The sequence below is a fragment of the Malania oleifera genome, chromosome 3 (assembly GCF_029873635.1).
Source record: "Malania oleifera isolate guangnan ecotype guangnan chromosome 3, ASM2987363v1, whole genome shotgun sequence".
Lineage (NCBI taxonomy): Eukaryota > Viridiplantae > Streptophyta > Magnoliopsida > Santalales > Ximeniaceae > Malania > Malania oleifera.
In genome coordinates, this window is record NC_080419.1 from 124511565 (window position 1) to 124583653 (window position 72089).

At 34.5% G+C, this 72089-nt stretch overlaps 1 protein-coding gene across 11 annotated transcripts; it reads left to right on the forward strand.

Annotated features, from left to right (window-relative positions):
* The first annotated feature begins 11706 nt into the window (after nucleotides 1–11706).
* Nucleotides 11707–48553, forward strand: LOC131150962 (flowering time control protein FPA). 11 transcript variants are annotated; one of them, XM_058102081.1, is made up of 6 exons: nucleotides 11707–12467; nucleotides 17656–17901; nucleotides 18482–18622; nucleotides 18899–19890; nucleotides 23792–25176; nucleotides 48044–48553. In XM_058102081.1, exons 1-5 carry the CDS (start codon nucleotides 12177–12179, stop codon nucleotides 25155–25157), a joined length of 3036 nt encoding a protein of 1011 aa, XP_057958064.1. In that variant the 5' UTR covers nucleotides 11707–12176; the 3' UTR covers nucleotides 25158–25176; nucleotides 48044–48553. The 11 variants fall into 11 exon arrangements, with proteins under 11 accessions (XP_057958064.1, XP_057958063.1, XP_057958065.1 ...); XM_058102080.1 differs by lacking the exon at nucleotides 48044–48553 and adding an exon at nucleotides 32840–33249; XM_058102082.1 differs by lacking the exon at nucleotides 48044–48553 and adding an exon at nucleotides 25490–31952.
* Nucleotides 48554–72089: the final 23536 nt, after the last annotated feature.

A 72089-nucleotide genomic window follows, 5' to 3' on the forward strand; every position in this document is an offset into this window, starting at 1 on the left:
TGTCTGTAATTGCTTGCCTTGTTTACATGAGATGGGTGACCATTAAATAGTTGTATAAATTTTATTAATTAAGTGTGTTTATTCTTCAATGTAAGTTAGGAGTATAACTCCTTGGTCAGTTTGATGTTTCATAATGTCAGAACTATAATAACATATAAAACTCCTTAGGAAATGGTAAGTGTTCATTAGTCATTGTAAAATTCACTAGCACTTTTAAATGTGTTTATCATATCTCCTCCCTCAATAAGCATGCATTGCCTACAACGGTGTTAATGAATTACTTTACTTCAATGTGTACCACATTATCTAATTTTACTTATATAAGTTGCTTACTACTTCCGTTTACTTTATATTTGATGATTGTGAATGTGTTATTATAGTAAATTGAAGTATACTTTCAACTGACTAATTGTCTAAGGACTCAAATCCGAATGGGTTCCTACATATAAATTTTTCAGCGGACGCAAATAAATCTAAATTATTTTTATTACCAAAACACTAATTAGCTTTATTACAAATATATGTCTCAACTATTAAAATGTAAATTTCAAAAATTCTAAAATACACAAACATATTGTAAATTGTATTATGCTAAATTTTTATTCTACTCTACTCTTTCTATTCTCGTTCATGTGATTGTTACGTCAAATTTCTAATACACTCTTTAAAATGATCTGAAATGTAAAATAATGATTGGAGTGAGACGACCCTCGGTAAGTAAATAAGATTAATATTAGTGTGGGGCCAAAATGAGCCTTCATAATTTCCTAAAATAATATTTAATACTATAACTTCAAAATTGTTTTAAAAATAAATGTAAATTTAAAAATTTCTATATAAAACTTTTACTATCATTTATAGTAGTAAAATTTTATAATCATATATTATAACGGTTAAACTGAACTTTTTAACTTTTAAAACTATAATTATAATACTCCATCATGTATATATATACTATTCCTTATTAAATCATTATTTAGGCCCAAAAATGTCTTTGTTTACATAAACATATATTTTTCCTTCAATTCATCAATAGCTCTGTATACGTAATTAAATATATATATATATACACACACACACACACACACATACCGTAAAAATCACCCTTAGGCCTATTAATCATAAGTCATGTTTACCCCTATGACTGGGTTGTGTGATTCGAAAACTGAACTTAACTGACTGGCCGGCCAAACTAAATTAACGTACACTATCATTAAGTGAGATTTTCCTTATTAAACCCTGATCCGACCTAATAAAACCACTCTGTAAACAGTGTGGGTGTACTCTAATTCGTTTAAACTTTAAGTTGCGGTACCGAATATTCGTAATTTTCTATATCATCTGAGCCATAAGGGGTTTTAAAAACATCTTATTATATAATTTGTACAATTAAAATAATATCATGAAAATCTAATTTTTACTCATATTTTCTTAAAATACACAACGTAAAAAAATCAACTCATGTCATATTTACTCATATTTTCACGAAATATGCAACATATAAATAAACTCATGTCATACAATTTTCATGTTAAAAATATTTTCTTAAATAGAAACTAGTGCTGTAAAATACTCGAGGGGTTTAAACATTTTTTTTAACTCAAAAATAAATGCAAGTATATTAAAAATAAAACAATAATTAAATATGCATAAAAATAAACTCGGGAGAATTTTGTGAAAATAACTAACATAATCAAAATTTACTTACAAATAAATTCGGGTATAAATTTTAAATAAAAATCTAATATAATTAAATTTACTTACCTCTTACTTAATCTTATACTACGATCACAACGAATATCTTTAAAAAAAATGGGATCGGAAAGAGTGGGTGAGTGAGAATTTTAATTATAACAAAAATTCTCCCTCTACCACTAATTATTTCACTCACTAATCATTTTCTTCTTTTGAAAATTTTCTTGTGAAAAATGAATGTTGAAAACTTTCTATTTATAGGAAATTTTTGTAGAAGAAAATTAAATTTGTAAAAGTATTGGGAGAGGGTGAAATTATAATTTTTTAAAATTAAGGAATGGGCATGGATATGTTAGGTATGAGTTAGGTATGTGATGGAGATAAGGATCATGTAGGAGAAATGGGAGTGCTAGCCGACACTCCTATTTGATTAATTTTTAATTAATTTACTTAATTAATTAATTAATTTTTTTATTTGTTTTATTTTTTTAAAATCTTTATTATTATCATTGTTATTATTTTTAAACTATGTTTTTTATTTTATTTTTTTAAATTAAGTTCGAATTTCAAAAACTCATGTGGGCCCCACATGGTATTGTAGACTCCACACAATTTCGAGACCAAAGTAGGTCCTACGTAACTCCAATAGTTCTCACATAATTTTATAGGCCCTACACAATTTCGGGACTTATGTGGACCCCACACGACTTCGGGACTCAAGTAGATCCCATACAATCTTGTAGGATACCTGTATTATTATTATTATTATTATTATTATTATTATTTTACCATGTATTTCTATAAATTATGTCTGTCAAAACATTATTTTATGTATATATACTTATTTACATATGCGCATAGCATTTATTCTATTTATCCTATGAAATTCCATTTTGACCAGACCGACCTCTAAGAAGTGATTGAGCCGCAATGATTTCTAAGCACTCGCTAAGATAAGGTCTTTCTTAGATATCAAACATGAAATCAAGGATTTTATAGAAAAATACTTCTATATTGATAATAACTTACTGACCATTTTTATTATTTTATTGTAATTATTATTATGCTTTAATTGTATATATATTTTTGGGTCATCACAAATTGAGTAAGTGTGTTTTACCTAGTGCCGCACAACTCTTCACAAGGTGTGAAAAAATTATTTTTCTTGGTAAGAATTCTTTATAGATGCGCAACCTTTTATGCAAATAATATCATCTACACTACCTCAAATATTTTATTTTAAAAAGCGTAAAACATCCAAAACTTCATTTATAATCTTTAAATAAAAATTATTTAATAAAAATGTGAAACATGAAGGAAATAATTTAAAAAACGTTCTCAATATTCAACCACAATTCCTCACCCCTTAAATTTTAAGTGGACTAGTTTTTTAAAATACATACTAATAAAAAATCAACATAGTAAATGATGGCATTACATATACATAAATAAAATGTATCCATTTAAAGCTACTTACCTATTACTTATATTTATTGTTGTTGTCATTATTATTACTATCATAAATATTCATTCATCAATTAGCATATACATAAATGTGAGGTTGCCTAATTTTGTTTATTTAATTTTTTTTTTCCTTTTTTTCCCATTTATTCTATAAATGGAAAACTAATTAAGAAAAGTTCAAAGAAATAGAATTTTGTTTTTTCTCTCTTAAATTTATTTCCTTAAAAATGGAAGGAAAAATAAAGAAAAAAGAGATTTGCTTGTTCAAATTGAGTAATAATCACTTCTTTGTTGTAAAACATGTATATTTATGTGGATGATTATCTAGAAAATAGGTTACAACCTTTGGTATGCCCACATAATGGTTCATTATGTGGTTAACCTTTGGGATGTCAATGTATTTGCTTATATAAGGACATGCTCTATAATAAAATGAGATAATAAGATGATTAGTAACATCTAATTCTTGAAGAACTAGATTGTTGAATTTCTATGGCTCCAAATTTGGGTTCCTGATATTTTTTTTGTATTTCTCTTTTTATTTCATTTACAACACGTTATCAACACGATCAAGTCTCTAATGGTATAGCAAGTTTCATTGGTATTATTTTAAGGTAAGAATCTTGTTTCTTTTAAAATTTGTTATCTATATAACTTTAGTTTTTTGCCAAACTATATTTATATGTTAACTATATCTCTTATCTTGAGTACGTATCCTTAAATATTTTTATGTTAAGATATATGTGAAAATAACATTTCAATTTAATATTTACCTAATTTTGAATTTTTATTTGTTTGCAAAGTGACTTTATGATGTCAAACCTCACAAAGCTTGAATTCATTGCCCTTGATATTTATGGAAAAAATTATCTATAATGGGTACTTGATGTTGAGATTCACTTTAATGCTATAAATTTTGGTAGCACAATTGAAGAAGGAAATCAAGCATCCCTATAGGATCACGCAAAGGGAATGATTTTCCTTCGACATCATTTACACGAATAATTGAAAATTGAGTACCTTACTATTAAGGATCCATTAGTCTTTTGGAACAATTTAAAGGAGAGATGTGAACACCAAAAAACTGTAATTCCTCCAAAAGCTTGATATGATTGGATACACTTGTGACTGCAAGATTTTAAAACTGTAAATGAATATAATTCAGCATTGTTTAAAATTAACTCTCAATTGAAGTTATGTGGAGAAAAAATTACCGATGATGATATGTTAGAAAAAACATATTCCACTTTTCATGCCTCGAATGTGCTATTCCAGCAGCAATATCGAGAACATAAATTTACAAAATATTATGAGCTAATTTCTTGTTTACTTGTGGCTGAACAAAATAATAAGCTTTTGTTGAAAAATCATCAATCTTATCCAACTAACTCAACACCCTTCCCTAAAGTGAATGTGGCTTTTTCTCAAGGTCGTGGACGAGGTCGTAGTGGTAAAAGGGGTCGTGGTAGGAAAATTGTTGAACATGTGATGATCATCCTTCAAAGTTTGAAAGCGAAGGTGCTAAAAAGACTCAAAGGAAAAGAGCAAAAAATAAAGACAGCTCTAAACAAAATAACAAAGTGCAAAATTGATCATTTGATTGGAGATGGAAATGTCTACTATAAATTATCTTCATGTTTATGTTATTTTGAAAAAATCAATTTATGTAATTTTTAAAAGTTTTACATATAATAAGCTTGGTAATATTTTGTTATCTTTCTTAATTCTTAAATTATATTTTTCATTTACTAGATCATACAAAATAAACTTTATAAAATTGAGGATGACATGTGTTTGGTGGACAGTGACACGACTCATACAATTCTTTGTGTTAAAAAATATTTCTTACAATTAACATTAGCTGAAATTAATGTTAATGCAATATCTGGCTTTACAAATGTAATAAAAGGGCTCTGGAAGAGTTCACATTATGTTTCCAAATGGGATAAAATTTTATATTGATGATGCGTTGTATTCTAGTAGCTCCCGAAGAAATCTACTAAGTTTTAAAGATATACGTCGTAATGGATATCATGTTGAAACCAAAAATGAAGGAGATATGGAATATCTTTTTATTACATCTACAGTTTCAAACCAGAAGATCATATTAGAAATTTTTTCAAAATTTTCATCTGACCTATATTTCACAAAAATAAGGATGGTTGAATCAAATTTTATATATTTTTACTGCTGCTTAGGTTTTCGCTATGTATGTTAGGCTATCCCCGCTACCCACGGCTTTGGGTTGATGTTGATATCATTTATGTTTGTTATGTGATAAGTTAAGGGGGTCGTTACAATTGGCTATATCAAGATGAGTTACCTTCTAACCTTCTGAAGGTCTTTGATAGATCGCAAAATTGTGAAAGATGGCAACTTAAATTACATAGATAATAATACATCACCATAATTGGGTCAAAGCCATAATATATACTAGCTCCACACTTGAAGAGCAAAATATTAGAAAACAAACTGAGAAACCTAGCTTTGTAGTGGTATTAATGCATAAAGGCATAAACAATGATAAAAAATGAACATTTAAAAATTTAAAGACATGAACCTAACAAGTGGAAGCAAACCTGGGCTGTGATAATTTATATGAAAGTTACCTTCAAGGTATTGTCATGCAGGTGAATTTCATACAAAAGTGTGGGTCATTTTGACAATGGTGTCAAATATTGTGTGAAGGAACCTATCACAATTCCATAATATGTTGGGGTGGTCTTGACTCTATCGAGATGAGTTACCTTTTAATCTTTTGAGGGTCTTTGATGGAGCAACATTGTGAGAGATGATAAGTTAAAGTACATAGATAATACATCACCATAATTGGGTCAAGACCATTATATACGCTAGCGCCACGCTTGAAGAGGATAATATTAGAAAACACACTAAGAAGCCTAGCTTTGTACTGGGATTAATTCATAATGGCATAAACAATGAACACTTGAAAATTGAAAAGCACGAACGTAACAAATGGAAGCAAACCTTGGTTTGTGATAACTTATATAAAATCTAACTTTAGGATATTGTCACATAGGTGAGTCGCTCAAAAGTGTGAGTCATTTAGACAATGACATCAAATATCGTGTGAAAGAACCTATCACAATTCCACAATTTGTGTGTGTTAGGATGATCTTGTCTATACAAGGATGAGTTACACTTTAACCTTTTAAGCGTCTTTGATAAAGCAAAATTGTGAGAAACGATAAGTTAAAGTGGATAATACGTCACCATAACTAGGTCAAGGCCATTATACTAGCTCCACATTTGAAGAGAATAATATTAGAAAACACATCGAGGAGCCTAGCGTTGTATTGGGATATTCATAATGGCATAAACAATGATAAACAATGAATATTTGAAATTTTGAAGACACAAACCTAACAAATGGAAGCAAACCTAGTTTTGTGATAATTTATACGAAAGCTACCTTTAGGATATTGTCACATAGGTGAATTTCACACAGAAGTGTGGGTCATTTGGAGTCTTGGCTATATCAAGATGAGTTATAGTTTAACCTTGTGAAGGTGAGCAAAATTATGAGAGATGATGATTTAAAGTAGATGATATATTACTAGAATTGGGTCAAGACCATTATACTAGCTCCACACTTGAAGAGGACAATATTAGTAAACACAATGAGAGGCTTAGCTTTGTAATGAAATTAAATCATAATGGCATAAACAATGAACATTTGAAAAAAAACTATGAACATTCTAATATTTGAGCTATAATTGAGCTAACTCAGTTGAAGTTTTAACATATTTTAACTTAACTCATATATAGTTGACTTCAAGTTTAGTTCATTTATCAAATAAGTTCAATGAGTCATTTATGTCCAAATCAAACAAGTCAAGCAATAGAATTTCTTAAAAAAAAAAAAAAAAACTAATTTAAGGAGTTTTAACTTGTTGATTGTAGCCTTATTCAAGCATATGTTAGGTCATTGTCTTTTGCTCTATTTATTATAAGCTTATTCTAACAAAAAAATCACTTGTTAATGTAATATACAGTCTCAAAGGGCTCCTTTTGATATCCCGTGGAAGAAAGGTTTAAAAGAATTAGATGTTATTACTCATATCCACAAGGTGCACATTTCTTTTCGGGAGCCTTCCCATAAGGACTCAACGGTTAAGCATGCTTGACTTGGAGTAATCTTATGATAGATGATCTTCTAAGAAATTTTCTTAAGAAGTATGTGAATGATGACAAAACACACTGAAAATGGCACGCATTGGTTTGTGGGGCAAGTCATTAGTTCGATAAGGCCCGCCCCCCTATAGTCTGGTCCAGGTGAAGGAGGAGAGATGCAGTGCTCCCTGGTAGACCCAGGTTGGAGCGTTACAAAATGGTATAAGAGCAATTATCTAACCAAAAGTGTGATGAGATTCACATCACCTGAGTTTGAAAATGAAGGTTCGCAACGAGGATGTTGCATTCTGTAAGTGGGGGAGAATGTGATACCTCGTGGAAGAAAAACTTAAAAAGGATTTGATGTTACTACCTATATCAATAAGGTATATATTTCTTTTCGAAAGCCTTTCCATAAGAACTCCTTGGTTAAGCGTGTTTGGCTTTGAGTAATTTTTGAATGAGTGACTTTCTGGGAAGTTTTCTTAAGAAGTGTGTGAGTGAGGACAAAACACATTGAAAATGACACGTATTGGTCTATGAGGCCAGTCATTAGTCCGATAAGATCTGCCCCTTATTGTTTTAGGCCAGGTAAAGGAGAAGAGACGCAGTGCTCGCTGATAGACCCAAGTTGGGGCGTTACACTCCTAGTTAGTTGAACTTTGCATTTGCACCCTTTAACAAATAACTTGAAAGAGAAGAACTAGGAAAAAGAAAAAGTGAAATGATAAAAGATTAGATGCCATGTATTGAAGTATAACCAAAATTGCAAAACAATTTATGCATGAGTAATCAAATGAGTTATTCATTATTCAAGTTTAACTCATTGAAGTAACTTCAAAATTAAATATGATATTTGTTGTTTTATGTAAACAGTTGTAGGGGAAACTTTACTAAACCAAGTCGACAAGCTTAATATGAAAGACTTGGCTTATTTACTTTCCTATTCAAAATTATTTTCCTAAAATAGGGGAAAAACATTTCATTATTGTTTTGTTGACGTCACACAAAAGCAATTTGCTTGCATTCACACGAAGACTAAACACACCCTTTAGTCTTTTATAGAATCATTTTGTAACTTTCACAACATTTATAATCGTGTTGTTCATACTTCATCATGATGTTTTTGTCACTAAAATTATTACAAGTGAGATGCGGAGAGAGAAAAGACGGCAAGGATGGGCATAATGGAAATGGGAGTGACATCACCGACAAAAATGTGCATTCCGTTTGTGAAGTTTCTATAATGAAAAATATTATTGCAACATGTTTATTTGAATCATTGGACTTTTGAAAAATGACCTTTTTGGGAAAGTAATTTAATCACTTACCATTTATTTCTAATAAAATTATAGCTTTTCCACATATTAAAAAAAAAATGAAGACAAAATGCATTTGACTATTTATTTCTCACCTTATTCCACATCAATATATTTCATATCATTGAATGCCTATATTTTCGAGAATACAGTAGAATAAGGTGAGAAATAAATGATCTGTCCTACATTAAATTTATTATTCTAATATAATTTTATTTATTTTTTCAAATTATTCTATTTTTTAACACTTGACTCATGAATTGTCTATTCCTAATAATCTAATAAAATAAGGCAAGAATGTGATAAAAAATGTATTAGGGTAATAATTTATTAAAAAATCAACTTACGCAAAACCATCAACTATAAAATATAATACAAATATATATATATTTGTATGTGTGTATGTTTTTTATGATAAAATTAATAAATAACCATTCATTTATATTGCGTGTTAAAAGAAAACTTTCGTATCGTCGATTGCTATATGATAACAAACATTTTATTTGATAGACTACCAAATCCTTGTAATATTATCAATCTATTCTTATGGATACATGTTTTATGAACCGAACATAATCTTATATTTGTAAACTAACATTAATATCTCTTAAAATTTTAAATAGGAACAATTATACCCTTCTATTAATTGATATCTCTTTAAAAAATCAACTAATGTGTTAAAATATCAATAATTTAGGGGTCATTTGGTAAATTTATAAAAAATAATGCAAAAAAAAAAAAAAACTAAAAACCAAAAGCTAGCCATATGCTTATAAATATTTTTAAAATTAATACAAATTTAAAACTCAGTTGAAAAAATTCTCATTTTTTCATTGAATCAAACAAAAAACTTAAACGTATTATTACACTAACAAAATTACAAAAGAATACAAATTTAAAAGAGTGAAATAACCAATTAGTCCCTTGCTATTAAATTAAATCTATATTAATCCATGTACTTTAATTTATACAGTTACAAACTTGTACTTATTAATATTTTTAATTAAATTTGTTATCAAAACCAAGTTAATGGTTGAATTAGAGGATAGAGATTAAGGGAAGGCCTCTTTATCATTTGTTACAAGTATATGTTTATTTCAAAATTATTTCTATAGTGATTATGTACTTGAAATCATAATCACTCATGAATAAAACATTTAAGCGCTACGCTCACAAGAAATAATAGTGACACAATGTGTGATGTCAATTCAGCATTATAAGTTGTTTGGAAAAGGTTTTGGATTTAGATTTGAATGAATTTAGACAAAATATAATATAAACTTATATTAAATTTTATTCAAATTTACTAAAACCTAGACCTAAGACCTGAATACACATACCTTGTATTTGGGAGAGACTTTAGATTCGAATTTGTATGAATTTCGAAAAGATGTAATATAAAATTATATTGAATTTTATCAAGCACAAACACAAACCTAATACTTGAAATTTGTGGCTAAGCGCAGTGATAGAAAATATTCAGAAATATTTTTAGGGACCGTTTGGTATCATTATTGAAAATTAGAGAAACAAAAATTAGAAATCCAAATAAAAAAAATTAGAAACAAAAACTAAAAACCAGAACCAACAACCTATTAACATTTATAAAACTAATACGAATTAAAAACTTAATTAAAAAATATTCATTTTCATTTTTAAATCAAATAATATTATAGAAATATGATCAAAATAATAAAATTAAAAATAATACACATTTAAAAAATTACTATAATAAAAATAAAATTTATTAGAACTATTTTTTACTTAATTGTTTTACTTTCAAATTTTACTTTAAAATAAAAATTTAATTAGACATGACAATTGAAAAATAGTCAAAGTATTTTGTAACTGACTTTATTATTATTTTTAAAAATTTATGTTTTTTTTTCTGTCAATTATATTTAAATTTATATGAGCATTTAATTTTATTTTAATTTAAAAGTGTATAAAATAAATAATTTAATTCAAAAAAATTATTTTTAGAATTTAAAATTTTTGGCAACTTCCTGAAAATCATAAAATCTGATTTTCAGTTTTTTTATTTGACAAATGAATGAAAATCGGAAATAGAAACAAAAAACCAACAACATAAGTAAACGTATTTTATAATCTGTTTATTCACTGTGTAAAAACAAAAACAGAAAATAGAAAATACAACGATACCAAACAACCTTTAGGTTTAATTAGGATGGAAAAAAATTGTATCCAATCAATATATATAAGTCCTTAATTGTACTAATTAAAGTTCTCACTCAATACTACAAGTATTAATTTAAGATTTTACTCAATTAATAAATATTATACCAAAAAAACATTTATTATAACTATTTTAACTAATTATCACATATCAAAAATAAATTTACAATAACAATAAGATAAAGAACAAAAACATTCTATTTTTATAAAAAATTAGAAATTTTGTGAATATTTTTAAATTAGAAATTTAGTTTAAAATTATATTTAAATGAATAAATTAATTTATAAAGCCATGGAAGTTAAAATATTTTAGGCTCAAATTATCAAACTAATTTAAATTAATAAAATATGGTATTTAATGGTAAAATTTTTTTGGTAACTATTAATTAGTACAACGAATGTAGAAAAGTATTAACATAAGTCTAACAAGTTTTTATAATCATTTTTTTCACCATAAATAAATTAAAATATAAATATAAGTTGTAAGAAATAGTTTCTTAAAAATATTTTTACCTCCATTAAAAATTAATATCTAAATCATGAAGAAATTATTAAATATATTATACCATGAAAATCAATTCAAGGGAGAACTCACATCACGGGTTGCATAGAAGTTTAGTTCCCCAGCATGATATTTTATAAACGCCCTCAGCTCGCTGACAATTTCTGTTGCAGAAGCGTCTCTTCCAATGCCCATTTTGCCCTTCAGAAAGCTACCAAATTGAAGCGCTGCACCGTGTCACGTGAACGACTTTGTATAATTTTTCAATTTCACCCCAAAACTTCGCGAAATTGTGAAAATGGCACGATGAAATGGCGCTCTGCCATTGGTCCGCGTGGAATGGCTTGTCGGATCTTATATTTGGTTTATAAATTCAAAAGCCTCTTTGTCTCTCATAAATTAAATTATACCATAAATAAATAAATAAATAAATGAATATGCCGTCTCCGAAATGCATTGCTGGCTTCTCTTCTGCGCTCATCTTCTCTCCTTCTCCGTTCATCGTCTAGGGTTTTCTCTTTCTCTCTCTCTCGAAAATTTCAGTGTTCGAGGGTTTGGTATCCTCGGAATTTCAATTATGCAGGGGTTTGGATTAGTTTTTTGCCATTTCATTCTAATCAGATAGGGTTTCGGTTATTCTCCTGCGTATATCTGTGCTGAGTTCTCTCTCTTTTTTCTCATAATCTCATTTGTTTTGGTTTTTGATTTTGTACTTATCTTTGTTGCTCTGAGTATCCACCTCTGAATCGCCATTTTTGTTCTGTGTCGCTTCTATCTGGTGTTCTTCCCCCCCTCCCCCCATTTTGCTCTTAGATTTGCGATATCCTCGCGTGCCCTAATTTTCTAGGTTCTTGTTGTTAGCGACCATGCCTCTGTTGCACAAACCGAGCAGACCGAGCCTCAGCGGCAAGGATGCGGAGAGTTCCGAGATGATTTCGAGCAGTCTGTGGGTTGGTAACTTGTCGATCGAGGTTACGGAGTTGGATCTAATGGGTTTGTTTGCGAAGTATGGTGCGCTTGACAGCATTATATCGTACTCGGCACGAAGCTACGCATTTGTGTACTTCAAGCATGTGGAGGGCGCTAAGGTGGCTAAGGATGCCCTTCAGGGTACTGTTGTGCGGGGGATCCCGATTAAGATTGAGTTTGCGAGACCGGTTTGTTCTGCTCTTTGTGTCTCATTAGGTTCTGCTGGTTGCTGTTTGTTTTGTTGTTATTTGATGGATTTTGCTTTCTGTATATTATAATCTTTTTGTGTGACGTCTGCACAATTTTGAATGAAGCGGTAATGCTGTGTTTTTTTTTAAATGAAAATAAAATGAGAATGCACGTTTTGATTCTAACCCACTTTGCGCCGGTAATTTGTTTTGTCTTTATTTGCAAAATTTAACTTTATGACTCTCTATAGATAATGATTTGGGTATTCCAATATTACAAGCAATCAACTCTAGTATTTACAAAGAAAATCCTAAATGCAGGTGGCGTTAGATTTTTGTTTAATCTCTTTAGAATTTAGTTATGAACTTATTTCCTAGAAATAAATGTCTCATGCATCAGGGAAAGGTGTAGTGACAAGCAGAGAGCATGTCAACAAGAGTGACGTTTTAGAAATCTCCTTGAGGTTCAGGCGTTCAGCAAACGGCTGGATGTGTGTTCATTGTCTTATTTATTTGTGCTTCATGTGGACATGTGCTTGCCGGCATCTAAAAAAAAAATTATATCCAAACATAATGAGGGATGGTTGTGTTTTAACTTATTGAATGTTGTGTTTGGACACAATGAGCGCTTAATGAATGTCCTTAAATTCGCATAAATTTAAAGAACCTTTTCCTTTAATGCAAAGGTAAGTAGTTGAACTGTGGTAGTGGAGCCCCTATGGTCTTGTGTTGCCATTTTGTTGGAGCAAGGGCTAGTCTGAGATTTCATTCGTCCATCAGTTGAAGGATACAGAATGGGAGGGATAGCTTGTTTCAGTGTTTAGGTTATTTTGAACATTATAGAAATGGTTATGGTACTGCTCTTATGGTGGTACCTTTTTTGTATAAAATAGTTTGGGGAGAAGTGAGAGACATCACATTTTGTTCCCGTGCATTATGGAATATTCTATGCTCTCTTGGAACTTTTTAACCTTCGAAGATGAACATGCATCTCGTGTGTAAAATTTTTATGCATTAGAAAATTAAGATGCATGTCCAATACAGGCAGACGCCAACACCAAAAAATAAAAGAGGAAAACATAGATAAATTCATTTTGGTGTAAATAGTTAAATAAGCAAAAGACTAAGTAAAGGATATTAAGAGGTTTTTTTTATATTTTATTTGGAAGTTCTTTCATTATCTCATGGATTGGACGTTGACCGGACAATGTTCAATTATTAATAACATGAAACTTAAGCCTTCTCTATGGAGTTATGATTTCTTTGAAGTGCTAGTGTGGGCATTAATGTGTGAGAATTTGTGGCCTGGCAATTTTTTTTAAGCTCTAGAACTTAGATTAATGAAATATTAAGGATAAGATAATTAAGGTTTTTTTAGGGTTAAATTACTTTTATCTCTCAGGTGTTGGATTGGATTAGATAAAGTTTGATGACATTAGGACCACTTTGTAAAACAAAATTGTGATATATTTTTACAAGAAAATATTTTACTTGGAAAGGAAGGTGAAGGAGCTGCATATTTTAATAATTGTTCTTTTAATATGTTGAATAATTATTCTTTTATTGAAATTGTCAAATTTATTGTCGAGTGGATATTAGGGTTATTATGGTGGTGGGTGGGCGACTCATATTAGATGTTATAATAAGAATTTTTTTTTGGGGATATTATTATTTTTTTTAGAATGTCATCTTGTTCTCTTCTCCTTGTAATTGCTCATTTTTTTTTTTTTTAAAGATAACATTTTTTCTTCTATCTGAAGAATATTTGATATACTTATCTAAAATGATAATTATATACATTTGGAACGATACAGAACATAATTTTATTAAATTCTTCATTTGAACCAACTAGTTGAAAACAGTGGCTTTATTTTAGCCTAATATTTATGAAAATTTAACTTTTTTCATTTACTGGAGAAAAATAAGGATTATGGGTAAGCTGTAACCTGTTTTTCGTTGTGTTTTGTTTTTCTGTTGGGGGAAAGGTTGTCATTGGGATGCTAGCTTAATTTATTTGGCTACAAGGTTCAAAGGATGATCCCATTTTAATGTGGAGTGGGTTTCTTCTTGTACATTAGGTTGTCCACTTTAAAATCCCAAATGCATTCATGGAACAATACAGATTGAAGTTTTAACACCGAGTGTTTGGCAACTTAAGTTTCATTAATGTTCTTTCCATTTTAACATTGAATATGATGATCGTGAAAACTAGAACTAGTGCATCTGGCAAAAGAGTTGGTTGGTGTCAATATTGAATGCTGAAGATTGAACAAATTTAGTAGTTTCTCCTTTTAAGGCATTTATAACATGTGGAACCATTGAAGGCATCGTACTGGATTTTAATAACTAGGCTAGAGGTTGAAAGTTTTGTTGGATGGCTTGAATATATTCTCCACCCAGTAACGTCAGAAGTTTTTGAAGCTGAAAATTTAGTTTTATCAAAGAGATCAGAAGTCTTAACCTTCTTTTTTCGAGGATATACTTGATTTTGGGTTAAAAATTGTGCAGGCTCATTGTCAGTTCAAAATTCCCTAAAAAATGGAGCGAACCTGTTTGTTATTAGTCAAATGACTCAAATCCAATCCTTTTATTGAATAAATAAATTTCGTTTCAAGAGTAGAAAAATGAAAAATGTTTTAAAAAATTTCTACATAAATATGACTAGGATAGTGGATGTCAAAGCTCGGCAAAGACTCAAATATAGTTAGCTTTTTCAAAAAAAAAAAAAAATTGAAAATAATAAATCATTGCCAAGCTTGAAAGAAATTTTAAAATTCGAATGGTAACTAATTTTTCCATTCAACTTGCAGCATATCCTAAAATTTACCCTTTTATAACTAAAAATTTATGGTAAAAAAAATTATAGAATAAAAATAATAACTAATATTTAGATGTGTCTAGAAATTTTAAAAATTAGTAGATCATTATTTTAAAACCACTCATCTGATTAGGAAGCTCTCGGGACCATTTAGTTGTGGAACTGGAAAAAGTTTTGAAGTTGTGAACATTATTTGAAACAGTGTTCAAGGTGAATGTTATTGCCTTGTTGGAATTGAGAGTGTTAATTTCACATAGATTGGGTTTTTCATGCATTGAACAATTTCAGTTATAAAATTTGAAAAAATGCCTTATAGCTGTTTTTTGTGTTGCACATAAGTAATTATTAGCAAAATTCAAATGGGAGATGTGTGATAGAATTTTACTGGTAGATTGTTACAAAAAATAGATTAAGTGTAATACTTAGTGAGATAAATATTGTTGGAGGAATGCCACATAATTTTAAAAAAATGTAAGCGAGAAACCTTGTATGATCAAAATTACATTCAGTAAAATTAATAAATGTAAATTAGGTTTGTAGTACTCATATTGGCAGGGGAATGGTCATAAGAACTGTAGAGAATGGTTAATAAATTTAAATAAGGTTTTGTATTCCTCATTGACATGAGTTGATCATGAGAACAGTTAAAAAAAAAAAAAAAACTCAAGTTGAATATTTTGTAAGGAAGTTAATAATTTCTAACCATGAGCAAGCAAATTATCATCCAAAATAATTAATTTTAAATTATCTATTCAAAATCATTAATGATCTAGTTATTAAAATGTTAACAAAATGTATTTTCTCTCTGGTTTTTAAAAAATAATTATCTATTGTGGGTTGAAGATGTAGTCCAAATAAAAATACATATGGAACTTAGGATATTGCTATTAGTACTATTAGAGTGAGTATTCTGTTTTTCTAAAGTCATCTGTGAGTTTGCTTAATTTGAGCATTCAAATTATTGCATTTTTTTTTTTACAAAAATATTGCAAATAATTATTGGGTATTTTGCATTGATAATCATGAATTTACTTTCTTGGTTGGGGTTCATGAATTTACATCGTATATGTGAAACACTAGACTAATTGCTGCAATTTCACTTGTTACTGCATTGAGCTCGAGTATTTAAAAATTTGTCTAACATATCATTTAGACTAATTATTGGTGTTGACCTAATCTATTTTATTATTATTCATTTAATATATTATAATTGATTATGCATTTATTAAAATATAAACAAAATGTATTTTCTCTCGAGTTTTTAAAAAATAATCATCGGTTTGTGGGTTGAAGATTAATTTCAAATGAAAATATTTTGGGAACTTAGGATATGCTTATTAAACTATTAGAGCGAGGATTCGTTTTCTTGAAATCGTCTGTGAGTTTGTTTAATTGGGGCATTCAAGATATCCTTACATTGGAGGTTTCCGTATATTTTTGCAATTTGTTTCTACAAAATGATGTGGATATTCATTTGGCATTTTGCATTGATAATTAGGAGTTTACTTTTTTGGTTAGGGTTCATGAACTTACAATGTATATGCAAACAACTGCTTGAGCTCAAGTACTTATGTTATGTTTGGTTTGCAGAATGCCTATTCCTAGGAATAGATTAGTTTTGGTAGACTAGTTACAATTAGTTATACAAGAAATTATGTTATTACTATGAAGCAAATAACAATGTAAAACAAGGAATAGACAAGAAATAACTATTCCCAAATTTCATCATGGAGATGTCTATTCCTTTCTTATTACATGTTGAATGAAATAATTAGGAATATGCATGGAATAACTATTCTCTTGATTCCCAAAATTTAAATTATATTCCATCTTATTCCAAGGAATAACTATTCTGCCGAACCAAACAAGCTGTTAAAAATTTATGTCTAATATCATTTAGACTCATTAGTGGCATTGATAAAAAATCTATGATTGTTGTTGTTGTTATTATTATTATTATTATTATTATTCATCTTGTGTAGTCGTGTGCTTCCTTAAAATATAATGGCTTGCAATTGCTGATGCGCTTTTATGTGTGCGATTGTGTGCCCGTGGTTTCCTAAACATGCGCTTATCTGATAACAAAAAGGCATATTGGTATATTATGTTGTTATTTTCTTGTCCGTGCAATTTTTGGTCTATCTACATGCATTTAATTTGATCTTGTGATACCCTTTTTAATTTCTCATAGAACTGTACTGATGTTCTTCCTTTATTATTATTATTATTTTTGGTACTAGCTATTTGTTGGATAACCTGTTACCACTTAGTCTGTTCTTTTTAAAAAATATGGTTATTTATCATGCCCTGTTTTGAGATTTGGCTACAAAAACATGCAATCTTGGGATGTTACACGATACTTGTTTGCAGGCTAAACCGAGTAAGATTTTGTGGGTGGGTGGAATTAGCCAATCTGTATCAAAAGAACAATTAGAAGGAGAATTCCTAAAATTTGGTAAAATTGAAGACTTCAAGTTCTTTAGGGACCGCAATACTGCATATGTTGATTATTTTAGAGTGGAAGATGCTTCTCAAGCAATGAAAAACATGAATATGAAGCATATAGGCAGTGACCAGATACGTGTGGATTTCCTCAGATCACAACCTTCAAGAAGAGTAAGTTAATAATTTCAAATTTTTGAAGGGTGTTAGGAAAATTAAAGTTGATGAATCATATGGTTTTTAAAAAATGACAGTTTGTTATAGTTTTGCTATCACGTAAAGTCAGGGAAAGTCGGTAATCGGAGCATAAATGTGTTTGATTGTCCACCACCTTTTGTTGGCCTTTTTTGCTTTTTAACCTTCCACGTTTCCTTGTGGGAACTTGAGATACTGTTGATCACATGGTTTAGGCATTGGGATGTTTTCTATTTTACCTCTATATATCGGTGAGTTGGAAAATAGGGGACTTAAGGCTTGGTTAGTTGTTGTTTGTTGTTGTATTTCGATGAAATGGGCTGGAGCTACTTAGCTAGTTATGAATTGGGATGGGCTGAATATGATGAGAGTGAATTTTTTGTCTTTTCCAAATTCACAGTTCCCATCATTTTCTTAATGTTCCGAAAAATGATCATCTATGGATTGCAGCATTATTGTCTATTTGTCTAACTAGCATGTGTTTTGAATATCATCCATATCATTTTTTTTTTTGCTTTATTTTGTACTGAGGTTATATTTTCTTTTCTTAAACAAGCAGGAGCAGTGGTCCGGCTTCCATGATACCAGGGATGGCCAGTTGTTCAATAGGAACATGGGGCCTCCTGGCTCGCCTTGGGTGAGTCAAGATTTTAGCAGGAATTACTCAGAGCCCACCCATTCTGGATCGAAAAGACCACAGGTAGAAAGTTTAAACTTCCCTATTCATCCTTTTGTCAGTTCAACCATGCATTTGCGAGAGCTATAATTTAGATGCTGCACGTGCTGTGCATCTTGCAAACTCTACGGATTTGGGTCATGTAGACGGGCCTAGTCAAATGTTATATTGAAAATTTGAAATATATGGTGTACTATATGATTTTCTCATGGTCAGAGGGCTTAATTTGAGGCAGTAGGTTATTGTCTTTCTGGATTAGGTTTGATGATATTCTGAACATATTTTTGTTATTTGTCACAGCCTTCTCAGTCTTCAGGGGTGCGAAAATTAGAAGGGCAACCAAGTAATGTATTGTGGATAGGTTATCCTCCCTCTCTGCAGATTGATGAGCAGATGCTGCATAATGCAATGATTTTGTTTGGTGAGATTGAGAGAATTAAAAGTTTTCCATCTAGGCATTATTCGTTTGTTGAATTTAGAAGTGTTGATGAAGCGAGGCGTGCCAAAGAAGGCTTGCAGGGGCGCCTGTTCAATGATCCTCGAATTTCAATTATGTTTTCAAGTAGTGATTTTGCACCCGGCAAAGACTATGGTTTTTATCCTGGAATCAAAGGGCCTAGGCCAGACATGTTCGTCAATGAACTTCCATTTCGGCCTACACAGATGGATATCTTTGGTAACAATCGTCCAGTCGTGCCAAACAGTTTTCCTGGGCCACTGCCACCCAGTGGGATGCCCGGGGCAAATATGCTGACGAGACCTTTTGGTCCTCAAGGTGGTTTTGACCCTTTACTTCCAGGACCAGAATTCAATGATTTGGCTAACCACAGCAGTCTGATGGGTCCAAATTGGAGGAGGCCATCTCCTCCTGCTCCAGGGATTCTCCCTCCTCCTGCATCAGGCATTAGGCCAATAGTTAGGCCTAAGCTGCCTGGTCCTTGGGATGTACTTGATGCAAACCAATTTCAAAGAGAATCTAAACGTTCGAGGATAGATGGTCCTTTGTTAATTGATGACGCTTCTTATCCTCCAAGAAAGGTGGAGAATCAGGGTTTTGGTTTGGACCAATCATATGGGCTTGGTACACAACTTGAGACTGGTGTGTTGGGACCACCTGCAAATGTGCAAGGGAAGAATAACTTTAGTCCAGCAGATGCAAGAGTCATAGCTGGAGGACTTGGGAGGGGGCGTCCTGATAATGATTATATATGGCGTGGGATAATTGCTAAGGGTGGGACGCCTGTTTGTAATGCTCGTTGTGTTCCTTTAGGGAAGGGGTTAGAATCTGAGCTGTAAGTATAACTTTACCAGTATTAACTAGTCTTACTTGTGCATAATTGATCTGCTCCTTTTCTATTATTATCTATTGATTTAACCTAAGTTATCTTTTTAGATATATTTAATGGCAGATGCACACTGTCAAGTATTTTATTATTATTATTACTTACTAAGCTGTGGCTTTTGTTAATAATGTAATAGGGGTTCTATTATAAAATTTCATCTGAATTTTTTGAAAGTTATTATTCTGAATTGCAACAGAAATTAAAACAAATAGAAGGGATCATGCTACCACTGTCATCCAATCCTGCTGAAGATCTGAGAAATTAAAACAGCAAAAATATCTGTAAGAGAAGACCACTAACAGTGCCAAACCTGTGCCGCATCAAATCTGTTGATATATAATGGTTTCTCTAAAGCCACCTATCACAAGAATATTTTTTTTTTCATGGCGTGATGGCTCTGAGAAAACAGGTTGCCTATCTTTTCTTTCAGCTTAAGGGAAATATATTGAGAACTGCACACTGCTATAATTTCCTCATTTCCTTTTTTCCCTCTCAAAACCCCTTAAAGCAGTTAGCAGAAAAGCATCCAAAGGGTTGGGACGTACACAAAACTCCCCAAATGAACCAAAAAAAGTTCGTTCCATAGACTCTAAGCACCAGCACAGTGCAGAATACAAAGATGAGTCTCACCACTAGCATAGCACATTGCACAAATAGCAGGAAACCCGTGAGGCCTTAGAATCTGCAACAAATTGTTGATGTTAACTCTATTAAGCATGATCATCCACACACAAGCCTTAGCCTTAAAGGGGACCTTAGCTTTCCACAAAAAATAGCAAGATAAAAGGTATTTGAGAAGCAAATCAAACAAGAGTAAATAGATTTACAAGAAAATACACAAGAAACATTTTCAAGTTCTACCATCCGAGAATCTGGCTAGAAAAGAAGCACATATAGTTCCTTAACCTCCTTGTCATTATGGTTTTACGAAAGTGAAAATCCCGGAAAGCGCAAATAACCAGAAAATTGGAGCATGTTGACAAAGTAATGTGAAAAAGAGGAAAGGAAGGCATCACAAAAGCAGTGCTATCTTAACTAAAGATCATCCTTGAAACGGGTCAGGGTACCATCTCCTGCTTAATTAAGACAAGGAAAAGAGAAAGCGAAAGCTCTGAGAAAAATTCCCATGGAGTTTCGTGTTAAAACTCTATTTTAGCATCCCATCTGTTCACATGCATACAGAATTAGTTTCTAAAGAAAAATGCCATAACTACTTATCCACAAGGGCAATGTTTTAAGATGCCAAATTCCCTAGATCCCCCCCCCCCTCCCCCAAAACACACACACAAAAAATAGAGGGGGAGGGGGGGAGACTAAACAACTATAGACTGCGAAGAACTGATCTGCCTCTCCCTCAACCTTGACCCAGAGGAAGTTCCTATAATACTTTCTGAACAAGGTTCCACACTTACAATGACCTTTTTTATGCTTGCCGTGATTCCACTTCAGGTGTGTACGAGGTGGTTTGTGTTACAATTATCTGAGGCACCTTTTGTAGGACAAAATCGTGAGGCCAGTGGGCCACAGCAGACGATACCTAGCTTGAGTTGGGCCAAGACCATTACATAAACACATACAAAAAATAAAAGAGGAATAGAGGGGGAGACAAGCGTGGATAAAATAACATGTCCCCCTGCCCAAAGAAAAAGGGGCAGCTTTCCAACCATTTAGATTCTTGGACATCTTAGCTGTAATTGGTTCCAAAAACCATGTAGAGTGAGGATCCCATCCAGAACTCCCAAGTTGCAGGCCACTGTAAAATACCACAACCCACAGGAGTAGCGTAACTAGAAATCAAATCTGGAAACAATTAAGTAGTTGCTAAAACTCACTTAACGAAATCAGGTTTTAACCCTGATGCTAACTCGAAAACCTGTATGGATCGTGAGAATATTACAAAAAAGATTACCTCTTATTGGATGCTTTAAAAAAAATGTTATCGTTAGCAAGCTGCAGATGCAAAACAAGCACATCACCTTTCCCCTCTGATAGGCCTTTACTGCATCCTATACTTAGCCCTATCAATCATCATACTCAAAACATCAACAAGAATAAAGAGAAAAGGAAACAATGGTTCCCCTTGCTTCATCTCTTGAGAAACTGAAAACTTAGTCCTGTGTGCCCCATTAACAATTATTTGAAAGGAAGTAAAGAAAGGCAGTCCGTAATCCTCCTCTCCATCTCGATCCAAAGCCTTTGTTTAAAACTGTTTCCAAAAAGATGCTATCTTTAGCAAGCTGCAAATGCAAAATAAACACATCACCATTCCCCTCTGATAGGCCTTTACAATATCCCTATCAATCGTCATACACAAAACATCAACAAGAATAGAGAGAAAAGGAGACAATGGATCCCCTTGTTTCACCTCTTGAGAAGCCAAAAACTTAGCCCTTCATGCTCCATTGACAATTGCTCGAAAGAAAGTAAAAGAAAGGCAGTCCTGAATCCTCCTCTCTATCTCGATCCAAAGCCCTCATTTGAAACTATTTCAGGAAAAGCTAAGTCAGTGAATTCACCCTATCATAAGCCTTCTCAAAATTAAACTTGTACACAAACCTTTCTTCTTTCTCTGCCTAAAATATTCTACAATGTCATTAGCTGCAAGAATAGCGTCCAAAATTAGTTTCCCGCCAAACCTAGTAGCATCCAAAGAATTGGTCTCTTGTCTTTCAAACTCTGATTAGGAACTAGAGATAGTATCACTTAAAGCCTACTCAATCTATCAGCCACAACCTTAGATATAATCCTTTAAATGATTGTAATCAAACTCATTGGTCTTAAATTATTGAACTTAATGGTAAGTTTCTTTTGGGAATCAAAGTGATGAAAGTGGAGTTTATCTTCCTAGGAATTATCCCATTGCCATAAAATTCATGAAAAACTTTCAAAAAATCATATTTGACCACATTCCAACACTACTGAAAAAAATTACATATGAAAGTCATCACATCCCTGAGCCTTCTCTCCTTTCATTCCAAAAACTCCCTTCCCAATATCCTCATCCTCAAAAGGCCTCTCCAACCAACGCTCCCTTGTCCCCTGAAATAAGGCACCACTCACCCCTCAATTATATGCCTACAGCTAACATCTCCAAATAAAGATTCCTAAAAAAACTGTGATCTCTTCTTCAATCACACCTTGATCTGTAACAACAAACAACTGATCCTCCACTAGCTTCCAACACTAATCACTCTCTCCCTCCACCTACCATCAGCACTCTTATGAGAAAAAGAATTTATATTAGCAATTCCCCTACTTAGCTCATTGAAACCTAACCTTCGACCTCCATTTAATACCTTCCCTTGGCAAAAAAATCCTCCAATTCATCCTTGAGGGATACTCTCCCTCGCCCCCAACCTAAGCAATCCTAATTCTCCAGATGATCAATATTCTCAATCCCTTAAAATAGTAGCTTCCTGGTCATCACATCTCCAAACACCTATGCAGTCCAATTTTTCAAACCTGCCTTAAGTTGTTGCAGTTTCCATAACTTCCAATCATCATCCGATCTCAAAAGGAGAAAGAAAATAGGGTGGACATGTAACTTATGTACTTATGCTGACATGTCACGAAGTTTATAAATAATTCTTAAGTGTGAAATTTTGAATACATGTTATTCCTATTTCCAATGGATCAAGATTTAGCATATTTTTCATCCTAAAGAACACAGTGACTGAAATAGAAACACAGTGGTGATGTACTAGCTTAATCTGTTTGTTTTTGTTTTTCTGTAATCACTAGTTTTTGTTTTGCCTTTCTTTTTTATTTGTGAGGATTTCTCATCCTCTTTGCACATTATTCTTTCCTAATGAATTTTTTCCTCCTATTACGAGGATTCGATTTTTTGCAGTTCTGAAGTTGTTAATTGCTCAGCCAGAACAGGATTGGAGCTGCTTACAAAGCACTATGCTGAGGCTATTGGATTTGAAATTGTTTTCTTTTTGCCAGACAGTGAAGAGGACTTTGCTTCTTACACAGAATTTCTTCAGTATCTGGGTTCAAAAAATCGGGCTGGTGTTGCCAAGTTGGATGATGGGACAACCTTATTTTTGGTGCCTCCATCAGAATTTCTAACAAATGTTTTAAATGTATCTGGTCCTGAACGTCTCTATGGTGTGGTTCTTAAGATGCCACAAGAAGCCCCTAGTAGTTCATCGACACAGCAACAGATGCCCAATTCCATTCCTTCATCACAGTATGTTGGCAGACAGCAAGCTCCCCCTTCACAAATTGATTACAGTCTAGTTCCTCAAAAGCACGAGCAAACACCGCGATTGGACTATAATGGGGTTCTGCCTGTGGAACCAAAGGTTCCTCCAAAGCCCCATCTTCCACCTGCTAGTGAGAATTCTACAGTCCTGCCAGCTCCTCATGAATACTCATCAACTAATACTGCAGCAGTGTCACAAAGTGGAGTTGCTTTAACACCAGAACTTATTGCAACCCTAGCTTCTCTATTACCTGCGAATGCACAGTCTTCTGAAAGTGGGCATGCACCTTTGGGCTCTTCTACCTTAAGGCCTTCATTTGCGGCTTCTGTTACACCAGATAAAGGAAGTCTCCCACAGGGGTGGAAACAAGAATGTGAAGCCCCTGAGCAAACAGTTCATCCGTCACAACAGCTGGGGAATCAGTTTAATCCTCAGTCACACTTTCCACCCCAGTTTCAGACGTACCCAACTGTTTCCAACACATCTAGCCACTCTGCTCAAGTGGTCCTTGGCAGCACCCAAATGCAGGATTCTGGTTTCAACCTGCCTCCATCTGGTGCGCTTACTTCTAGGCCTTCACCTAATTTGACAAATTCTTCGCAAAATGGACAGTTTGCAGCTCTTCCGCCGGCCAACCAGCCAGGCTATGGAATGCCACTTGGATCTGAGGGAGCTGGATTTTATGGATCACCTGTCTTTCAGCAACCTAAAAATCCTGTTCCTATGTCTAATCATGTTCTCAATAATCCTTCTCAAGCGCAAACTGTCATGCCCTTGGCACCTGACAGGGTGAATTCAGAGATTCCAAATCAAGTTCCGCAGCCTCAGTCTGCACTTTATGGAGCTGGTCCTGGCACTACTGAGGTTGAAGCTGATAAGAACCAGCGGTACCAATCAACACTACAATTTGCAGCTAGCCTCCTCCTCCAGATACAGCAGCAGCAGCAGCAGCAGCAGTCACAGACAAGTACTCAGGCAGGGCAAGGATCTGGAAATCAGCAGTGAGATCTCCTTTCTCGCCCAGGTATTTACTCATACCATTATTTCCTGAATCGCTGAATCCTATTAGAAAATGGTTTTCTGCTGAAATGTTTCATATTTTAGGGGAATTGCTTTTGGTTTGTTTGTTTGCCTTTGTTGAAACATGTTAGCTTGTTATTTTCTTATGTGCATCTCATTGCTTTTATTTGCTTGATATTTAGGAAGTCTGAAGGGTTGTGTGTGAATAAGTAAGCAGAGTGGGCACTTGGATTTTTGCCCTTTGAAAAGCCACCTAAAAATGTGTTAGGGATTGAATTGCATTTTCTCTTCTTCTCAAGGAGTTTAAGTTGTTGCAGGATGCTGAGAGGGGAAGGACATGGTCATTTTATGATATTCAAAACTGTTTTGGGAGTTTCTTTGTTAAGGAAGATTGAAGCATTTGGACCTGCATCATCTATGTTCCTGTTTTGGGGTTTAGAAGAATATGGTCAGTTAAAAGTATTTTCCTGTAATCTAGTTATGGCTGCTTGTTGTTCATAGGATGATTTGAGATTGGTAGAATCTCTTTTGGGAGCTCTTATGAAATTGTGCTTTCTCTAGAACCATTGAACGTCTAGGTAAATCTATTTGGTTGTTTGGTCTTAAGGTTCTTCTAGTCAAAATTTATGTTCTCTTCCTCGTGCAATGCTGTGCATGAGATTGGTTGGTTTATGATTTTATTGGGCATGAAGTTGTCTCTGTTGATGGTAGTTTAAGTAATTTGTATTACACCGTTGATTTCTTTGTTTTGAGCATCATGTTTTGCATGCTTTATATAGGGCAATTGAAGGTTCAAACAGTATATTGAGATTGTTTTCTATGTCGTGAACATTTTGAAACCATCATGTAAATCTATTATCTCTGAAAATAGATGCAAATTTATCCTTTGGTGCGGTGTTGGATATTTCAACTCCTTTTGTCTAGGCATGGAACTAGGCTGTGTGTGAATGGATCTACCAAACTGAAAATATACTCCTACATTTGTGTCTCAGACCATAAAAAGAATTGGATTAAGGAATAATAGGTCCTGAGCCCAATACAATTGAAAATAATTAATTAGGATATATTTTTTTAGGCATCTTGTTTTTAATTTGTGTCTTAGGGTTTTTTTTTTTTAAATTGATAATAAGGGGTTTATTTGAAATTTTATTTATTTATGGTTTTTCTGTATAAACAGGCAGGTTATATTGTTGCAGAGAGATTGGTGAATTTGAAATTGAAAAGTTATGTATCACCCTTCCTCCTTTATTTATTCTCCTCCTCTCCCTTCTTGATGCCGATTATTCAGCTTCAGAGCCCAAATTTAATACTGCTTCCCAACCATCCATCGTCCCTTCTCTCATTCTTTCCCTTCCTCATTATTTGCTTCAATTTCCAGTCTTTCCGCAATCTCCCTTAACAAGCTCTCACATAGGAAAATCCCGTTATGGAATATAACAAAATCTCCATCTGAGGCCCTTTTCCATCACTCGTTTATATTCCAGATCTCTGGCCTTAATCAATAAACATCCTCTCATTATCATTCAGAGTAAATTTTTTTAAAAAAAATTAAAAAATTATTGTCCCTCATAATTTCCACTGCTAACCCTTTTCTGAAGTTCCATTGCTGGAAAACACTACAAATTTTTTCATCTGCTGCAAAAAGTTCCTCCTGTCACGGCATCTCCTTGTTGCCTATCCTGCTGAGGCTTTTCTTGATTGCCAATCCTGGTGAATTTCTAAGTGCACCACCATGGTTGTTGTGTTTGTCACCTTATTTTCCAGAGCACCAAAAATCAGCATTAAAAGTCATGGGAAAATGCCACAAGTATCCCATGCATGTGGCAACCTTCATGTGCCACTGTCGCAGCAGATTCCCTTGCTCCCTCTCTTTCACGTTTCTGCTCCATTGTTTTCTATCCACATTTTTTCCTAGCAAACGTGGCCTGATCAATCTTTGCTTGACCCATCTAAGCCCAGCCAGATTTTTAAAATAATAAATAAATTGAAGAAGCAAACCTTCACATAAACATCATCCTAATTAATTATGCCTAAATCTATTGGGTTCAGGATCCAGTGAATCCTCCTGAATCAGCCTCTAATGAGGATCCATGTCTGGCTTCTTGTTCTGCATCACCAAGATAGTCTTGAAATTAATAATTTCTAAAATATATTGAAGACACAAAAAGTGGATGTCCAAGGACCTTAAACCTTTAGATGGAAATATCAATTATCTAATAGGCGATCTGGTGATGATGTAAGGTGTGATGCTCTCATGCCTTCTGTGGGTTTGACTTGATTCACATTATGAAATTTAGAATCATTTTGCGAAAATGTGCGCCGCTTCTTGGGTTCTTGCTTTTTAGTTTACTTGAATTTATGTAGAGTTTTATAGTCATGTTAGACCTAAAGGTATTTGTGAATCTTGTAATCATTTGTCACATATAATATGGTGACTAGATTTTAGTTGTGACCTGTTCAACTTAATAATTCACAAATCATTTGACTTATTCTCATTTTTGGGTAATTCTAGAGTGTATTTTAACTTCTTTTCTCAAATTCTTATTTGTCTTTGCTTTCCCAAATTCTTACCTAAATTTATTCCCAAAATTTCACTATGTTATTCTTAAAAGATTATTGCATACCTTTACGGTTCTCAATTTTCTTTTGGATTTCCCCGCTTTCCCTATTTTCTAAATGAATCAAAATTTTCATTTGGAAAGAGAGTTGAATTTTGAATGCCCTGCCATCGCTCATATCAGGCGGCATGTCATTGCTTTTGGGGAATATGTGGTAGATTTCAAGGTTCACTAGGTTGAAAATATGCTCCACTGTCCTTAGTAAAGGTTATTTTTGTGCACGGTAGATGTCAGAACCAAATGGAACACTCCTTGGGTTATATGAGGATACTTCGGTATGGTACTTTATCCATATATGGAACATACAAGAATGAAAGAATTTTTTTCATCGACCTCAATGGCCTCCTTAAGCCCCCTCTAATTGGAGTTTTGTTTACTTAGTCCAATGGTAGGGAAACTCTTTTTTCAAGGATTGCAGAAGCCTTGCTGAAGCTTCTTGTAAGATTTACCTGTGTCCGTTTTCCTATCGTTGACACTTAGGAAACTAGGTGAGGCCAACCCCTTTTGGCTTTAAAAACACGTGGCTGAAGCATGATGGTTTCAAAAAATGAAGTCTAAGATATGCTGGTCTACCTACCAAGTTGAAGGCCACGCTTGTTTCATCCTTTCTTGCTTCCAAGCTGAAGGGGTTCAACAAAAAACTGAAATTTTCAAACAAGGACACCTTATGAGACATTTTTTTGAAGAAAGAAGCCATCCTTATGGACGATAAAGGGGTTGATGACAAATAGGTTGCAAAAGGTCTATCATTTGAACATAAAACGAAAAAATCTCTTTAAGAAAGAACCTCTCTCTTTCTCATTTAGTATTTTTAAAATGGAAGAAATTGCTGGGGGACAAAATTCTAGAGCTCTCTGGCTTGAAGATAAGGACTGAAACACTGTTCTGCCACCAAACAGAAACCTCTCACAGAAGATTCAATTCTATAAATCAGGTGGAAATTGAAGTGGAGATCTTGAAAGAGGAAAAAGTTATTAAAGGTGCGTTTGTAAATTTTATAAGAACCTATACACCAACTTAGCCTCTTGGAGACCAAAGTCTGATGGAGTCAATTTTATAAAATAAGTGCAGCCCTTGCTTTTTGGCTGGAAACTTCTTTTAATTAAGTGGGGAATTATTCTTGCTCTTAAGGAATGCAGTGGAGATGAAGCCTTCACACCTCGTAGTTCCACTATGGCTTTCTTTTAAGACAATTGAGATATCCTTAAATTTGACATTATCAAGACATTTGATGACTTTCACACCTTTGGCAAAATCCTGGATCACTAATTTAACTTTTATTGCATTGATTCTGATGAAGGTTCTGGCTGGCATCATCAAGGACTTCTGGCCCATAAGCTTGGTGGGAAGTGTTTACACACTTATCTCTAAGGTGCTCACCTTGAGGCTCAAGAAAGCGGTCCCATATGTTATAGATAAGCATAAACATGCTTTTGTTGAAGGGAGACAATTTATGAATGCATCCTTAATTACCTCAGAAGTAGTGGACTCACATTTAAGATGGAAAAGGGGGACTACATATGGATATAGCTTTTTATCATGTGACCTGGTACTGGGAGTTCCTTCTTTATATCCTTAAAAGATTGAGTATCGGGGGCTTGTGGTGCAAGTGGATCAAGCAATGCATCACCATGCCAACATTCTCCATTCTTATCGGCTGTTGCCCTCTGACCCTTTGGTGATTTGAGATGATGGGATCTAGTCTCATCTTTGCTCTTTATCCTAGTTATCAAGGCCCTTTTTGTGTTTCTAAATAAAGTTCCAAGGTGGGTATCTTCAGGGGACTCCAAATTGGTAGAAATAACTTGGAGACAGAAATTTTTCATGTCCTCTTTGCAAAAGACACCATTTTTTTGTGGGGCGGATCAGCAGCATATTATGAATTCAAGATGTGTCTTTTTTTGCTTTGAGGGAAATTTGGGATTTTAAATAAATCTAGGTAAAAACGAGCTTATCCCTATTGAAAATGTTCCTGATGTTTCTTCCCTTGCAGGAATATTGGGGCTGTGAGATGAGGCCTTCCCTAATCTTGGGCTACCATTGGGAGCTAAGTAATAAGTACAAAAGGAAAAGAATTTTTGGGATCCTATCATTGATAAATTTGAGAAAAAACTTGCAGTTTGGAAGAGAAATTACCTATCAAAAGGTGGAAGACTCACCCTCATCATGAGAGCTCAAATCCCCCAGTGTGCCACATGTCCCTCTTCTCCATCCCTAGCTTGCTGGCTAAAAAACTGGAAGATACTCAAAAAAGATTCCTTTGGGGCAGAAGAGGAGTATGTTTTTTAATACCACTTTGTCAAATGGAAGGTTGTCAAGCAACCCTTTCATTCAGAGAGTTAGGTATGGAATTGCTTGGTGTGTTCAGCAAAGCTTTACTAGCAAATGGCTATGGAGATTCATGGAGGAGAAATATTTCTACTAGGGAATAATCATTGTTGCTAGGATCTCCAGAGAAACTGATGAGCCTCTGGAAGTGGATTAGGACAGATTGGGATAAGTTCTTTCTGTAATCAGTTTTACTGTGGGTAACAAAAGGCGACATCGTTTTCTGGCATGATATTTAGTGTGGATTGTGGAACATCTCATCGTTGCACCCAATTGCCTAACCTCTTTCAGCTTGGCATGGGATAGAGATGCGCGGATTGGTTTGTTTCCTATGTTTCTATGAACATAACAATTTTAGTGAATTCTGAAGACTGGAAACTTGACCACTACACTGATTTTCTTGGCATAATTTATGGCAGTGCCCCCTCCCAACTGTAATTCAAATGATCCTAGGTGGACCCTAAACAAAATGGCATATTTCCTGTGAGTTCATATTATAAGAAATCAAATTCTAAAGCGGATATCGATCTCACATTTCCATGTGTAGCCATTTAGAAGACTCCATTTCACACCAAAGTTTTTTTTTTTTTTTGGTGTGGAGAGCTGTTTGGGGGAAGTTCTTATTGTCAATGAACTTAAAGAGGGGCCAAACTCTGGTTAATAGGTGCTACTTGTGTGAGAATGATGCTGAATCCGTTGATTATATCCTCTATTTTTTATGGACAAGAAACTTTTGGAATATTGCTCTTAGCTATTACATGGCATCTGTGGGCCACGTCCAAGATAGAGGAAAAGGAACTTTGGGCTTGGAAGAGATCAAAGAGAGGAGAACAGTTACATCCCCAATTCCCCTCACCAACTTTTGGACCTTGTGGAAAGAAAGGAAAGAAGGGCTGCCACTCATCATGCTTGAGGATAGATGGCTGTTCAATCGTATTTCTTGGATTAAGGCCTGTTATGTGCATGATACTTTTGCACCTCCTTGGCGCCTCTAAAAGAAATCTCCCTTTTTACTAATAACAGATGTTTGTGTAGGGTGTTCATTAAGGATAGCCATCTCTTAATGACTCATGAAAAGAATGAGCTCACTCAATTCTGAATATTACTGTAGCAGCACAATACATGTAATCATGTTTTGCTTTGTGGCTAGGAATGAATGCTAGTTAGTCTCATCTTCCTCATCTCTATGCATCTTCATCTCCATTCCTATGGTTGGTACTGCATGCACCATCTTAGTAGGCTGAAGGAGAACCTGTCATTTTCTTGTGCATGAACTTGCACTTGGTGTAATTGAAATAAATTTAACAGGTCCTTCTGAATTAGTCATTGTCCAACCATCATTATCATAATTGCTTGCTTTAGGTGGAATTATTCAAAAAGGAGAGTAAGGAAAATTAACTTGAAATTTCAATAATGCGTAATCAATAAAAGTGAGTAAAATATAATTTCCTTTCCTGTACTATTAGTTTCATTTTGGGATTTCCTTGTACTCTTCTAACCTTGGTCTGATGCTTCTCTTAAAATAAAAAAGAGAGGGAGAATACCATGAGTATTGAAGATTTGTGTCTCGCCAGTGACTTGATTGAAACAATAGGTGTGATAAGCCGATAAATTTGAGCAGAAAATGAGGCACCAGCTGATTGGTGAACAAAAATGTACAGCAAATTCTAATTTGAGGAAATAAATTTAAGTCAAGGTAAGTTGCAAAAGGGGATTCATTTAGTCTGTCCAAATAGTTGGGTAAAGGCTTTTTTGTTGTGAAAAATTGTAGGCTGCTGCTGCTTTTGTTGTTCTTAGTCTACAGAATATAAATTTAATTATATGAAGAAGAAAATACAAGGAAAAGATGTAGTTCATACTGAGTGATGAGCTACAAAAATGAAGAAATGCCCGGCTGAAATATGAGGCCACTGAATCCTATTAAAAAGTTGAGGCAGATGTAATATTCCCTCTAAATCATTCGACCTTTTCAATCCCTGTTTTAAGTCCTCTCTATTTGCCTCCCTAACAAATCCGCAAAATGTTTAGTTGTAAGCACTAGGTAAATTGCATAATCTCATTGATAGAATGAGCCAAGTTTCTAGGACCTTGAGCTACCGTTTTCCAGACACCTAATAATTGCAGTAATTTTCACACGTTCAAGAATTAGTTAATTAAATCAGACTGTAGATCTAATATGGTTATTCCCAATTGTGTTTGTGCATGTTTTATGGTATCACAGCAAGGCAAATTAGCATATTTTCTCGCATGATCCTGTTTCTTGGCGAATCTGGAATAATTTGTTAGTGTTTTTGGAGCACAGCGAGAGGGTTCATCATCTTTCATCCTGTCAAAATCCATGGGATTTGGAGAGATTAAGGAGGGTAGGCTTCTGTAACAGTCTGCTATGTTTGCAGCAGTTTGGTGCATTTAGATGGAGCATGTTGCTAGAATCTTTAAGGAAAAGACTCTAACTTCAACTTATTTGTGGCCAAAGTAGTGCTTTTAGCATCTCTGTGCCATTTGACATATGGAGCTTTCACAGGAGTATCTCTGATGGATGCAAGAGGGACTGGAAGGCTTTGCTTTATTAGCCGCGCTCTTCTTCTTTGTTGTCAACGTCGTCGCCTACCCCCCCCCCCCCCCCCCCCTGGTTTTTTTTTTTTCCATTTGGTGATATCTTATTCTTCATCTTGTGACTGTTTATTTTCGCTTGACAAATTCTTCTTTTTTAAAAAATAGGAGTGGGCTATGTTCCTTGATACTAAGCCGTCACAGCAATTTGCAGTCAAAAGAGGACCACAAGTGGAAGTAGCTGGTGGTTTGGTCATTCAGTGGGCTCCTTCCTACTGACTTGTGCTCACTGTCAGGCTGGTAGAAGTTGGGTTTCAACTGGTTTTATCCTTTGCTGGTTTTAAGTTAATGAGACACTACATGTAAGTTAAAGCAGAAGCTCTCTTTCGTAATTTACAAAGAGAGGAAACCCTTAAACCTTGTAGTAAAAACAACATGAACCATCTCAGCCCAAAGATCTTGAAAAATGTTTAGTAATTTTCCCCTTTTGAGCTCTATTTCATTATGAAAAATATTATTTCTTTATTAGCTCCGAATATGATGCCTTATTCTTAGTGAAGATTTAAAATTCCCTAGAATTGTTCTATTGTATCATTGTATGCATGGACAACTTAAAATTTTCCTTTGAAAAAATCCCTTTTTTCGCCCATATAATAAGGATAGGAATCCCTTGGTCTTGGTTCAATTTTTAAGGCCATGTTTGCTAAAGACAATTGGAATGAAGGAATGGCAAACCAATCTTATTCCTAATAATATTGGTGCTTTTGATTACAAAAAAAGGCATAATCATAATGAGGGCCCTACATGGAATTCATTAATGCCATTTGACTCAAGATGCAATGTGGGATTCCTAAAGTGTGTTGGGAATGCATCCTTTTTTAAATGACAAGTAATTTCTATTTTGTAATTCCAATTTTAGTGTCTTATATCCACTTCAAACACTAGGACAAAAAATTATTCATTGCGATTGCTCTAGTAATCTTATCTTTCTCCATCCCATTTCAATGAACCAATCGTCATTCACAATTACCATGTAACATTGGGAGTCTTTTTTATTCACTTCAACAAATAAAAAATGCCAGCCTTGACCTACATGTTATCATAAATCAAGCAATTATCAAATGCTGGAACCACCATGGCTCATTCTGATTGCTTTAGTAATCTTATCCGTATGCACTCCATATCGATGTTGATTACCTCATCCTTGTTCCCAATTGCATGCATGTAAGGCTTAAGTAGGGGAGAGTTGCTTTGACTTACGTTATTCTTGATAAGAACTAGGATCACTTGATGTTGCCAAATAAATCCACAATGAAATATTTTCTTTTTCAATGTACAGCACCCACTTGATCAGACAAGTAAAATAGGCTGTACAACTATAAATGACAATTGTATTAGTTTTTAGTAGTAGAATATTTTTGGGAAAAAAATCTCGTTTAATAACTTTATGCATAATTAGCTACCCAATTTTTGTGTACTCGGTGTGATGTGGTCACTTTTGGCAGCGTACAAATACAAATTTGGTATGGTAATGATTGCCTTTATAGTTGGGTCTTAGGTTGGGTCATCCACTTTCATTTAAGTGTCGAGCAAAGAACATGAGGAGAAGTTATTCATCATGATGTTGGAAAAAAGTAAGGACAAACTACACTGACTTTCCATAAGGTTTGTTGGAAGGACCCAAACCTCCCCGAGTTTTTAAAAAATTGCACTTACCAAATTTAATGGCACTTGTAGCCCCTATATAAGATGACCATCTTTTGTAAAAAATAGAATTGGTGTGGCATTTAGTTTGTGGAATCTACCAACGATTTTGAGAAATTCTCTTTCTTGGATTTTCCAATATTTGGTTAACATCTTATGATTGGAAATCCCATTCCTAGGCACTAGTTATATTTTAAAAATACAAAATATGCCTACTTTTTTTATTATCTTATTTCATTCTCAAATTAAAACTCTCTTCCCGACTCTCTTCAACCATCCTCGTGGTTCTACATCTTTAGGAATGGAAATTGGCGTTGAATCATATAGATTTTGAATTTAAGAATGTGGAATGAGGAAGAAAAAGAGGAAATGACCAGTGCATGGTGGAGCAATAAACTTGACGTTTGCACGTATTATTATTTTTAGGGTAAAAGACGATTGACCTCCACTAAGGTTTTAGAAATTCCACAAACTTCCCATGAGGGTGAGGCTTTGAACATCCCACAAACCTCCCCTTGATATTTGATTTTAGGGACACTTATACTCCTAAAAAAGACTATCCTTTTGCCGAATATTAATGGAGCTTAATGTCTTTATGGCAAACCTCAACAGAGATCCTGGGGGATTTTTGAAAGAGGTCTGTGTCTCTTCCCCAATCCTTAGTAAAGGTTAGTGTCTTTTATCCTTATTATTTTTTGAAAAATAATTGCACTATTGAAATAGCATATTTGAATTATGTATTCATTTATATATAATCTTATTTTAATTGTTTCTTTGATATTGCATTTTCATGGGTAATTTATTTAGTATTTTATTTTATCCATTGAACTTTGTGCTAAAATACTATGCACATTATTTTTCGGTGAAGATCGCCGGTCCAATTTAAGGATAAGTTGGGAATAGATGGTTATTTTTTCATTATGCCTAGGAATAAATGAAACATAGGAATTGTGCATTCCTGGGAATCTATTAATAATATGCTTCTAAACCAAACATGGGGAACTTTTATTCCCTGAAATCACAGTGCGGGAGGGCATACTAGATTCTGCAACAAAACAGCGCATAAGTTCGTTGTGTTTTTTTTTTTGGAATCTAATATCGAAGTTCCATAAATTTTTGAAGAAATGAACATAGATAGTATGTAATCATAAATACATCTTTCCACGTGTATTTTCTGGCAAGGCAAGCTTTTTGCACTAGCCGACACCATCATTCCCATTAGAACTCATGCAAGAATGATACCTTTTTTGAGGGCATTGACATTAATACACTTACCATATAGGGGGCTGAATTTGTTATGAAGACAAATATATTAGGTGAAAAGTCATAGACATTAACTAATAGTGGGGAAAGTGTCATTCTATTTAGATGTCAAGGAAAGCTGATGTCATTTTTTGAATGTTAGGGCAGGTCTGCATATTTTAACTATATTTTGCCCAAGATATAAAGCAATGCAAACCCACCTTAATCTTCCAAGTCAAATTAGGGTAGGTCTCCATTAGACAAACTCATGCGGCTAACCTCGTCCTCATCTTTGATGGACCTCCTCAAAAGAGAAATCTGGAATTGCTGTGTTCGGGCAGTTGGTGGTTGGTGTCAAGTTCTCAGAACTACTGCACTCTGGCAGTTGGCCTCCAGTGGTCGCCTATGAGGGAAGAGAAAGAAGGTGAAATCCTACAGATGGCAGGATAAAAGGATTGGGGCTTCTGGATTGTACCTAAATTCACAGAATCTTACTGATTACGCGCTATTTTTATGAGTTTTCTTGTATCCTGTGTTTTGTGCTGTAGAAAGTTATGTCCAAAAAGTAAACCCAACATGCTCCAAAAGTTCTCTCTAATCATATTATAAGGTCAAGTCCTTTTTTATGCTGCAAAATATACCTATTAGTAGCTGCCATAGAACATTCGAGAAGTCCAATTGGCAAGGAAATAAATTAATTGCAAAATCCCAAAATTGCCATCCTGCCAGAAACAAAATGAAAGCTCCCATCCACATTGGGATTTGGAGGGAGCATGATAAAGAAAGTGGATGCTCAAATATTCCTTCCAAAAACAAAATGAATGCTCGCATCCACATTGGTTAACCAAATATTCCTTCAGGAAGTGTGAGATGCTACCCTGTAGCAAAAACAAGAAAGCCCAATTTATGATGATCTGGCAATTTTTATTTCCTTTTGACAATATTGCTCATCAATTTAAAAGATCAAGCTTCAATATTGTTAAAGTTGATAGTGTTAATACGAAACATCCTGCAAAGTTTTGAACCTGGTTCGTGACAAGGGCTCCTGCTTGTGCATTTTTTAGTAGTTTAGAAAGTTAAGTTTTGTTTCCTTCTATCTAGGCCATTAGTAGGATGATGCCCTATAAGAATCACTCCTGATTTTGCTGCCATTGTACCTTCAATTAATAAGGGCGTCCCCAGGCCATAAGGCTCCCCTTTTTGTGAGGGTAAGGGGAGAGTCGTCACACTATATGCAGCCTTACCCCTACTTCTATGCAGAGAGGCTGTTTTTTTGGACTTGAACCCAACCGGTCAATTGAGCCTTCAATTGATAGCATACCAAATAGTTTCTACAATCATATATGGTGATTGTATGATTTTTCCTTTTATGGTTTTCATCTTAAACGGTCACTTCTAAAATAGTCCTTGCTTGCCATTAGAGCTGCTATTTTTCTTTTTACATCAGTGAAGAAAATTCATTAAAGGGCATCAAGGGGATGCCACCCAAGTGCAAACAAACAGAAGGACATCACCCCCACTGCAGAGTGTTAAAATCCAAGGATTACATGAGTATCATTTAGAAACAATTCTCTGTGCCAATTAGAAAAAGTCGCAATTCATTGATTTTTGACAACTTGTAAGGGCGTAGCTGATCCTTTGAAATCTTTCTCGTTTCTTTCCTTCCACACCTACCAAATGATGGCAAGGGGAATAAGGGAAAGAGCTTCCTACTTACATTGCTACTGCAGGTACCTTTGCAAGTCCATAGCTCTCCCTTCGCTGTTCTGGCAGGAACCCTCTGCTGCCTGATAAGGAAAATAACCAGGTTCCGAAAAACCCCGGTCCAGGAGCAGTGCAAGAGGATGTGCCCAACTGATTCAGCAGTATATTTAAGACATAAGTATCACCTATTAACTAGAGGCAGTCACCTTTTTTGGGGTTTGTCAATGGTAAGAATCCTTCCTAGGGTTGCCTCCCAAATGAATAAAGCCAACTTTGTGGGGGCTGCAGTTCTCCAGATGGTTTTTTAAGGGAAATTTCTGCTGGTTCCTGACAGAAAAATGAGATAAATCTAACTGTAAAATTTCCATTTTTGTGCAAGGTCAATTTGGGATCATTGGTTGTGTTCCAGCACTGGATTTTATATAGGCTACTGTAAATTATGAAAGATTCTACTTACCAATTGAAGACCGTCCTAACCAAGGGAATGTTCCAGGAAATCCTATATTCTGTGAACTTGAGGTGCTTACCAAATAAGGGCTTCTTTATCAACCTGCTATGTATGCCATACACCATCTTCAAAAAACAATATTTTGACACCTCTTGGACCTTTATTTGGTGCTGCGATAGTGTCCAGGGCCACCTAATGTGAAAATGTACCTTAGTCTTGAATGGTTAACTTGTGTTAAAATGCTGAAGAGTTGCATTAGATCCAAGTCACCACTTATAAACCTTGATTGGTCATACTAATGCTGATTGACAAAAAGTTCAAATCCAGTTACAACATCAAGGACATGATTACTTGATTGGGTAATATTGGAGCTCAATTGCACGCCTGACCTAATTTAGTCGGGGATTGAAGGGGAACTATGGTCCTTGGAATTCTTTTTCCCTTTTTACATTTCTTTATAAAAAAATAAAAATTAAAAAATCTGTCGATGTATGATTATACTGCTATTTCAGTATTTCCTTTCACTGAGCACTTTTTTGGAACTCCTACCCATTGGATTTCTGATAGCCTTAGGAATCTTTTCCTGTGGAGCATTTTTTAATATGGATATTCCTGATCAATAGTTTTCCTTTGATTAAAATTTTAAATTTCTTGCATTCTATTTCCAGCAAGATCTTTTACTATGAGGTTGTTTGTTCACTGTTAAATCCCATTCTAATGTATGGTTAAAATCCTGTTATATATTGACAATTTATTGCTAAATATCATGTGCAATGGCATAAGCATAGGAACCAATATTGAGGATATGCATCTTATAAATGAGCTTTGCTTTTGCATTTTCATTACTTGGATGTTTGGATGGATGGATCAATTGTAGAAAGATGTAGATGTGAGAGATTCTTCTAAAGCTGTCCCGCTGAGTCCTGTATCAGTTATAAAACGAATTCCTATAATTATGAACCTATATATATATATAAATTACACTGGTTGGGAGATGTTGAAGCTGCAAAAATTATTTGTACAATACCTACTATCATCAGCTAGAAAATACTCTATGAAATCTTTCGTAGTAATTAAGATTGTTGTAATTTACACCGTACAACGTATTTTTGTATTATTTTCCTGTATTTAAATAAGTCATAAAATTCATATTTTAACCCAAATACTTTAAAACATGTTGAATATTTAATAGTTGTTTCTATTTAATTTTTCAATTTGGAATTTTTTTTCAATAATAATGAGTAATCATACTTTCCAAGTTTCTAAAAAGAACTATATTAATTTGAATCTTTGCATGTGAACGGGTGTTTTAAGTTGAGGAGAGGTTGTGCACTCTTTGGCTGGAGGCTGAATCTAGTGGGCCACGTACCAAATTTTTTTAACTTTGATTGCTCCTTCTCTCGGCTTCTGTCCCACTCATTAGACAGATGGCAAGAATATTTTATTAGGGAATTTTCCCAAACGCAACCTCTTTTCGCTACTCCTGCTCTTGCTGTCATCCATGATGGTTCAAAAGTCAATGATATTTGAAATGTGGAATTATCTGATTTGTGGAACAGGAAGAGGATTGAGGTAGGGCACATCGCTCATCAATTTGGTACATTAGTGGTGTGCTTATTTAGATATATGCAAGGTTGTTAAAATGTTTCCAAATTTGAAAGAGAACTTTCTTTGGTGAAGTTGAGTAATAATGACTAAAAAGCAAAGTTGTTAAAACCAGGATCCTACATGGTTGCTAGAAAGGTTGGAGAGATCTTGATGGTAGGGTCCAATTGAGGATCTTGTGATTCTACTAAGTATATAACATAGATATAAAAGCACATTAATATGATATTTTTCATAAATTAAGTATTATAAACCTAAAAAATTATCTAATCAGTATTCAAGAAAATAACAAGTTGCCTATACGCTAGAGCCCTCATGTAACAATGGGATTAAGTATTCAAATTATTGGAATCCCAACTCAATCAAATTAGCTTGAAAAAGGAATAAATGCTTATAATAAAAAGAAAAACATAGTTTTAAACAAGAATTAGTCTACTTGCAACCATTCAATGTGAACATCTAATATATATATATATATATATATATATAACAAAAGCCAGACTTTCAAGCTAGCTCATTAACACTTGTTTCAATATTTAAGGCACTATTTGTTTCATGAGTATCACTGAGATCATCATGAGTAAGCTCATCATTAACATCATCATCATCATCATCATCTAAATCTAAACACAAAATACTCATTAGTTTTGTTAATCCCAGACCAAATCGCTTTCAAAATTGTCCATTTTATTTACCAAGTTATATAGGACAAATACCAAGCCCATGGTGCAAGTGGTATCATAAAAATTTAATATAAGATGTATTGTAGGATTTTACAATCCTATTGATCCTTCTGATCCTACTCTAATCCTGCCAATTTGATCTGGGGATCATATGATCCCATAATCTGGATCTGGATCTGGATCTGGATCTGATCTTGATTTAAATTTTTAAGATTCTTATCATCCAATAATGCTTCATTTTTACTAATGACAATTCACCTTATATGGACAATATTGTATTATAACTTTAGATTGCTTTATTTAGAGGTACAAAATGCAAATGTGCCATTCTTTTGGCCATTTGTACCTATTTGTTGTTTGCTGGGGTTTTGGCATTTTGTGCCATAGTTCAAATGTTTTTAACTGTTGACGCACTTGTATTACCCTTTGAAAGTGTTACTGTGCCTCTTACAAATGAAATTGTTGTTGTGGGAAGGAAGTATTATATTTCGTGGTGGTTAACATGAAAAATCCTCGGGAATTAAACTGGCAGCAACTTTTTATTTTTAGATATTTTCACGAGCCTTGAAGATAGACTTGTGGTTGAGTTAATATAATAGGCATATAATGCTTCATAAATAGTTTGAGCTATGCGGTATGCTTCATAAATATTTTGAGCTATGCATATCTACATTGATACAATTTTATCTTCTTTTCAATGAGGTAATTCTTAGTTGATTTCTAAACCCTGGATTCTTCTAGATGGGAAAAATTTATTTGCTTTTGAGGCACCATTCTCCTCCCTTTCACAAAGATATGTTAGACTGGTGCCAATTTAAGATATTTTCAACTGTTCTCAATTTTTTTCCTTTTGAGTCCTTATCTTTTTGCTTTAGTAATGGACCAATTGATTAAGAGTATTCAAAAGGAGGTTCCATGGTGTATGTTGTTTGCAGATGATATTATATTAATTGACGAAACTAGGGATGGAGTAGAGGCTGAGTTAGAATTATGGAGAGAAGTTTTGGAATCTAGAGACTTTAGGATAAGTAGAAATAAAATAGAATATATGAAATGTAATTTTAGTAATGATAGGAGAAATATTGGAGACAAAGTAAAACTTGATGATGAAGAAATAAATAACACTTGTAGATTTCGATACCTTGGATCTATTATGCAAGCTGAAGGAGAAATTGAAGATGATATAATGCATAGAGTTAAAGTAGGTTGGGCAAAATGGAGAAGTGCTTCAAGTGTGCTATGTGATTGTAGAATATCCTTAAAATTGAAAGGGAAGTTTTATAGGACAGCTATAAGACCAGCTATGCTATATGGATCGGAATGTTGGGTGACGAAGAAACATAATATCCAAAAAGTAAAAGTTGCCGAGATGAAGATGCTTAGATGGATGAGTGGTGTAACATTGAAAGATAAATTAAGGAATGAACATATTCGTGGTAAGTTAGGTGTAGTTCTTATAGAAGATAAGATAAGGAAGGAACGACTCAGATGGTATGGACGCTTGCAACGTAGGCCTTATAGTGCACCTGTGAGGAAGAGTGACTTAGTTACTGTAGGGGGTAGTAGAAGGGGTAGGGGTAGACCTAAATTAACTTGGGAGGAGATAGTGAGTAAGGACTTGATATCCTTGAATCTATCAAAAGAAATGGTCCATGATCGCATAAATTGGCGGAAAAGGATTCATATAGCCGACCCCACTTAATGGGACTAAGGCTTGGTTTTGTTGTTGTTGTTGGTAGCCCTTTTCACGGCTTATCATTGTAATATGGCTAGTTTTGTGAGGGCTCCTAAAAATAGCACTTTGCATTTATGCATTTTATTTTTCTGATTATAATTGAAAAATGAGCTTAGCTATTGCAGAATTAGACAACACTTGTTTGATAGATGGGTATATTTTAAAAGATCTGTCTCCCATTTAAGGATTTGTTAAAGTTTTTTAGCAGATAAAATCATAGATGGTTTTTGCAGTGCTGACAAGATTCTTGATTTATTCCATAAAATCTCAAATATATCCCAATGCTTTCCTCTGTTCCATTGAAGATAAAATGTACAATTATTATCAGTGACTCGTGAAGTAGCCAGGATCAATTAATCAACTTGGAATTGCTACGGAATGCCATAAATTATTTTTGTTCCATATGTGTAGTCTTAAGTCATTTCATTCTTTAGTTTTTTTTCAAACCAATGACATTATGTGCTAACTATTGTTATCTAGAATGTGGAACATTCTGATGAGATTGCATTATGGCACATGCTCTACAATTTGGGAAGTTAGGATTATGCTTAGATATATTGGTGAAAAAATGTGTACTATATTTTGGAGAGGATGTTGAGGTGTTTCTAAATCTAGAAGAGTCTAAAGAGAGTTTCTTTTGTGAAATAGTCTTACAATGAATATAGAATTACAATGCGACAATTCCCCACTTAAATAATATTTATGTGAAAAATGTTGAAGCTAAAACTTTGGATTGCTAGATTTAGTGTTCGGAACAAAAATGTACACCACATTTTGGAATGTCCGTACCAATTCCTGGTTCACTAAGGTGTTAGCTTTTCTTTCACTAAGGATTGTGAACCATCTTGAATCAACTACTGTTTTGGTGCCTATCAATTTAATTCAAATCTCAAAACTTGTAACTGCTTTAAGTTTTGGCAGTTAAATTGAAGTCCCATGTTCTATGTCTTGCGCGTGCTTTTTCCAGTATGGATTTCTGCACCTGCTGATTGGAGTTTTGGAGTTTGGTTTATCACTATTCAACACAATTAAATCTTAAGTAAATTTCTGATAGGAGCCTTTTAAGTGAATTATTTGTGTGTGGTTAATACAGAAAATTATTTTCCAAATAGCATGCGGTGTAGTGAAAACTTCCTATAAGAGCAATATTCTTAGATACACTTTCCCAAAAAATAATTATTGGTATTACAAATACACAACCTTTAGCATTAAATTTACTAGATGGACTAGCATGAGCATTTGGCAACCAAAAGTTATGTTAGAGTACAACTGTTGTGCATTTGAATGTTATTTAAAGGTAGGATATCAAGGGATAATTCATGCAAAAAGGTACTTTCATTTGGTTTTCTATTGTGAAATTTGTGGCACCCATCCTGGGCTTGGCTTTGTATTTTTGCCCATTCCTTCTTTCTTCACCTATTGCTAAGTTCTGTTCTGCTGGTAGTTCCTTCTGAGCTGTTGTAGTCTGTAAGTTGAACCAGTTCAACTTTGATTAGGTTATCAATGATCTCGTGCATATTGTGGTACTCAATGATCCAGCTGAACCAGTTCTTGTTCTGGATTAAATCATTTACATTTTCTGGGTTTATTTTGACCTTAACCTTTGTTTTAGAGTCTCATCTGTGGACTGTTACTTTTGTGAGCTCATTCTGTGAGGAGAAGCAAAGGTAGTGCTTGGTTGTTTGTTATGTCATGTTGTAGTAATGGGTGCCATGAAGCTTTGTGATGGCTCTCGGGCCATCCATCCAATTACTTGGTCTTCTTCCTTTGATGGCTAGTATTGTATGTTGTAAACTGCTCTCTGAGGGTTCATACAGAGTAACCAGGGAAACAATGCTGGATTGGTGGTTTTTAATAAGTTTCTTTGTGGCCTGAGAACAATGGATGTATAGCTATACCGTGTTGCCATCATGAAAACTCAGAATATATGATTCAAGTGTCTATTTATTGGTGATCAAGGGCTGCCATAGGTGAAAACCCTCTGAGCAACTTTGGAGTTGAGGAGCAGCGACAAACTACCTGTCTTACTGTTATAATGATAAGAGTTGAATGAAATGATTGTTATTATGATTAGCATTACAACTGCACGTAGATATATGGCTGCCAACAGTATTGCATGATGAATTGTTTACTGAGTTTATAGCCTGTCTTAATGTTTTAAGAGTGTTAGCTTAGCTTCTTGTTTGCTTTTAATATTTTTAAAATATGAAGTTACAAACATAAGTTTATACGTGTCATGGTTTAGCCAATTTATCTGGTTATGTGAATGCTTGTGATGCCTTTGTTTATAATTGTATGTACAGTGTGTGCTTTGTGTTTAGGCAGGGTCATTATGCAATTTTTTCTCTTTATGTGCTGCAGTTGCATGGTTGTTGATTTATATTGCGTATTGTAGACTGATGTTGCGTGGTGTATGATTATTTTTCTTATCTGGTTTATTGCTTGGCCATTACAGAATTTACTATTTGTGCCTTGCCATGCATTCTTAATATGTTTTTTATTGATGCTTGCCATGCTATAGAAATATTTTTTTCTTAATCTATTCCATTTTGCTACTAATGTTCTTTTTGCTGAAGAGCATATATTAGTCTTCCATCTCCATATGGTATTTATATCTCTCTAGCTTACTCAAGTAGTCCTGGAGGTACTTCTCTCATAATTCTTGGAGTTCTTTAAGCCTTATGAAGTTGTACTTATAGATTGTCGTTACAAATCTGTAAACATTGTTTTATATTTCTTTAAAAAAACAACTCAAGATAAATTGTGAATTCCTATTAATAGATAATTGCAACTGAAGGAAGTAAACATTGCTTTATTTTCCTTAAAGAAACCTCAGTGGGGATTCATTTTCGTAGATAAATACAATTGAATTCTATAAACAAAAGCACTCTTGAATCTTTCCCAAACTCAGAAAAAATGCTCTTAACAATAAACAATTTGGATATCAACAATAATACTTGACAGGCATAATAGAACGTTCGAGAATAATTTCAATGTATCTTATTTTAACAAATAGGTTCAATCGATATTGTCTTGTGGGTTCTTCGCTACGCAAACTATGATGTGGCTGATTGATATTTGCCCGTTTAGAACTAGATGCATATGCATCCAATCCTGCTTGTGATTCTATTATTAGAATAGAACCACGAAGAACAAAATAAGTGGGCAAGGAATCATTATAATGTTGTTTCTACAGTGGAAAATGTGTTCAAATTGACAGCTGGCCAAATTAATCGTTTACTTAAAATCAACACGTGAGATTTTAATCAACCTTACCCTTCCAGAAAACCCACCCAAGCATGAGATTTGTTTTGTGCCATAGTTTGGCTTCGGAAAACTCATCGTTTGCAATTTAATTGTCCACCGTTTTTCCCCTTAAGTATATTCTGAGGACACCTGGAGTGCAATCTAGGGCTCTTGTAAATTATAACTATATTGAGTCAATAAACTCTGTTATTTAATGGGTAACATTATTAGAGAGAGCCTCACAGAGTGTGAACCGCTTAGAACATTTAAACCACCCTCATTGCGCACTTGGATCAATGAAATTGAATTTGTCATGAAGTACGAATAGGCAGGACTTGTAATTCTTAACACATCTGTTAAGTTAATAGTGCTTCCTAGAAGGAAAATGTATGATAAAATTTAATTTTTAGAAGGGAAAAATTAATACGTAAATTGCCAGTGCTTATTGATATTATAGATGGAAGAAATGGGGGATCCATAAGAACACGAATGCCTTGCGGGTGACAAACGTGCTAGAAACATGAACTTAATCAATATTGAGCTAACTGCCCAGTGAACTTGCACTGCAGGCTGTGTAATCATTTCTGAGAAAAAGTTCTAACTGATTAAACACTGTCTATGCCTGGTATTACTAGTTTGTGCCATAATTTGTAATCAACATTATGACTAGCTGAATGAATGTGATTGTCCTCTGATGTTATATTCTCAAATGCAGAACACAGGCCGCTTGTATCCAATCCTATCTACTTGTGTTGAAGTTCTGTACAACAACTGGGGCATTATTTTTAGTATAGGTCCGAGTACGAATTCTGGGCTAAAAGTCTTTTAGGGAGAGTGGCTGTTGATCTAATTAACACTTTTAAGTTTTAGGGACATTAGCTTAAAATAATTGTCAAAAATTTTAACCATGGCTATCCCCTGCTGCTATGGAATAACCGCCTTTTTAAACTTAATTGATTCATGAACAAGGAATCTAGCTCAACCAAATAAGATAAATGCATAATATTGCGGTTCGATAACTGTGGGCATCTCTGAATAATGCTGAAATTAGCGTAAGCCATTTACCTACCCAGAATAAAAAAAATGAAAGGTGCAAGTAAAATGCATTTGTTGGGGATTTTAAGTGAAAGCTGTGAGATTTGCCCAATGATGGCTTTTAGATTCAAACTTCCAAAACATGATTTGCCGTTTAATTTGAGAGAAATCTGTCTTGCGCCAAGTGGACTCGGGTAAGCAGTATGCGTTTGATAAAACATAAGGAACAAGTGAAGTGGATGGTAGTGTTGCTCAAATGGTGCGAGGAAACACTCATTCTTTATGTCTACCCTTTTCAAATGTTGAATGAATTGGATTAGTTCCCTCTTTCAAGATGTTTTTTTTGGCATTTTAGAGCCCCACTCATGAACAAATTGTGTCTGAAATTGGTTTGCGTCAGTCTATTTTCATGTTATCCATGTTGCTTTTCTTAGGTTTTGAAAATATGGTGAAGTGTTGATTAAAACAATTATTATCCTAGCCACTGTGAATTTATTGCCTTTGCTTCTGACATTTCGAAATGTGGCTCGGCTGAATCTGGAATGAATTTTGACAGTAACCCCTTTGCTGTGAATTTGGTTTTGATTGCTACTTTTTATGTTTAGACACATTTTAGATGCTTGGAGTTTTACAGCTTCTGAAAACCAAAATCAAGACATAAGAAATTAGAAATGCTAGAGAATTAGGTCTCCTTGTTAACATAATTAAAAATTATATTTAAGTTTCCGTCGAATCTTTTCACCAAAATATTTCATAAAGGTAAGAAAAATCATTCTATTCCACAGTGAAGCGAGTGGAAAGGTTGAGCGACGATGATGATGATGATGATAATAATAATAATATGATGTATGGTCAATGAAGTCTAAGGACTTCAACAAAACCCGTGTCCCTCTAGAAATGGAAACTAACACGTTTGCACCCTTTGCGCAAATATTTGGAATAATTGCCTTATTTTTTACATTGAAGAAGCTATTTAATTTTTTTAAAACATAGAAAGAATCAAAGTTCTTGTGTAATTAATGTTGTAATTATTATTATTAAGTTTTGGAAGGTACTAGAGCTATTTTGGTACCTAATTCGAGAATCTTTCATCTAAGATTTAAGGAGTAAAGAAGGCATCAAACAAACTTGCCATTTCTCTGTTGCTGAGAAGCCCAGAAAATGACAGTTTTAATTAGGAAAAGTCTCCAAAAAAGTGACGAAAAGAGGGGACAAAAGCTTCTCTAATTCTTTTAAAGTGTTCTAAAGTAATTCACTCTGTTGAACTTTTACTCAAGAAAATTATTTGTAAAAATATTCTGATGTATGTGAAAATACAGCGTGTCCGGTCTAAAATATCTGAGATGGATTAATACTTGGTTTGGTACAAAAAAAATTTATCTACTATAAACCTAGCAATATCATTTGGGAATGATTTATTTAATGGGAAGCAACTAAAGAAGAGGAAATATAATGAGGGCATATTGGCTCCATGTAATATTGTAACTTGGCGAATTGTTGCCTTTTATGCGTAACCCTGTTATTTCCATAACTAAATAAATTGAAGAAAAAACATCTGATAATCAATAATCTGTGTAGATGATTATCATTGTAGCTCTATTGTTGATTCATTTGAATTTTTATTTGAGTTGAGGCCGGAATTCCTTCAAATTGTGATCTGGTGGTGATTAAAAATGAAAGGGTCATAAAACATCGAGTGCGTAGCTTAAAGAGGGTAAATCATTAGAAAGAAATTTTTTTTTTTTGTGAAAAAAATGGCCAACTGAATGGAAATAAAATTGGTGCATTTATTTTTAATTTTTTTTTACTATTTCATTTGAGAGTTTTGGTTTATTTTTTACTAGTGAATAAAATTATTCGCAAAATAAAGAGGGTTATATGTGGCAAATTAGTAAGAAATTTTAGATTGAATGATGGGGTTGCAGTGTTCAATGGCCTAATTGTGTTTTTGTGTTGGTTTAAACGTGTAGGTTAAGATGAGGGAAAGGGCGCCGCGTTCTAATTATAAAGCAACGCGATAATGCAAATTCATGCTCTGCGTTTTTTGGGCGTTTTGGGCTTTTCCAGCGTGCAAATGGGAAACGCAATGGCTCTTTTTTAGTTCCTGGGGCATTATATTAAAGCTTCTCTCTCTCTCTCTCTCTCTCTCTCTCTCTGAGGTGTAAATGGCCTGAACATGGTTTGGTTGTGGCCATTGTTGAGTTAAACCTTTCTTCTCTTTTTCTTTTTGGTTGCTTTAGTTTGAGTGGGTGGTCTCAATTATTTGAAATGGCTGGAGGAGTATGCTGGGAATGATCATAACTGGGCTTGAATTTGTGTTTTTATTAAAACAAAATCGATTTTATGCTCGAACCTTTTGAAAAGTTGTTTTTTGTAGTTATTTGAAATATATATCAGTGCAAGTAATGGACGGTTTCCTCTATATATGATGTATATTGTAGAATGAAATCGAATGAAATTATGACACATTTTGTGCTTTTTATGTTGTTTTAATTTAATGTGTGGATCAAATGTCGAAAATTTTTAAGGTATTTTTTATTTTATTTTGTGAATTAAGAGGAGGAAAAAAAGATACATTTAGTAATAAGATCGTGATAAGAAGATTGATTGAAAACAATTGTGAAAGAATCGTTTCGTAACTTTAATTTCTTTTCCTTATAGATAATATATCCTAAAAGTTTATAGGTCGGCTTTAAAAGAAATTCTCTTCAATTGTTCAACTATTTAAAAATTTTTTTTTTTTTGTTAAGCGAATAAATTTCAATTTTAAATTTCGAAGTGGCTTCTATTTTTAATTAAAAGCCACCTTCTAACATGGAGTTTCATGTGAAAAAGTGTGGCCTATAGTTCTCAAGGTGTTACTTTTTTATATCTTTTTAGGGTAATTTTTAATAATAATAGTCACATTTTTAATTTTTAAAATTGTCATATCTTTTTAGAATCAACGTTATCCTAAAATAAGAGAAATAAATGAATAAATAAAAGCCTATAGTATCATTGTTACTTTCTATTTTTTTGTGTAGTAAAAAAGTATATTTTAATAATTGTCTATTTATGTTGTCAATTTTTGGTTGATTTTCAACAGTTTGTGTAAAGGTAAAAACCAAAATTTGTCTAAAACATATTTTAAAATGCATTTTTTTATTAAACCATTTATTTTATATATATTTTAAAATTAAAATTAAAACTAAATGATAAATATGAACTAAAAAAAATGAATAAAAATAAAAATGCCATAAAATTTCAACAAAATAGAAATAAAAATAAAAGTTTATTACAAAAGATTGTTATCATTAAACAAATAACAATAAAAAAATAATTTATAATATAAATAGATAAGAAATAGCTATTCTAAAATTCACTGTAGAAATATCTATCCTATCACATATCCATGTTAGATCAAATAAAATTTGCTTTTTGTATTATTGACGCTTTAAAATTATTAATTTTTACATAATATTTGTTACATTCTCATATTACTTGTTTTTTTTTTATAAATAAATATATTATCAATGAACTAAATTTGTCTTTCTAAATCAGATTGAAAAAAAAAAAATCAAAACCCAAAAAGATTGTTCGATTGAAGTCTAGCACCACATCATCATACTAATTGGTACTATTTGTCTAATGACCATCATTGATCTATTTATTTATAACTTTTTAGGTGTTGCTGCCCTCTTTTATTTGGAAAATATTAGGTGTAGAATTTTGGTTGAAAGATACGAACTTTTTGTAAGGTTTGGTAGAAAGGTACAAGGTTCAAAATCCTTTTCCCACGAAACTAAAAGACACAATTTTTTTCTTAATATTTGCAAGAAGATTGCTTTTTTCTTAATATTTGCAAGAAGTTTTCATTTTTTACCAAACTTAGGGCTTGTGTCTTTTTTTTTTTCTAAATCTAATTAGGTTTGGCCAAAAAAAAAAAAATTCCAAAATCATATAGACATTCCTCGAGGTTTGGCAGTAAGATGTCGACTTTGCCTGGTCTTTTGGTGGAAAGACAAGTCAAGTGTCCTATGAATCAAATGCAAAGGAAGACACATTGATTTTTTTAAAACTTTAGAGGGTTTGGCATGTATTTGTTAGATGTTTGTGGGATTTTTGAAATCTTAAGAAACGTCCAAGCCTTTTGTGACCCCTCCCCCCTCCTTTTTTTTAAAACTAAAGGAGGGCGGCACCTCTAATTATTTATTGATATACTCTCACAGAGGAAAACCGTGGTTACATGATAAGCATTGGGAGATTACAGACAAAAAAGACATTAAATGCCTCCCAAAAACAATACCAACAATAAATCAAAATAGGATTATAAATTCAAACAAAATTAAATAAAAAACAAATCTAAACAAGCCTAACAAAAAAATAAAATAAAATAATAAAATAAACTAAAATAAAAAAATCTAAACCAACCAAATAAGAATCGAGAGGATGAACTAATGATGAAGGGAAGTGAGACCTGACCTATCCATCCAAAGAATACCTTTCAGAAAACGTGGTAAAAGATGTTATTTTTCATAAATGATATTATTTCTCATTTCTCATTCTCTAACGAAAAATCAGCCGCAATATTGTCTTCCCTATATTGATAGATCACCATGATTCCATTAAGTTATATGCTAAGGCGATATTGACCTATCATGGGTGTCTTGTATCATTGTTGTAGTGCACTATGTACAAGTTTTCGTCCAAATCTTTCTACCAAAATATTTCATAAAGGAAAGAAAAACGATTCTATCCCACAACGAAGCAAATGGAAAGGTTGACCGATGATATTAATAATATGATGTATGGTCAATGAAGTCGGAGGACTTCAACAAAACCCATGTCCCTCTAGAAATGGAAACCAACTATACGGGCTTGTACCTATCACGCAAATATTTGAATTAATTGCCTTATTTATCTTTTTACATTGAAGAAGCTATTTAATTTTTTTTTAAACATAGAAAGAATCAAAGTTCTTGTGTAATTAATATTGTTATTATTATTATTATTAAGTTTTGGAAGGTACTAAAGCTATTTTGGTACCTAATTCAAGAATCTTTCAACTAAGATTTAAGAAGTTAAAAAGGTCTCCCTTTGGAGTTGTGGGTTCAACTTTAAGGGACGCACGATTAGTCACATGAATCGTAAAATAGACACGTGAATACTCGATACGTAATCCAAAAAAAAAAAAAAAACAGTAAAAAAGGCATCAAGTAAACTTGTCATTTCTCTGTTGCTGAGAAGCCCAGAAAATGACAGTCTTCATTAAGAAAAAAGTCTCCAAACAAGTGACAAAAGGATGGGACAAAAGCTTCTCTAACTCTTCTTTAAAGTGTTCTAAAGTACTACTCTCTGTTGAACTTTTACCCAAGAAAATTATTTGTACAAAATATTCCGATGCATGCGAAAATACAGTGAGCACCGATCTAAAAAAATCTGAGATGGATCAGTACTAAGTTTGGTACTTAAAAAATGTTATCTACTACATATATGCAAGTAATGGACGGTTTCCTCGTAAGTATGGTTATTCTATATATGATCCGTATTATAGAATGAAGTCGAATGAAACTATGGCGGCACAGTTTGTGTTTTGTATTTTGTTTTAGTTTATTTTGTGAATCAAATGTTGAAAATTTTTAAGGTATTTTTATTTTATTTTGTGAATTGAAAGGAGGAAAAATGGTACATTAAGTAATAAGATAGTGATAAAAAGTTTGATTGAAAATATTTGTGAATGAATTGTTTTGTTTAATTTATATTCTTGACAAATAATATATCCTAAAAGTTTATAGGCCGACTTTATTTCACCTTTCTTATTAAAAGAACGATTCACTTCATTTGTCAACTATTTAAAATATTCTTTTTTTAGTTAAATCAACAAGTTTCAATTTTAAATATCAAAGTGCTTGTTATTTTAAATTAGTAGTCACCTTCTAATATGTAGTTTCATGTGAAAGAGTATCGACTTGGATGACTACAGGTTTTCAAGGTGTTAATTTTTTATGTTTTTCTAAGGGTAATTATTAAAAATAATATTCACATTTTTAATTTTTTAAATTGTGACATATCTTTTTAGAATCAGTCATATCCTAAAATAAATAAATAAAAGTCTATAGTATCGTTCTTATTTTCTATTTTTTATTTTCATTTATGTGTAGTAAAAAAATATATTTTAATAACACATTTGTTTATGTTGTCAATTTTTGGTTTCTACTAATTTTCAACGGTTTGTGAAAAGGTAAAAACCAAAATTGGCTTTTAGTTATTTTGATAACCTCCTCTAAAACATATTTTAAAATGAAATTTTTTTTATTAAACCATTCATTTTGTATATCTTTTAGAATTGAAATTAAAACTAAATGATAAAAATGAACTAAAAATAAAATTAATATAAAAATGCAATAAATTTTCAAAAAATATTAAAAATAAAAGTTTATAGTACAAATAAAAATAAAAGATTGTTACCATTAAACAAATAACGATGAAAAAAGTAATTTATAATATAAATAAACAAGAAATGACTATTCTAAAATTCACTGTAGAAATGTCTATCCCGATCACATATCCATGTTGGATGAACTAAAGTTTACTTTTTGTATAAGTGACATTTTAAAATTATTTGTTTTTACATAATATTTATTACATTCTCATATTACAATTACTTGTTTTATTCTATAAATAAATATACTATCAATGAACTAAATTCGTCTTTGTAAGTCAGATTGAAAAAATATATAATCAAAATCCAAAAAGATCGCTTGATTCAAGTCTAGCAATACAACGTCATACTAATTGGCACGGTTTGTTTAATGACCGTCATTGATCTATTTATTTATAACTTTTTGGGTGTTGCTACCCTCTTTTATTTGGAAAATATTAGGTGTAGCATTTTGGTTGAAAGATATTGACTTTCTGTGAGGTTTGGTAGAAAGGTAAAAGGTTCAAAAATCCTTCTCCCATGAAACAAAAAGACACATTTTTTTTCTTAATATTTGCGAGAAGATTGCTCATCTCTAGTGTCCCCAAAATCAAATGTCAAGGTTTAAGTCAATATTGTAACACCCCGGAACCGCCACATGGGGTCCGGAGTGTTATGAGACCAACACACGTCTTTGATACCTTTCACGCAACGGAAATAATAAAATAACCTCAAAAAAATATACCAGAGTTCTAAAATTTATACATGCAGATCTATAATAATTACAACCTCATTCTTCATATTACATAACTTGAATAAAATATATATAACATAAAAACTAAAAACATAACTGTTTTGGTACCACTCATAAAACTATCCCGCCCTAGAGCTATCTAAGCTCTATCACCCGGATAACCTGAAAAGTTTCAATCATCGACGGGGTAAGACACCTCTTAGTAAGGAAGAAATAATTTATAACAGTATGTGACTGAAGTGTTTAATATATAATTAAAATATCCATGCAAACACATTCACAATCAACCAGTAGCCAAAATATCACACCCATAATCACACCATGGCCAACATCTTTGTCATCCAATCACATGCCCACATACGTAAATATTTTACTGATAATTTCCGAGAATAGGGAAGTTTACCTGCCCATACAAGTAGATTTTCTTTACTCTAGAACTAACACCAGGACACTCACTGTAGTGACCTAGAAGAATTATAATATTTTGATAATAAAATGAAATTAAAAATGGGGCACAACAGGTCCTCATCGATGAGGTGGTAATTAGGCTCGTCGACGAAGGTGTGTTTCATCGACGAGAAAATACCGAGAGGGGTTTTGGGTGATTTTGAATTTCGACGACAAGAAGAGAGTTCGTCGACGAGTTGTCTTCATGGCCTTGTTGACAAGGTGACGTGGCTCGTCGATGAGGACTAGTGTATAAAAAGGCCTAAAATTTATTTTTGGCTGAAATCTTCTGTGCAGAACCTTCCTTCTCTCTCCTTTTTAGTTCCCCTCACTTCTCTCTAGATTTCTGGGTCTGTCTACTGCTGGATCGATGATCCAAAGCCACTACAACACCTCTGGGGAAGTTCTCTGCATTTTTGTTGGAGTGGATCGTTGGTGGGTCGAGTTCAGAATTCATCCCAGATTCAGGGTAAGACTTTCTACTCAGTATTTGACTTTTTGATAGTTGTAGAAAGCGTAGTACACGTAAAAATACTAAAGTTTAGTTTTGGGAAATATAATATTCAGGGTGTTGAGCGGGGAACCCTGCGAGTGTAGGAGTATTTCTCTTAGGGGCCTTTTAGGACTCAGGTAAGGGGATAAACTAAGCTAGTCATTTTATGGAAATGTATATATGTTATTACAACATATGATTTCAGGGAAATAAGTATATTTATATATGTTTTATATTTGGGAAATACTACTGAAAATGATGGTATGTTAAATATATGAAAAACCTATCTCGTGTGGCATTAGTAGAATTTATAAGGAAATATTGTTTTCTAAGAATAAGATAATGATATGGTTATGGATATGATTTTTTGGCGTATGGTCCGTGCTATGGATATGATTTTCTGGCGTACGGGAGGAGTTATGGATATGTTCTGCCGGCGTATGGGCCGAGTTATGATATGATTTGCCAGTGTATGAGCCGAGCTATGGTAAAATATGAAATACCGGCATACGGGCCGATAATTTTTATGATATATATAAATATGCAAAATGATGTGATGATATTGATTTGACAATTAATACTATGAAATATCCATGTATCACATTTTGATTATATGTTATATGTTATAAAAAACTGATTGACTTGGTTTAGGTTAGCACTTGCACGGTACCGGTGCTATGTGTTCATGATTTATCATGATATTTGTGTTAACATTGTTGTATGGAGTGACATGAGGTTGGATGGTCGATGTGGTTTTAAGAAGTGCGAGCACCCCTGGTGTACGGATCAGGTCTGGCAGACCCATCGGACTTACAGACTGTACTTTTGACTTGGCAGTGCTCGGTCAACCATTGTCAGGTCCCACCTTCAAGCCACACAACCCAGTCATGTGGGGGTAATACATGACAACAGTTAGTTAACCTACCAAGGTTATTTTTGTATTATATCATATGAGATGAATTATATTTATGAAAATCCTGTATGTTCTGCCATGATATGAGAATATACGTTTCCCAAATATGATATAAATAGTTATATTGATATGTAGATATATGATTCTACATAGAACACAAAAATACTCATGTTTCCACACACTAGTATTAGTGTATTTCCCTTACTGAGAGATGTCTCATCCCGAATTATATGAACTTTTCAGGAGCCCCTGATAGAAGAGCAGGTAAAACTCCACTGTGATAGTTACAGCTGATCTACCCTTTCTGAAGGGTATGTATTTTGTGATAGGGTCAGTTGGATTTTGTGGGATTGACCCTAGGACTCTTTTGGGTGATTTATATATGTATATACAGTGAATATAACAATTTTGATATTGTGATAGATGGTATTGTATATGGTGTTATGAGTTATTTATGACTTAATGTTTCCTGCTGCTTAAGCTTCCGTGCTATTTTTTGATGTATCCCTGGTACCCACGAGTCCAGGTGGACTATGATCTGCCGGATTTATTATATTGGTTTTATTATAAAAGGAAAAAAAATAATATATGGAAATTAAGCAGGTCGTCACACTCACCCTTCTCAATAAGCCCTTGGGTTATGTATCCAGGTTGTGACGCCCCGATTTTCGTAAATTTTTTTTTAAAAAAAAAATAATAAATATTCACTCGTCATCAACCATATTCGCCAATTGGCCACGTCAGCAACCCTGTTACCACTCTTATGACCCGACCCGCATTGGATACCGGGTAAAAAAAGTCATTTCATTTAAAAAACCTAACAACGGAAGATAGTATACACTTAACAACCAAAATACAATACTCAGAGTATCAACATATATATATACATTTCCATCGCATACTTAAAAACAACTCAACTCTAGGGGAATTACACCTCCCCTAGTCCAAAAACTCACCCTGTGTGTCAAGGTCTCAGTTCCTATGGTCTGAGCTCTATCAAATAATTTGTGAAGTTGAATCTTTGAATAAATAAAATACTTTGAGCATTGCAAAGATTTAAACACTACTTGTCACAACAATATCTCTCTCTCTCTCTCTCTCTCTCTCTCTCTCTCTCTCTCTCACACACACACACACACACACACACACGTGTATATATATATATATATATATATATATTAAGAACCTTTAGACTTTTCAATCAAGTAGATTTTGCAATAAAAAAATTATTGAGTCTTTGAATGAAAATAAGAACTTGAAGATCACCAAATATTCAATGTTTAGAAAATCCTTTCATAAATAAATTTATATATAACAACACAATGATTTTTCTTTTTCAATAAGAGTAATAGATGTATGAGTATGAGATATGAAAAATCTTCAAGATATCTATATATTGAAAATGCAAACAAATCCTTTGTCTACCAAACCTCAATTATCAAAGCTTGCTATCAAGATGTGACAATGAAATCCCTTTGTTTTGTTGAGATAATTTGCCCAAACTTGATGAGTATTAGTTGGAGTGGAGGCAATCGTATTGCAATATGTTCAAGTCTCTCAATTCTATTCTAAAAGTTGGGGCACTAGGGTTTAGAAGTTGATTATATAGGTAAACTTGACCTTAGGATAAGTCATGACTGTTGGATCAAATTGATCAAGTGTATAACCCGCGTGTTCTCTTGCTAAATATTAAAATTTTAAACTTCCCGCGGGTTCAGACAATTGATGTCTAAGGTTCAGACGTCTGATATTCCTTAAAACTTCAAAAAAATTGAACTGGACACAAGGTCATACTTCTGAAGTTGAGGTTCAGACTTCTGAAGTCCCTGCCTCAGACGACTGAACTTAAGGTTCAGACATTTGTAGGTGTTCTGTTTGTTCTGTGTTTCAGCAATTAATTCTTCAGACGACAAAACTAAATCTTCAGTCTTCTGAAGAAATTCTTCAGATGTCTAAAGTAAAACTTCAGTCATCTGAAGTTGCATCTTCAGACGTCTGAGGGTAATCCTCAGTCATCTGGGCAGTCTAACTTCAGTTCTTTTATTTTATTTTCAAAAACCATTTTTGCTTTCTTACTTTGCTTCTTTATAAATCATTTTTCGGGATTTTAAATAGAGTCTCTAAGTCAATGAATAACCCCTAAAAGATTTTCATGAGATGCATGAGTCCTAAGGTCAATCTAGGGTATATTTTGAGCTTCGAATTAAATCATAGGAAATATATAAAGACATTCAGTTCTAAATACCCATTCCCATGACGATCTTGACCTTGCCACTTGCATCTTCATTCTTCTACTCTTTCAGTTCCATGGATTGTGCCAAGATGTATATACTTTAATCTTCATGGATTCCATGACTTTCTAGCCTTCCATGCATGCTAAATATTGTTCCTGTTCACAATCTTAATGCACAGATCAAATACCAAGTGATTTGTCATTATCAAAACGGGATTGGACTCATCAAGTCAACAGTATCTATGTAGTCGTCTTGGTATGAAGGGCCACTGGTCACAGACCAGGGTGGTGATGGCCAAGACGAACTGGAGTAAATTACGATGCCTGGCAATGCCTGCACGAATAGGGCTCGATCAGTGCTTTATTATCACACAACCTACACCACGAGGTAGTGTTGGCATAGTTATTATTGTTTCAAAGCTGGATGGTGTTCTAAATATACATATGTATGATTTAAAAACTAAAATGGGCAAAGTCACAGGTTTGAGTACCAGGCGGAAGGACTGCACAGTGTATGGGCATGTACCCTACCCTAACTTCGGGAACTCTCGCTTGTTATGATGCTGAATTAGCTATTACATGATTTATATCTATATATATCCTATATTATAGTATTGAGAATATGTTATATATGTAACTGCTTGCAATTGGTTTAAACACTTGTTGTCACACACACACACACACTGATGTAATATCTTCCACCTTATTGAGAAGTGTCTCACCCCAACTTACAACCTTTGTTTAAAATCCTTTAGGAAACCGTTCCTAGGCTTTTAGAGGGATGTCAAAGCTTAGTACTATTTTTATCTTACATAAGGGTTTTGTATATGTACTGGACTTAGTTCAGGAGGTCTTTTTGGGAATGTAATACATGTTATCTTTTAAGTATGATCGTATGCATGTAAGGATACACTTAGAAACTCTGGTATGTCTATTAGAATCCATATGAATGTTTATGTTTTCCGCAATGTATGAAAGCACATATCTGTACAAATACACTAGTATGTCCCTGTTTAGGGCGGGTAATCTATGTATGTTATCAGATATGTGCAGACTATGTATGAATAGTAGCACTTTGGGCTCACCTATTGGGTCAGGGTGTTATAGATGATATCAAAGCCATAGCCAATCGGAAGTGTGATAAGATTCACACTACCTGGTTATGGAAATGCTCGGAAATTAGGTTTCTAGGCTCTATAGACTAGACTTTACTAGAGTATAGGATGAGAATAAGATTTTCGAGTTTTTTTTTGTAGACCTGGAGATAGAAATCCATTGACCGACTTTTGTGTTTTCTGGATCAGTCGACGATTTAGATAATCACGTCAATCCATTAACGGTTTTTGTTTCTGAGTGGAGGGGCAGAACTTGAGATAGAATGAGAATGTTGAATTAATAGGGTATGTCGATATTGGGAATGTTAAACTAGTCTTATAATATGGTAACATTAACTGTTATGAAGGTTATTAAGTTTCTAAGAAATTTTCTCAATTGTTTCCTTAGGATGGAGTCCAGGGATATTGCTGCTAACGTAGGAGGCAGTAGTAGCGAAGGGGTTGACCATGAGGTCAGCAATGACTCCACGAGTGTATTGCGGGATTTTGCACAGCAGCTTATGGTTGAGGTGGTGAGAACAAAAAGGGGGCAGGACCATCCCACAGCTGAGTTGGGCTGCTCCATTAATCAGTTCACCCGACTGAAGCCTCCTTTATTTTTAAGGAGTACAGACCTGATTCGAGCTGAGAATTGAATTCAGAAGATCGAGAAGATCCTGCATATTCTGAACTACACAGAGAAGTAGAGGGTAACCTTTGCAACATTCAAGTTGTCAGGGGAGGCGGAGAGATGGTGGGTGTCGGTAAAGATGCTGGAGGAGCATTGACCGATACCAGTAGCGTTGACATCGGCTCATTTCAGAGAATTATTCTTTGAATGGTACTTCCCAGCCACAATCAGAAATGCAAATATGGATAAATTCATAAGTCTGACGTAGGAGTCGCTAATAGTTCAGCAGTATATTGCCAGATTCATGGAGTTATCCCGATTTTCTCCATTCATGATTCCTGACGAGGCAATGAAGGTCTAGAAGTTTAAGATGAGTTTGAAGAAGGAGATACGAAAGCAGAAAGTGATCTTTCAGTTGCAAAACTTTGCTACTCTAGTAGACAAAGCCACCATAGTAGAGGAGAGCCTATAGGAGGATGCAGAAGTTCAGATTTCGAAGAAGAGGTTATAGTTCTCACTTAGGCGCGGGGCTGGGTGCGTGGAAGAAGTATGGAGGTGGTGAAGGTCAGCGGCGAGAGATGGGAGGTGATACATCTCAGGGTATCACGTCCTTACCAGGTTGTCCCTCTTGCTGCAAACCTCATGCAGGGAAATGTTTGTTGGGTTTAGGGGTTTGCTATCGATGTGGAAAACCAGGACATGTGGCACGCAATTGCAGCACACCAGGTGGCAACGCACCCCTATAGCAGCCATATAGAGGAGATGCTTTAGTGCAGCGTGGTGGTCATAAAGGAGGTACAGCTCAGGCAAGGGTGTATTCCCTGACTCCAAGCAACGCAGAGAACGTTGTAAATGTAGTCAGAGGTATCATTTACATGCTTTTCAATAAAGGTGTTATATTATTCGAATTAGGGGCAACACATTCCTTTATCTCCCATGGATTTTTTAAATTGTGTGGATTAGAGGTTCAACAGTTAGATTATGAACTGGTAATGGCTACGCCGTTAGGGTCAATAGTCGTATGTAGTAAAGTAATCCATGTCTTCCCAGTAGAAATTCAGAAGAGGGTACTACCAATCAATATTATGGTGTTTGACATGTATGTCTTCAATATCAACCGAGGGATGGACTGGTTATCTACCGGTTATACCAGTATCAATTGCCACAGGAGAGAGGTGGTGTTTAGACCTCTATGGGAACAGAAATTCACCTTCATAGGATCGTGTGTGCGTTCAGCACCACGGACCCTTTCAGATATGCAGGTTAGGAGATTACTCGTAGAGAGATGTCAAGGATATCTAGCATTTGTGAAAGACACACTAGAAGAAAAACGTAAACTATAGGGGATTCCTGTAGTGTGCGAGTTCCCAGATGTGTTTCCAGAGGACTTGCTAGGATTACCTCCAAATCGTGACGTGGAGGTTGTTATAGAATTGATTCAAGGTACGGCGCCTGTAACGACCTGCTTTTTCATGCCATTTTTTTCCCACTTAAACATCTATAGCAATATATTATTAAAACATCTTAGGCTCCAAGGGAGTACTGAGGAAACTCTATTCACATTACATTCCTAAGCAATGGTAAGCAAAAAATTGTAAATTATATTTACAATATCAGAAATCTAAAAAGTGTAATGACGCGAAGAATAATGGTATTTAAATAATAAAGAGGGAGGGAAATAGAAATAGAAATAGAAGGAGGTAGCAGCGTTCATCGACGACGTTGCACTTTGGATGTAATAACCCATAAGATTTACACAGGGCCTCGTCGACGAACACAGGGAGTTCATCGACGATAGCATAGGAGACCTTGTCAACGAAACCATGTCTCATCGACGAGAAGATATCGAGAGGGGTTTTGGCCAGTCTAAAATTCATCGATAAGAAAGTAAGGTTTGTTGACGAAATCACCTAAGAACTCGTTAACTAGATAACGTGTCTTGTCGATGAATCCAGGCCTATAAATAGTAAAAACTAGGGTTAATTTGCATAAAATGGCATAAATCTTCCTCTATCTCTCTCTCTCTCTCTAAACGCCTCTCCCTCATTCTCTCTTCGATTTCGGCGCTATTTCTCGCTGGATCGAAAATCTGAGGCCACCACGACGCTCCTGGTGAAGTTCTCTGCAAGACTGCTGGAGCTGATCGTTGGTGGAAGTGGTTTGAAATTCATCCTGAATTCAAGGTAAAGTGTTTTATTCAAAATATGCTTTCTTTATAGTTAAAAGAAATGTTGTATGCAGGAAAATACTAATGTTTGTTCTAAGGGATGTCGTTTTTAGGGTGTTGAGTAGAGAACCCTGTGGGTGTAGGGCCAGAGTTCAGTGAGAGCTTTTTCAGAAATTAGGTAAGGGATATGCTAGGAGATTTGATTATATTAACAAGAATTTTACATATGTGCAAGTATACCAATTATTATGTAGTTTTTTTTTTACAGAATATGAGATTCTAAAGTATGTGTGGCCTGAGTAGATATTATTTAATGTAGAATTTTATACAATTTTTCTAATATATGATGTTGTACGGAATATAGAGATATAGCCGGATATTCACCGATATTATATAGACAAATATAAGTACATATACAGTCTTTATTCAGATAGCTTCACAGATATATATATATATATATATATATATATATATGAACACAAATATTTATTCTGATCAATATACATAGTATTTACAGAATGTTATATTTTCCTAAATGCCATAACACTCAAAGTATACAGACAGATTACACAGATAGAAAGTACAAACAGATTATACAGTTATAGCATCAAGATGCTACAGATATTACAGTATTTATAGTTCAGATTAATTGTGTTATGGTTATTTTGAAAACATAATGAAAACAGTAAAAAGAGTATAGTATATATGTATATAGTATCAGATCCCTATGGAAAGATTATAGATAGATACAGTTACAGAGCACAGTACTGTTGCTATATACAGAATAAAGTGCAACCACATATCTCACATAGTGTGTGGGTATTGTCAAACTGTGCTCGGAGAGGATGCAGCTCCCCAATTCGCTAGGTTGAGGGGGCCAGTTTGACGAGGTGGCAGATAGTCCCGATCTTAGGAGTGGATGCAGTTTGGCCGAGCTGAGGTTGTGTAAAGTATGATGACTTACCTGGAGGGACGACTAGAGTTAAGTCCAGCCTACGGGCCGCACAACCCTGTCATGAGGGGTCAAATCATGACATACAGAGTCCCAGGGAAAGAGCACAGTTATGTATATGTATATGTATACAGTTTCACAGCTTTTTTCGTATATCGTATGATATAACAGTATGAATGATAGAAATTCCAGATGATACAAATGTTTTAAGCTACTGTACATGTGTTTTACAGTTTTTCCAAATCATGTAGTTTTAAATACTATTATTATAGTTTTACGACTCGGTCGCCACACATTAGTAATAGCATATCTCCACTTACTGAGCGTCGTCTCACACCATTACTTTACCACTTTTCAGGTGAGCTAGGTAGGCGAGCAGATCAGGCTCGCGGATAGAGAGTTGACTTGGTTACCCTCGTTGTAGGGTAAGTTTGTGATAGGATTTTGTATTTTTGGGGTAGATGATACTGGAGGGAGTTATTGTATATGGCTATGGTTTGAATGTACTGAATTATGATATTGTTTAGTATATATGGTTGTATGACTTGTATATCCGCTGCGTAGATATGATTATATATGTATAAAAAATGGTGAGATCTTTGAGGACGTTACAAAAAGTCTCAAAATATACATTACAAAACTCCCAGAGACATTCATCAAAACCTTGGGATCTACCCAAACAACCAACACCCAAGAAACACTCACCATTCAAAAAGGGCAACGCAAGAACCTCTCTAACTGTGAGCCTGGTCTACTTGCCTAGCTGGATCACCTAAAAAATGTTAAGTCACTGGGATGAGACGACGCTCAGTAAGAGAAAATATGCTTATCACTAGCGTGTGACAACTGAGTTATATATTTAATATACTGATATAATATTGAAACTGTAAAACTGTTAGTCTAGTATATGATACAGATTACATTTATTATAGTTTAGAATACAACTATATATCTGAGTTTTCTGGTTACACATACTTCTAGTATTATAAAAAAAATATATTGTTGTATTGTAAATCTATGTATATAGAAATAACTGTGATAATACCCTGGGATCAGAATGTCATGATTTAACCCCTCATGACAGGGTTGTGCGGCCCGTAGGCAGGACTTAACACTGATTGGCCCACTAGGTAAGTCAATCTGAAACTCTACCAATCACCAATCGGGCCCACTACAATCTCTCCTAGCACAATAACTAGTCTCTACCTCGTCAAACTAGCCACCTCAACCCAAACCTCTAGAGAGACTGCAATCTCTTCTAACACGGTAGACGAAATCCACACACTATTTGAGATATGTGGTTGCACTCTGATCTGAAATAGCAACGGTACCGTGCTCTTTTGTCTGAATTTGACTGAATAATTCATCAGGGTCTAATACTATTTAATATTGATACTTATAATTATCTTACTATTTTTACCGTGATGTTGAAATAACTATATCATTTCTAAATTGATCTACATAATCTGAATATCTGACTGTATAACTAAATAACTAAGTGTTATGGTTATGAAGTCATGGCATTCTGAAAAATACTATAAATCATATTTTCTAAAAACTGCGAAAATTATACTTTCTGCTAATTTACTGTAAAACATGATATTTGTGAAACTGTATAAATATTATACTAAACTGTTATGAACTCACGCCACACGATTAAGTAATTAAATTCTCATACTCTAAAATCTGTGACTCCTACTATAATAATAATATTCTGGAAAAACTAAATAATAAACTGATATATACAAAATTTTTTGATAAGCTTTCTAAAATTCCTAGCATCGCATATTTCTCTTACTTATCTGACTGAAAGGCTGGCCTCCACCCAACTTTCGCACCCTCGGTGTACCAACCCCGAAAACCTGCATATACATATGAAAATTCTCCAGTAAATCAATACACCCATATTTCCTGAGATTGCCTATTCATAATTTCTCAAACTATAATTTACTTGAGCTCCCAAACCAATATTTGCTAGGCTCCTCAACCCATAACTATAAGGGCCCAAAACACCCTATTCTTGAAAATATGACACCCCAAATTTATTCCACAAATCAATAGTATATTCTTATAAAATACAAAATCTGGCTCCAAATAATACTGGTAATACTGAAAATACCTAAAAATCCACTTACCCAAATTTTAGGATGGTTCCCAAACTACTCAAATTAAATTTCCGCTCCAACTAGGTTGTAGAGAAACTCTCCAGGAGCACTATGGTAGCTTCTGCTCGTCAAACTTGGGAGAATCAAAGCCAGAAATCTAGAGAGAAGTGGGAGAAACAGTTTTCTAGAGGGATAAAATGAGAGAGAGAAAAATTTTCTACTGAAAACTCGTTTTATTCATATTTATAGGTGGCTGGCCTCGTCGAAGAGCCACGTCACCTCGTCGACGAGTCCATGAAGGCGGTTTGTCAACGAAGACGGTTCCCTCGTTGACAAAATTTAGGCCCTGAGAATAGCCTCTTGGTAATTTCTCATTGACGAGACACGCGTCCACGTTGACAAGCCCAAGAAGGCAATTTGTTGACGAACGCGATCCCTTTTTGTGAAATTTCCCTTTCTTTCTTTCCTTCTCTTATTATTTAATTACTATAAATTCTCTGGGTCTCTATAACGCCAATATCGAAAGCACCATATCGTATAGCTCTAGTTGAATTGAGAGAGTTAAAGGAGCAGCTACAGGAGCTACTAGATAAGAGGTACATTCGACCGGGTGTTTTGCCCTAGAGAGCACCGGTGTTATTTGTAAAGAAGAAGGATGGGTCGATGAGGATGTGCATCAATTATAGAGAGCTTAACAAGGTAATGATAAAGAACAAATACCCACATCCTAGGATTGATGATATGTTTGACCAACTACAAGGCACGCAGATCTTCTCTAAGAATAATCTACGATATGGGTATCACCAGCTGAGGGTGAAAGCGGAGGACATTCCGAAGACAGCTTTATGAACCCGACATGGCCATTACAAGTTCATGGTTAAGCCATTCGGTCTGAATTCAGCAGACTCACCGCAGTCCACCATCGCCCCACCTCCTCAGACAACTAGAAGGTAGCGCAGAGGACTCTCTGCTTATTTGTGCAGTGTTGGACCTCCAGAATCCTCTCGGTCTTCTCAACCCAGTCCTCTACTATCATCAGATCGGATCCTCCTGAGAACGTCGGAGGGTGCATAAGTGTGAACCTCTCGAAGGTACACTCCACAGCAGTAGGAGAATGTTCATGTCTCCTAACACTTCACCCGATCTCCCGTATAACCTGCCTTGTCAACCCTCGAGGCATAGAAGGAGACTCATCACTCGCAGTTTCCTCGGAGCCACTTTCCAAGTTATTATCCTTGGGCTCCATTCTAAAAATACATAGGAATCTATTAGCACTCCTACGTCACGTACAGTTAACGCAATCATTTACAACTAATCATGTTAACTACCATCTCATGAGTCCAGGTTCGTTCTATCACACCTACACGAAAATCATCAATGGTTTACCATGATTTTATTGAAATCGTCATTCCAGGAAAAGCACAGAACACCGCCAACGAGTCCCTGTCTAACAGCAAAACAACCCTCGATCTACTTTACCCATTTCCTACATCCTATACTCTGGTATGTACACATAGCTACGCCTAACCAAGTCTATAAGACCTATCAACCTGGTTAGCTCTGATACTAAGCTGTCACACCTTGAACCCGACAAAGGGACCCAGAGTGTGATTTAGTAACTTAACTTGTCCCTGTGTCATACAACACACCAATGATACAATAATGAATGAGGGTCTAACCCCGTGGGGTTCTCGTACACCCTATACACATTCATAAACATGACCATATTCGCAACAGAAAATGTTCTTTCTATGCATACATTGTACCATACCAGAGTCTATACAAATAGAGTCTAAGCTCCGTAATACAAAACATAAACCCGAGTGCCAGCTAAAACCCAAAACGACAACCCGATATAGTCCTAGTACTTACACAAGTACTTCATGCATTACACCGACCACTACGCTCCTAACATAAGGATGCTAGTTTCGATTACTCAAAGGACCTGAAAACATGTACGTACGATAGGGGTAATACACCTCTTAGTAAGGAAGAATCAGGTTATATCAGAGTGTGACATATGAGTGTTATAGTGACATAAAACATACACAGTTCAATACAGTTCCTGTATTTTCACAAAACAGTTCCAATATAGCTCTCATCACACCCACACACACATGATCAAGTAACCCGGTGTCGTCACACCCTTCGGCCCACAACCGGCCTACATTACATGGCGTCCCCAGCACATGGCATAGCCTCAGGCTTCCATGGCATTGTATCGATACAACTGGTGGATCCACACCCTTCGGTGATCAGCCGGTAAAAGACGATATTTTTTGCCCTCAGAAATAGAGTCGGACACTCTTGCCACTAGTAGGTGGTATTTCACACTCTCAGATATAGAGTTAGACACTCTTTCACAACCTGGAACAATTTGAAATCTCTTTCCTATCTCATTTCAGCAAAACACAACTCATGCATGTTCATATAACAATTCAGTCCACACCCATTTCGTAATCTAAAAATCATGATTTTCTAAAAATACAGTTTAAACAAGTCAAAGCACGACCATCTCCATAACATATATGTATATATATAACACAATATATCCAAAGTTTTCCAATGAAACCAGAGATGCAACCCAATGCCCCTTTTTTCCCAAAACTGTAACATGAAAATCCAGTAATTTTTACTCGTTAGATTCCCCCAAATGAGTAGCCAAAACACACACAGGATCGTGAACCACAGTTCTATTGAATCCAATTTCGAAAATAACCGATATGAATAGAATTCCCTTACCTTTCCCCAAATATCCAAACCTGAACCCTACGGCTCCTAAACAGCGAACCGAGTTCCCAAAACCTATAAATCACAGTACAAAATATACTTACAATTTCATTTTCTACAGAAAGACTAAAATGAAAATAAAAATCGAGCCTTACCTCAATTTTGGGTCAAAACCCGAAAATCCTCGAAACGAAGATCCGTTCCACAAATCACAAAGAGAATCCTTCCCTGATCCTCATAGTAATGTCAGATCGTCGATTCTAGCAACGATTGGTAAAGAAATCTAGAGAGAGAGAGTGGTGTTTCGAGTTCTTAGAGAGAGAGGGAGAGAATTTAGATATCTTAGCTTCTAAGCAACAAGAAAGATATTTATAGTACCTTTGACTCGGCCAACCTTGTCGACAAAGCAGAGTCTTCATCAACGAGCCAACGAAGGAAATTCATTCACATAGCGGTGGCCTCGTCGACGAGCCTAAGATTTTAGGATTTTCCAAAACCTCTCAGCTTCTCCACGTCGATGAACCACTGAATTTCATCATCGAACAACAAAAGGGCCTTCATCAACGAACTCTGGCTTCGTTGACGAAGCATGCTCAATTTACTGTTTTACCCTTTTCTTAATTATTTATTTCATATCTCACGGATCGGGTTCTTACAAATACGTATATGAATTATGGGAACTAAAGTTCCAAATTATTATCAAAAAATGTGGAAAAGAGGTGTCGGTTAGATACCGAGCTCTATATGTGAAAAGGTTAAACCGAGAGTGTGTGTGTCGGTTTATACCACAGTTTGAATGAAAGAAAGAATGTATGAAAGCATGCACGAATGAGATTGTGAAAATACTGCAACTGTACAGGTGATTTATGGATTTGAAATAGGTTATTATGTTTTAATGTAAATCGTATATATAATATTGGGACTGCAACTTGTTACTATGAGAGCCTTATGAAGCTCAATGTTATTATGAAAGCCTAAAAAATTTTAATGTTATTATGTAAGTGTGGTACCGTTGCTAGAAATGAGATACAGTGCAACCACACATTTGATTCTCAGTGTGGGTATCTAAGCAGTCGTCTTGGTACGAAGGGCCACTAGTTGATCACGGACCAGCGTGGTGATGGCCAAGACGGACTCGAGTAAATTACGATGCCTGGCAATGCCTACACGAATCGGGCTCAATCAGTGCTTTATTATCGCACAACCTACGCCATGGGGTAGTGTTGGTGCAGTTATTATTGTTTCAAAACTGGACAGTGTTCTAAATATACATATGCATGATTTAAAAACTAAATGGTGCAAAGTCACAGGTTTGAGTACCGGGCAGAAGGTTTGTATAGTGTATGGGCCTATACCCTACCCTAACTTCGAGAACTCTCACTTGTTATGATGCCGAATTAGCTATTACAGGATCTATATCTATATATCTCCTATATTATAGTATTGAGAATATGTTATATACGTAACTGCTTGCAATTGGTTTAAACACATGTTGTCACACACTGATGTAATATCTTCCACCTTACTGAGAAGTGTCTCACCCCAACTTACAACCTTTTTTTAAAATCCTTTAGGAAACCGTTCCTAGGCTTTTAGAGGGACGTCGAGCTTAATACTGTTTTTAGCTTACATAAGTGTTTGTATATTCACGGATTTAGTTCAGGTGGTCTTTTTGGGAATGTAATACAGGTTATGTTTTAAGTATGATCGTATGTATGTAAGGATACAGTTAGAAACTCTAGTATGTCTATTAGAATCCATATGAATGTTTATGTTTTCTGCAATGTATAAAAGCACAAATCTGTATGAATACACCAGTATGTCCCTTTTTAGGGCGGGTAATCTATGTATGTCATCAGATATGTGCAGACTATGTATGAATAGTAGCACTTTGAGCTGACCTATTGGGTCGGGGCATTACAGTTGATGTGTCTGTTTCAGCAGTCATTGGACAATAGTAGATCATGATGGATCTGAAGAGGTTGGGAGTATAGTTGGTGGACAAGGATCCACAAGCATTCATTGCCAGTTTAGTTGTTCAGCCAGCTTTGTAGGAAAGAATTAGAGCTGCTCAGAAGGAAGATGCGGAGCTGATAGAGGTTATGGAAGAGGTACAGAATGGTTAAAGCCAGATTTCAATATCTTGGGTGATGGGATTTTGAGATTCTATAGCAGGGGTTGTGTACCGAATGACGTCGAGATTAAGTGGGTCATTTTAAAGGAGGCACATCGTTCGATTTACACTATGAATCCAAGGTGTACAAAGATGTACAAAGATTTGAGGGAATCGTTCTAGTGGTCCAACATGAAAAGAGAGATCGCCCATTTCGTAGAGCAGTGCCTAACGTGTTAGCAGGTTAAGGTAGAGCACCAAAGGCTAGCAGGACCACTTCATCCACTCGACATTCCTAAGTGGAAGTGGGAGCATATCTCGATGGACTTTGTATCGGGCTTACCTGCAACGGTGCATGGACATTATGCTTATGAGTTGTACTAGATCAGCTGACAAAGATTGTGCATTTTATTCCTATCAGAGTTAGCTATTCTCTGAATAGGCTGGCAGAGCTATATGTGCAAGAGATAGTATGACTCCATGGCATCCCATATTCTATTGTTTCATATCAAAATCCACGTTTTACCTCTTGATTCTAGAAGAGTCTACAGGATGCCTTGGGATCGCAACTCACATTCAGTACATCGTTTCACCCGCAGACGAATGGACAATCTGAGAGGACTATACAGACTCTAGAAGATATGTTGCAGGCATGTGTACTAGATTTTGGGTACAGTTGGATACGGTATCTACCGTTTGTAGAGTTCACGTATAATAACAACTACCCAGCCAATATAGAGATAGCACCATATAAGGCATTGTATGGTCATCAGTTTCAATCTCCGTTGCATTGGGATGAAGTAGGTGAGCGACAGATACTAGGATCGGAATTGATTCAGCAGACCTCTACAAAGGTCGAGCTGATTAGGGAGAGAATCAGGGTAGCACAGAGTCGATAGAAGAGTTATGCAGATACTCACCGATGAGAGCTAGAGTTCGAGGTAGAAGATATGATATTCCTGAAGAACGCTCCAATGAAAGGAGTGATGAGATTTGGGAAGAAGGTGAAGTTAAGTCCTCAGTATATTAGGCCATTTGAGATCTTAAAAAGGATAGGTCCGGTTGCTTATCGAGTGGCATTATCCCCAACACTATCTAGAGTTCATGACGTGTTTCAGATATCAATACTGAGGAAGTACATGTTAGATCCTTCACACATGCTGAGTTATGAACCTCTGAAGATCGGTCATGTGTTAGCATACAATAAGGTACCAGTGCAGATTCTAGATCAGAAGGTACAAAAACTACATACTAAGGAGATACTGTTTGTGAAGGTACTATGGCGTAACCACACAGTGGAGAAAGCTTCATAAGAGCTAGAGTTAGACATACGTCAGAAGTACCCTCAGTTATTCAGAGATAGTTAGAGTTAAACAGGTAAGTAGAATAACATGTAAGTAAGAATGTATGTATGTATGGTAGAGTAGGTGGTTCAGGTTAAAGTAAGTATGGCCTTTGGGAGAGTTTTGTATGTGTATTGTAATCTCCCGAAGCACCACGTTGTAACTACGGTATTCCTCCGTCATAAGTGAAGGCAGGTAATAAAATTGGGCCGGAGCCACTATGTGGGTGGCTGCCGACTCTTCTGTAGATCTCGGTTGTAAGGTAGAGTATGTTTAGTAATGGTTAGCAAATTTTAAGGATGAAATTCTTATAAGGAGGGGAGATTGTAGTAACCCGAACTCTGAAAATAAAAGAAAATCAATATAGAAGAGAGGAACAAAGGAAAACAAAAGAAAAAGAAGGAATTTAGCAAGGCAGGGACAAAACCGTAGACGGTTTTCTTAGAAGAAGAAAAACCATCGCCGGTTTTAGGTCAACTGGGCGAGTCAATCACAAAATCGGCGATGGTTTTGTGATGACAGGGGAAACCATTGCCAATTTTCCTTTGTGATTGCTTGCCTATAAATAGGAACAAGCTCATTTTTTTTTTTTTAGAAATTCCAAAACTCTCTATTCTCTCCCCTAGGGTTTCGGAAACTTTTCTCTATAAAGTCTTTCTGAACTCTGTTTTGGGTCCTGGTTGTCTCTCCCATCCACGGTCTAGCAAGTATACGAGTTTTCACCATATTGAAGTTGTAGGTTATTCCCATTTCGAGCCGTTTAGGTTCATTTTTATGTAAAAAGGTAAGGGGATTTGTTTACATAAGTTATTTTGGAAATCAAACATGTAGAACTATAGCTTATGTTTATATGTACGTTATGACTATTCATTTGGAAAATTCTACCGAGTAAAATTGTCGATTTTATAGTTTTGGTAAAAACTAGGGTTTTTGGTGTATGATCTCCAAACTTCTCAAACTTACTTTATTTGCTTTAAACCTAAAGTAGGAGATGCTTGAAATCATTGTTTTTCATTTAAATGATGTTTTACGAGTCATACACTATGTATAGCATATTTTGACCAAATAAGTGTGGCATGTGATATGAAATGGTATTATAATAATATGAAAAGTATCTTTAGAAATACGGGAACTGGAGTTCCAAATGATTTTCACGAAATACAAAAAAGAGATGTCAGTTAGATATCGAGCACTATGTATGTAAGGGTTAAACCGATAGTGTGTGTGCCGGTTTATACCCCAAAAAGAATGAATGTATAAAAGAAAGAATGAAAGTATGAAACAATGAATGAATGAGATTGTGAAAGATACTGGAATTGCATAGATGATTTATGAAATGAAAAAAGGTTAATATGCTTTTATTATAAATTGTATATATGATGTTGTAACCGCCTTAGAAAGCTTGTTACTAGCCTTAAAAAACTTATTATCAGAGAGCCTTAAAAAGCTTATTATCAATAAGCGCGATACCATTACTAGAATAGAGATACAGTGCAACCATATGCTAGATTTGAGTGTGGGTATCTAGTAGTTGATTTGGTACAAAAGGCCACTAGTTGATCATAGACTAGGGCGATGATGGCCAAATCGGACTGGAGAAATATGATTCCGGACGAGCTTGTAATAACCAAGTCTAGATCA

Coding starts and splice junctions, on each gene's coding strand:
- LOC131150962 (XM_058102078.1), top strand. CDS start 12,177: ATGCCTCTGTTGCACAAACCGAGCAGACCGAGCCTCAGCGGCAAGGAT. Junction 17,902..18,478: donor GATCACAACCTTCAAGAAGA/GTAAGTTAATAA, acceptor TTCTTAAACAAG/CAGGAGCAGTGGTCCGGCTT. Junction 19,891..23,791: donor AAGGGGTTAGAATCTGAGCT/GTAAGTATAACT, acceptor GATTTTTTGCAG/TTCTGAAGTTGTTAATTGCT.